Source organism: Dermacentor andersoni, chromosome 1, assembly GCF_023375885.2.
Source record: "Dermacentor andersoni chromosome 1, qqDerAnde1_hic_scaffold, whole genome shotgun sequence".
NCBI classification, from domain to species: domain Eukaryota; kingdom Metazoa; phylum Arthropoda; class Arachnida; order Ixodida; family Ixodidae; genus Dermacentor; species Dermacentor andersoni.
In genome coordinates, this window is record NC_092814.1 from 198,276,629 (window position 1) to 198,337,669 (window position 61,041).

Below are 61,041 nucleotides of genomic sequence, written 5' to 3' on the forward strand. Positions count from 1 at the left end.
TTCACACTTTCGGACACAAATTGTCAATTTTTGCATGTGTGTGCTCACGCGGATGGCTGTTAGGTCAACGTTCTTCCTTTTTTCGCTCCCTGTCTCGGTTGCAAGGCAACATGGGTGGCCGCTGTCATCATAATTTTCTTCTTTAACCTATTCCATATCCACTGCAAGACGAAGGCCTCTTTACCAGCGATATCCGGTTACAGCCGTCTTGCGTCTGCTGACTCCTTCATATGCCTTTAAATTTCCTAGTCCATGCATCAGGCTAATTAATCATCTGCTGTCCTCTGCGGCGTTTCCCTTCCCTTGGGGCCAAATAACAAACCAGCGAACATCAGATAACTGAGCGAGCCGGAGAGAGTGCCAGAACGCCACGGTATTCCGTCTCCACGTGGCCAGCTTCTGCACCATGACGTCACCACACATACACCTCTTATATATCCTGCGAAAACTGACACTGGTTCGTAGAAAAGCTACTATAGTAAACTATTTAGGGCGCTCCGAGGTATGCCAGTATTTTTTATTTAGGGTATTGAGGTCCACGACCTTGATTTAACGTAAAGAAAAAAAAAAGAAGTCGGAAATATGTCAGATAACGCTTTAAGAACATTCTGCTTAGCCTCGTATTGTGAACGAGGGATTTGAACGCGGCCTTGTAATGTGAACGTCATTCGGCTTTGACTGTATGGTAAGTGGCCTGCTTCATTCCTGTAAACTGTTCGCGCTGGCATCACTTCGCTTTGCATCACTCATTATGTGGGGGGACCTTTTGTAATTTTTCCGGAATTTGTAAAAATCGCCTATGGCAGATATCATAGTTATTGTCTTTGAGCTGGATTATTCGAAGAGGCGGACATTACTGGCGCGAGGAATCCAAATACATATTTGAGCGCAGCTCTCAGGCGCCCGTTCCTGCGTCGAGCGTCGGCGTCGGCGTAACCGAGCGAACGAGCACAGCGCAGCGGGGGACGAAAGGCACGAGGAGAAAGCGGAGAGGAGGGTGCAGCGCTACCAGGAGGCGGAGAACGGAGGAGGGTATGGCTAAAAGGGCGAGGAGGAAAGCGGAGTGCCGCACGGCCAGGCATGCGGCCAGCGCGGAAACAAAACGCTGCCATGCCCTGCGCACGCGTTACTTCGCCTGCGGCGCTGCCGCCGCTAGAGAATGCGCTCCGCAAGGCCATGAATTCCCGTGTTCACGCTTTCTTTCTGAACAATGAGCGACGTCATGGAGCGACGCAACTGGTTTACCAGTAGCAACAGCTGCTGCTAAACGAGCTGCCCGAGCAGAGGCTCAGCGCCGCCGCCGAGAGCACCTAGCTTGTCCTTCAGAATGAAATTCTTTTTCATAATATATCGCGAATTCAAAACACCTGAACATCTGCGCTCGAAATTCGCATTAAGAAGTATCGTAATCGGCGGTGAAATTTTCACAGCGAAGCTGTTTATTGCTAGGGTTCCGTGCACTTTTTGTTCGGCGTGTGCAAAAACCGTGGGCCGATCCTGGCGATAGTGCAATACCGGGCCTACCATGGCGGAGGTGAAGCAGACTTCAAACACTCCGCCAACGTGCAAAAATAAGTTCAATAACTTGGGTCCAAATAGAACCCGTATCAGATATTGAGCGGATAACAGATACTACACTTTAGCCCGCGTCAGCCACGCCTACGTTCGCAACGTTCGCTCGTTATCGACGTTCCAAGCACTTGCGTATCTATACTTTCCTTCCGCTCTGCTGTGGTGGCGGTCCCGTCGAAAGTCACACGTGTCTAGTTTCCTCCGGCTCCTCGGGGCGGTGGTCCCGTCGTCCACGCGAATGTATATAAATGTCACGGTAAACGAGTTCGTACCTTTGTTCAAAATTCTGTGTCACCTCTTTGTCGTGTGCTGAACATCTTCGCTGGTCATCCACCTTCACAGCAGAGTGGAATGGCTCATGATTGTTCAACTAATTAACAAAAACCACTTATTAACTTCTTAATTAATTACCTTACGGCATATATTGCTATATATACGGCACCAGTTTCTAGATATTTCCCAAAGTGTGGGACGGAATACATGGGCCTTCCAGTAACTTTTGTGCCTCAATGCATAAAAGAGCGTTTTGTTAAAAAAGCAAGTGGAACAACAGTGCATTTTTACGGCGAATTTGATGGCGCATGGCTCCACAAAAGTGTTTGCCTGAGCTCGTTGGTTGCATATATATATATATATATATATATATATATATATATATATATATATATATATACACACACACACACATAAGTTGGTTTCATGAGTCGTCCTCTTCCTGTCCGAGTCAGAATGTTCTGCTGGAAACCAATTGTGCGCATCTCCAATGTGGCGGCATTCTCAAAATTCATTCAACGTGGATACGCCTTGCAAACTGACCGGCTACGATTCGTTAAAAAAATAAAAAAATGTGTCTAAAGTAATTAATTCAGAAGTTAATTAGTGATTTTCTCAAATTAGTTGAATATGTGTTTCACTTTTTGTGCAATGTCCGCCTCTCTGAATAATCCAGCTCAAGGACTAGAATTACGCTATCTGCAAGAGGCGATATTTAAAAGTTCCGTAAAACTTATTATTATTATTATTGGCACTTATTAAAGCTTATTATTATTGGCATCCCCTCCAAAACGGAGCGGCGATAAAAAGTCACCTAGCCTGCTTGAGCTAATCAGGTTTTACTTCACCTATTGCAATCTATCATTTTGCCTATCCCTGTATCGTATAGTTACACATGCCTGTAACGACCCCCGGCTCCCCCAATCGCTTTATTGCTTTTTTCCCCACCAATACCCGGAGCCTATTTTGCTTAAGTCGTCCACTGACCAGTTAATGCTACAGCATCCATTTTGAACCCTATATTGCGCTTCTAAGGTAGACGTTTGCTGCTGTCCATGCTCGCTGAATATCTTGGCATTCCATTAATGTGCGCCGAGTCGCCTCCGAAGTCGTCTCCAGAGATCGCCGGGCGCTCAGAGCACCGGGTGGACCTGGGACGACGCGGCCGCTGGACGTCGCGTTTCCAGTTGAGGCACACATAAGGTCCCTCGATGGGGACCTCAGGGGCACCGTATACCTCAAGGGGTGCTCGGTGGTGGCCGAGGAGAGCGCGCGCTTATATTTCGAGCCGTGTACACTGTGGAGAACCGGGTCCGCAAGTTCCGGCTATACTTGCGCAACATACCGTGAGTTTTGCTTTTACAGCGAAGCTGTATATGGCTAGCCGATTCGCCCGTCCGTCTGTCGCCTGTACGCCGAAAACTACTCTGGCGCAACCCCGTGCGCATATGCGAAAAAAAAAAGGAGAAAGAAAGGCGTGTGACTGGCTCCACCAGTAGTGACGTTGTTGCTTTCCGTCACAGCCGAGCGTGCGCGCCGTAGTTTCTCTCCGGCTCCGAAACGGGTAGGCCACAAGTCGTACGTGCTCCTGAGGAGCAGGCAGCTTTCTGTCAGCAATGTCGCGAGCAGAACCTGGAACGAGCTCGTCTACGCCGTGCCGATGCTGCAGCCCGGGCACAAGAACAGTTTCGTGTAGCCGAGCGCAAGCAGCAACTGCGTGCTGATGATACGGCAGCCTACCAAGCCGTCGTTTAATGAACCGTCGGGATTAACTCAGTGATAAACAGCGGGGCCGCATGTTTCAGCTTCGCTGGTTAACCATATGTACGGAGCGGTGCTTGGGCGGTGCCTTTTTTAAAGAATAAAGCAACTAAACAATATACCACAAATATGCACGTTATGTTTATTTGTATTTAAGTCTATCTCGTGACCACAGTAACTATAGTTTTATGGTCGCTATGATAGACGGCCATGGGCTCTATGGCGACACTGGAGATGTTCTTAGCGAACGTTAGACCTATTTACACATTCGATGGCGCGTCGTGGAGACATTGGTCCTGGTGTAACATTGAAAGCCGAACCTTTCCAAGAGAAACGCCAAGAACCACTTTCCGTCGGGACGAGACACATCGACGTTAATGTCACCCACAATGACGATGGGATTGGGGTCTACCGGGAGGATCCACCCAAATGTGTCGATCATAAGGTCTTCAAGGTCCCTCTCTGACGTTCCGGAATGAATGTATAAGGTGGCGAGAGCGATTCCGTCCCCAGTCTGTATAGGGCGCACGCGTCGGCACATTCCACGGCAAGGGTCTCGCCCGTTATGGCGCAACGGCCGCGCTGTCGTTGTTTGCGTAGATCCCAACGCATCAAACCATCATCCATCCCCGGTTTTGATACATCCGGCCTCAAACGCAGCTGGGACACATACGCTGATACGATTCTGCCTTATGCTTAAGCTGTTTTAGCTCTAATATCTGAAGTTTAATTAGGAAGCAGTTTCTTCCACTTTCAGCATGCACGTGACTCTCTAACGAACGCCAACGAAAATTGAAAATGTAGAAAGCGAGCCCAAACAAAGCGACCTAAAGGAATCACATTTCACAATATACCTTCCAAATGCGTCTTCGCCTTTCATTCATATTCCTTATAGACAGTGGTAAGCAAAAAAACTTAAGACAACTGTCTCTTGCAGGAAGCCCCCGTAAGTGGTAGTTAAATGAAATGGCGGACTTATTAGCCATAACATTCATTAGTGGGCACGAGATTAATGTTTTGCTTGTCACTGCAGCAAGGCACAGAACATATTTACATAATGATTATATCAAATGATATCTGGCGGGATATACTCAGGTTTTTGACAACTCCGTTATTATTATTATTATTATTATTATTATTATTATTATTATTATTATTATTATTATTATTATTATTATTATTATTATTATTTAACGCGATAGCGTTACGGGCTCCGTGTCGCAAAACACCCTATGTCGGCGTCGGACGTCTCTTGACGAAAAATCATCCAAAACCACAACCACGCAGGCCTCCCGCGTTGCGTAGATGCGTTACTGAACTAATTGAATTCCTGAAAGTAAAATGCGTCAGAAAACTCGTAAAGCACGACCTAAACACAACCTGCAGACATGACAGCGTCGGTGTTTAATTTGAATATGCCACAATAAATACTAACTCTATTACGCGGAAAGTGAAACACAAACCCATTTTCAGAGCGGCGCGGCCCGCTCGGTTCCTTGCAACACCTTCGCGCTCGGCACCGCGCATCCTCAAGAACGCTGCGGTTGCCGGGAAGCGTGACAAGCAGTCAGGGATCTTTGAAATCTATCGCGTTCTACTCTTAAAGGCGAAGCTGAAGCGTCCTCCAAATTTTTTGCCTGGGATATAGACAGCGGAGTCCCATGTGCTGACACCAGGAGTAATGTGACGGGCTTCATATCCTTTGCCGCATTTGATAAGTGGCGCTCCGGCAGAGCAATTGCCGGTAATTTTTGCTAGGCTAATTCCGCTTGCAGCAAGCCACACTCCTCCTCCTTCTCGGCATTTGGAGGTTTCGTTCACCACTTGAAACTCTTGACTGGTTAACATCCCTGCCTTCCTATATTCATCTCTCTCTCTCTCTCTCTCTCTCTCTCGTTCACCATATTCCATTATTGCATCTCTCCCTCAATTTTTTACTGACAGAGGTCTGGTCTGGCGTTGTCCCCTTTCTCTCATACGTGTCATGAAATCGAATCAACGCGGGATCGAATCCCGATGGGGGCGAAATGCGAAAACACCTGTGTGCTTAGATTTAGGTGCACGTTAAAGAGCCCCAGGTGGTCGAAATTTCCAGAGTCCTCCACTACGGCGTGCCTCATAATCAGAAAGTGGTTTTGGCACGTTAAACCCGATATTTTTTTTTATTTTTTTTTTTGAGATCGAATCAATAGACCGTATGTCCTGCTACCGCTTTCGAATCCAGGGAAGAAGGCTTCCCGAAGCTCCGATTCACCTGAATGGACTCGGCCTTACGTTTTGGCCACATGGATGTCTGCTTACAACATTTGATTTTCAACGTGAAACAAAACGGTTACGGTGTTGTTTCTTAGATGTTGTTTCCTTCTCTATAAACACTGATCATACCACATCGATTATTTATACTCTAAAATCTTCAGCGCTTTTACTTCTCTCATTTAATATATCCCGAATGGTATAGAATACGGTTGTCTGATTCATCAACGAGACATTATTCTTGCTTTCTAGCATTATTTTTATGGCTTTTTAATCTCTCTTCTTATAGTACTTGTCGGTCTTGTGCTTCCCGATTTTTGGCCGATTCCATGTAGTGGGTGCGTGCCATTGTGGGAGCCCATCGTTATAATCATCATCAAGGACTCCGGCACGGAGGGTTGAGCAACGTAAAAGTACGCGTAAAAGTACAAGCATCAAAACGGATGTCCATGTTAATTCCTAATCTATTTGCTATCCCCTATATTATCACTCCCACATTCTCTTCAGTCTGAATTGTTCAATGAATCTCCTTTCCGTCCACGTTAAATCCATCCATCTGGTATCAGATGCTTAATTACGCACTATACATTTGTTCTCCAGTTTTGCCTCGTTTTCTACCCCTTCCTTTCACTTCCTGTAGTTGCCTGTGCGTTTGCTACAGCGATCAGATCCTTGGCAACGCGAGCACGTGCCGTGCTTAAGCATCATCATCACCGTCAACAGCGGCGGCTGCCGGCCGAAAGGCTCCCCGGGCGACAGCGGTCCTCGGCGCGCCCTTACCCCCGGCGCGGTGGTGGCGGTCACCGCGGCCCACAGCATCGCAGAGGGCTGGCGCGGTGGTGCCCGGGCACCGCAGCAGCAGCAGCCGCGATGTGGGCGGGGAAGGTGGCCTGTCCGTGGTGCGTGGCGTTCGGCTTGGCCGTCGTCACCATAATGGTGCTCGTCAGGCGAAACCAGACGTTCCGCTACTTCTTCCGCCTGACCATCTACTACGTGCTCATATCGGCGGTGTGCGCGCTCGCATGCGTGCCGTCCATGCTCAGACCCTTCGACCCAGCAAACATGGTGTGAGTGTATAATTGGATGGACATTATGCGCCGGCCCGCGACTTTCTAAGCGCACACCAATGAGCCTCCGAAGAGAGAGGGCAGCTTTCTCCCCGCAGTGAAGAGTGAAAACGAAAGCGCTTGCTCGAGCGCGTGCCACGTCGCGCGTTTAACAGACGACTTAAAGGTCAGCTCTATACACATGAGCGCGAACGCCGCTACGTGGCCCGGTGACTGTTTAAATCAGGCGCTGAAATGGAGTGAAATGGAGACAGACGCGGTACTCTTTTAAAGTGAAACGTTTTTAAAAACTGTCAAAGGGGGTTGCTTGCTCAAACCATTGTAACGAAAACATATAGCATTATCGCTTATATATTGCAACCGTACTATACACGCGCCTTACTTTGATATCGTTGTGTAGAGAACAGAAGCCATTACCCACTGACCACCACTGAAATCAGTGCCATTACCCGACCACGCATATGTCGCGTGCGCAGATGGCGCCGTTGTCGCGCTACGCATGACGCGCAATCGGAGCCTCGCGCGCAGCGTTCAGTGAGGTGTACTTAGCTCGCCAGTACGCTTGCCCATCCGGGTAGGAATGGTCGCGTTTAAGAGAGCTCACTATGCCATAGTAAGTATACTTTACCAAACTGTTGTTCCTCACGAGCTGTAAGGCCTACATATGTTGCGAAAATGTCACGCTTGCTCGTCTCTGTAGGGGGGGGGGGGATAGTTTCTTTACCATAGTGCCCAAACACCTTCTGTGAAACAAGTGGGCTCACTTATTTTTGTATGTGTATTTTTATCAATTATATGGACACTCCAAGCGCATTTCTGCCGTCGGCGTCGATGCCGCCGTGAGGTTTCCTATAAAGTCCAAGGGCGATAAAATCGTCGCCGCGCGCCGTATGCTGTATGTGCGAGTGAAAGCGTGCGAGGGTGAGCCGGTGATCGCGGTTCAATCGCGCACGAAAGGGAGGAAAGCGGGGAGGAAGCGCTCCGTCTTCCGTCGCGCGCAAGGCTCCGGGGGTAGGGTAGAGAGGGGGGGGGCTGATTTCAACTCCGGGCGACCCGGGCGCGAGCCCGCCTGGGCCGCTGTATCTTGAGAGCCATCTGCGACGGGGACACAGTCCGCCTTGTGCTGTGTTTTCGCGCTTTAGTTCGCGTTGGTGCGAGACGAAGCACGAAGGTCAGTCCGCTCGCTGCTGCTGCCGTGCTTCCCGACTCCTGCGTTTTGACAGCGAGTTTCCGCGCTCATCGAGTAAGATTTGTTCATGTTTGCTTGTGCGCGCGTGAGGCCAGGCTTGTTAATTTATTTAGTATGCCTATGTTTACACGTTCATACGGTCAATAAAACTACTGTCTTTGCTTCGTGTAACTGTCCACTAATTTCTACCGCAATCGATGCTTCGCCTTGCGGGCGAAACTGCGACTTTTTATTTTTTAGCTTTGCCCCACAGCTACGCAGTATCTAGGGTATAATGGTTACTAATTAACGAACAGAGCCACAAGTTCACTACTAGCCTCGTACATACCACCTGGCGAAATATATATCTGATCCTACCTGGCATGCAGCCTCATCAGTTACGGTCTCAAGCGTCTCAGGTGGGCCATAGGCGTGGAGGCGGTGCTTCGCCACGCAGAGCGCATACCCAGGGACAGAAGATTCGTATTGGTCGCCAACCACCAGTCCAGCCTGGACGTGTTCGGTGAGAGAGAGAACTTGTCCGAGTCGCTCACTTGTGAGTGCCTGCGTTCGAACAGCAGTTATATACCTACAGTATTTTATGTGTTTCCCAGTAAGCCAGACAAATTCTGGACGGTTTACAATGAAGTAACAAATACCGTTATTAATGCCTCAATTCCAGAAGAAATGACAGTAAGTGGGAGGAGTCCTACTAAATTTGGTCTACATGACTGATTTAATCAGCACTTTTACGTGTGTGAAACACTATATCAACTTAAAACCGTAAAAAGAATCGCTCAAGTTTCATGTACATTCTTTGTGTAAAGAAAAATAAAAGTACTGAACTGAAGTGAAAATTAAAAATTTCAGAATTAAAGAAAAAAAACGCGATCAAGCTGAAGAATATCATATTTTCACTAAACAGTCACAGTGCGAATGGACCCGATAACGTCAAAGGGTGCCTGATTAAGGCCGTCGCATCCCCTATTAGCCCTCCTCCAGTGCACATATGTAACCTCATATTGAGTGAAGGCGCAATTTACGGTTATACAGAAAGTTGGAGGCAAGGAAGACTAAAAAACTACCGGCCAATATTCGTATTGAGCATTCTCACTAAAATATTTGAACGCGTACTGCACAAGAGATTACTCAGTCATTTATTTAAAGCATGAAGTAATTACGCCACACCAGTTTGGTTTGCAACAAGGTAAGACATCTGAGTTAGCCATATTGCAAACAATAGAGATCCAATAATGAAAATATTGAACAAAGGTTGTATACACTAGGAATATTTCTTGATCTAAAAACGCCCTTGATTCAATCAAACATGAATTACCCTTTCAATAAGCGGCCTTCTTACGGAATGAGAGGGTGCGGGCTAAATTTGATTAGACGCTATGCCTGCAAAATTGTAAGCAATATGTTACACTCGGTTGATCATCGTCCAAGCTAATGTCAGTAACTACAGGTGTACCACATCCACACGGCTCTACTTTAGGGCCACTTTTGTTTTTACTTTATATAAATGATATCATTAGCGTCCCACTAACGGAAAAAAATATTTGTTTCCAGGTGCGCAATCATTTAACAAAGAGATAAAAGCAAATAGGTTATTAAGAGTCAAAGTGACTGGATGTGAACGAGCTTCAACTCAATGCCAGTATGACAAAGCACGTAATTTTTAGGTATCGAAGCACACTAGTAAACAATCCTTTTAGCCTTCATTTCTTTAATGATCAAATAGAATGCACATGAGAGTATAAGATTTTTGGGTATCGTTTTTCATGAGAGATCATCTTGGAATGTGCATTTTAACCGTTTATGCCTGAAGCTATCACGCAGAATAGGTGTTTTAGGAACAATAAGACATCAAGCATCAGTTAGGTTCAGACCCAGTCAATATTTTTTTTTTTCATACAATCACCGATAATATATCGTATTCTCATATGAGGCACAACTACAAGTGCTACTATCCAAGGACCCGCCATGTGGTGGCTTAGTGGCTATAGCGTTGCGCTGTTAAGCATGCGGTTGCGGGATCAAATTCCGTCCGCGGCGGCCACATTTCGGTGGGGGCGAAATGCAAAAACGCCTGCGGGTACCGTGCATTGGGTGCACGCTAAAGAACATCAGGTGGTCAAAATTATTCCGGAGTTCCTCACTACGGCATGCCACATAGTCAAATAGTGGTTTCGGCACGCAAAACCCCAGAATTTAATTTTTGTTAACATCCAAAGGCTAGTGACGTTGCAAAAGCAGTCTATAGATCTCTGGCTTTGAAAGTTTAAGGCGCACTTACTCTACTAGGGAGTTGCGTGATCGTTACAAATAACTGTCACCAATATGCAAACTGCACCCATATATATATATATATATATATATATAGTCATATCATAAGAAGCCAACAAACACTGACACCAAGGACAACATAGGGGAAATTACTTGTGTTTTAATAAATGAAATAAGGAAACGATAAATTAATGGAAATTAAAGTGGATGAAAAAAACAGCTTGCCGCAGGTGGGAACCGAACCCACAACCTTCGCATTTCGCGTGCGATGCTCTACCAATTGAGCTACCGCGGCGCTGTTTCCCCATCCACTTTCTTGGGTATTTATGTGTGCTAGTAGAACCCTGGGAGTGTTAGCCAGCGCCATCACTCGCATACCTTGGCGGCGGACGTGGAACGTCCTTCTTGCCGCAGGCGTCACGAGAACGTGATCTTTTTGGGTGAAGGCAACTGGTCAATAAACCCACACATGCTACCTGAAGGCATCAATGTTGCCGGATTCGACACCCTCGTTATGTAATAACGTGGGTTCGGTTCCCACCTGCGGCAAGCTGTTTTTTCATCCACTTTAATTTCCATTAATTTATCGTTTCCTTATTTCATTTATTAAAACACAAGTAATTTCCCCTATGTTGTCCTTGGTGTCAGTGTTTGTTGGCTTCTTATGATATGACTAATAAAAATCGGGACCCTCGGTTAACCTCCTCTCTTCTCGTCTATATATATATATATATATATATATATATATATATATATATATATATATATGTGTGTGTGTTTGTGTGTGTGTGTGTGTGTGTGTGTGTGTGTGTGTGTGTGTGTGTGTGTGTGTGTGTGTGTGTGTGTGTGTGTGTGTGTGTGTGTGTGTGTGTGTGTGTGTGTGTGTGTGTGTGTGTGTGTGTGTGTGTGTGTGTGTGTGTGAAGAGAAGGACACATCACGAGCCAAAAAGTTTTTCTTACCAACGTTTCGGCTGGTGGGTCAACCTTCGTCAGCGTTGGGCTGCTTATGATATGATTAATAAAAATCGGGCCCCTCGCTTAACCCCCTTCTTCTTCTCGTTTATTACATAATGAGGGTCTTGAGTCCGGCAACATTGATGCCTTCAGGTAGCATGTGTGGGTTTATTGACCGGTTGTCTTCACGCAAGAACATCACGTACTCGTCACGCCTGCGGCAGAAAGGATGTTCCACATCCGCCGCCTAGGTTTGTGAGTGGTGACGCTGGCTAACACAGCCAGGGTTAGTTCTTGTAGTAAAAACATAAATACCCAAAAAAGTGGATGGCAAAACGGCGCCGCGGTAGCTCAATTGGTAGAGCATCGCACGCGAAATGCGAAGGTTGTGGGTTCGGTTCCCACCTGCGGCAAGTTCTTTTTTCATCCACTTGCATTTCCATTAATTTATAATTTCTTTCATTTAATTAGTATGTACAAGTAATTTCCCTTGTTGTGCTTGGTGTAATTGTTTGTTGGCTTCTTATGATATATATATATATATATAATGTGTGTGTGTGTGTGTGTGTGTGCAGAGATCAAAAGAGATCCTAAAAATTTGAAAACATTTGCCTCATGGTAAACAGAGGTTTTCAGCTCAGAAAGTTGTGTGATCGATTGCCAAAGCTTAGAACAAATTATGGTAGACAATGCCTAAACTACTTGATCACTGCTTTCTTGAATAATAGCAGAAGTATTGAAACTTAAGATTCACCAAGCAAAGTCTCTGAGACACTTCGGAAAGCTACATTACAGAATTCTGTTAACGGACCAATCGTGCTCCTGTTCCTTTTTTTTCGGGGCTTAGGTAATACAAAACATGACACAGTGCATGCCAAGCTCTACTTTACATATGCATTGAGTTTACGCAATAGATATATGGTTGAAAGGTCTGCTCACAAATTGTTCCCAGTGTGTAACAGCTAACAACTTGAACTCCTCTCATTCTCCAGTTACCTCAGGCGTACCACGGGGCTCCGCAATAGGTCATCTGCTCTTTGTAATTTTCCTTTAATGTCCTTGCTCACAAAGGTAAATTCTTCCATCACTCTTTTCGCCGATGACTGCGCCATTCATAGACAAATTAGCAGTGATTTAGTTACAGAATGTGCAGCAACTAGAATGTGCAGCACCTATAATATCCTGGTCTCCAGTCACTCATAGCTGACTTAGAGGCGCTACAAAACCGTGCACCACGTTTCATTCTTTCCAACTATCATCGCCCCGATGATGTTACAGCTGTGAAGGACACACTTTCCTTACCCAGCCTTTCTCACCGTAGAACAAAATTCCGCATTTGTTTATTTCATAATATTTATCCTGACAATACATTCCTTAAGGATATAAAGGCTACTAACAAAACCATCCTACAGTTCTACATGCATTGCTCACTGTCATAAAGTAGGTATTCCGTTTTCAAACACTACATGTTATCGTGATTCATTTATTCTCAGTACATGTTTGAGTTGAGATCGCGTTCCGCACAATGTTGTCGCCATTGGAGATATTGCTTTTATACTAGTGCTGCTACGAACCTGCTTTGTCAATATTTACCTAACTGTTGCATCATTATTGTTATAGTTGTCGATTGCATTGTATTGTCTGTATTGTTGCTGCTATTGTATTTATTAACAGTGTACCCACTCCCCTCTATAATGCTCTAGAGCCTTGAGGGTAATTGAATATATTGTGGGAATTTACTGTGCACTTTTCATCATCTCTATATTATCATCATGCGTGTGCCCTTCTTCATCGTGCGGGTAGGCGCTCAGTTGAGGCAACAACAGGGGTCACAAAATATTGTGTTTTCTTTGCTAAATTGCTTATACAATGCTGTTTATTTATGCGACGTCTCTTGAACTCCTTTTACCTCTGGGTAAAGGCATTTTCTATTTGTTGTTTCTGTACTTCTTGTCACGATACTTAAGTTGATTTTGCTAGAGTGCGCGAAAATTCATATTCCTTATTCCCCATTCGCGACACGATGATATAATGTTACCGTTGTTTCTTGAGTGTACGAAATATTAAGGACAGAGACCTGGTCAGGCGCAGGCAAGCATCCCGGGCTTTCCTTGGTTTCTTCTTCCTTTATCGCATTGTTGTCTGTGTTCCAAATAAGTGTGAAACGAATACTTGTGACCGAAAAGGAAAGCGAAAAACTGAAATAAACTGAAACGGAAGAAGGGTTTGTTGGCAGTTGGCTCGCTGCACGCTTACTATAGTCATTGCGGCCCCATGGCGGCCATTGGCACCGTGCTGCAAAAAGAAAGGACCGTGCTCGCTAGCTTGCGCTGTCTTGCGGTCTAGAAAACATAAGATAGCGCGCCCGCGGTATATATACTTGACACAGCACCTGACAAATCGGGCTTTCAGTTCCTTTCTTTGTTTCTCTTTCAAATGTTTGCCAATCACTGATGCACTTGACTCATTTAGTCCTTTGAGTGCATGCCGCCAACTCATCTCGCGAGAGTATAACGACTTGTACCGTACTGAACCTCGTTTTCAATAGTACTCGTTGACTGCTGTATACGCATATGCAGTGACGCCCGGGTACTCATGGTGAAACGCGTCATGCCGAAATGCAGGGCTGCTGCACGCTTGGCGTGAATTCCATCCATGCTTGCCTGTCATGAAGCGCGAGCTGCTCTACACGGGCCCGCTGGGGGTGGCGTGCTACCTGGCAGGCTGCGTTTTCATAGACCGTCGCGATTCCCAGCAGAGCCGCCGAGCGCTCAACGAACGCCTTGATGATCTCAAGAACGGCAAGGTGCGCGCATAAATAGATAGGTGGCGCTCAGGGCGTGACGCACCCGTTGGACGGTAAGCGACAACGTGACGTGAAATAAGCGCACTCTTAACGGGGCAAACCTGTGCCCGCTAAACAATTAAAGAGCGCCTGCAGCAGCAACATAGCGACGGCATGGTATGCAGTCATCGAATCGAATCTCGAGTTGTTGGGATTTAATGACGTCATCGTGCCGCGAGAAAGAAATAAGCCCAGATGCCGCAGTGTCAGTCGTTTTGATGCCTCAGGGCGCGGTGCAATTATGATAAAAACAGCAACCGTAACCTAAGAAACGCAGTTTCGCACGGCATTTCGCACGACAGCTGCATAAACTGCTGTAAACATTCGCTTACTAGCTTAATTAAAAAGCGCGTTGTCACGCGCACACAAGGCAAACACGAACGCATCTCACTCGATGACCGCGCAGACTCGCTGTCAGAACGCTGGCGTGACGAAAAACGGCAGCAGCGGTGTGCGAATTCCTCTTCGTGCAGCCTCTCGCTTCAACGTGCACTATAGGCTCACGAGAACACAACGCACACGAGGCCATCAGCTGTAGCCGGCCGGCTAGCCTTCGAATCCAGCGTAGATTGCCTCCTAGATAGCACGCGCACCGTCGCCCTTGCGCGCGTGAGAAGCCAGCGCGCTCCCTCCCTGCTTTCCTCCATTGCGAGCGCGAGAAGACACCGCTGCATCAAGCCATGCATACTTCTCGGCTCACCCTCACAAACTTTCGCGCACACCTATAACATACGACGCACGGCCGCGATGTTGTCGCACTTGGACGTTATACGGAGCATCACAGCGACGCCGACGCCAGTGACGGCAGAAATCCACCTGGAGTGTTCAAATAATTGCTACCGCAATAGTAACATCAACCGTGAGCACCGCGTCATGACATAGCGCTTCAGTGCAGTTAGTTCGTCGCTCCAGTGGTTAGACTTCGTCTGAGCACCTGCGCAGAAACGTTTTTCGCAATGCGAAAAAGCTAGGGTACTCGGCTGCCCATACGTGCTAAGGCCGTGAACTATTGAATGCGGGGCTTACGCAGTGCGCTCCTTGACCCTATAGTCTGCGCAATTAGGCCGCGAAACATGCAAAGCATTGTTTGCATACATTAACAGGCACTTTGTGGTAGGCGTTCCTGTCGCACTTCGTTTGGGGCCGTTTCAATGATATTAAAGCAAAAAATTGTGTCCGATGGTGGCATTCGGATCAGGGTCCTTCACCGTAATATCCAGATGTTCTAACCATGCACGTACCCACGTAACCTGGATTTCTTTACAGAGCGGGGGGGGGGGGGGGGGGGGGGGGGTCCCAACCCAAGGTAACGTTACTATGAAAATGAGGGGGGGGATATACCTTCACTAGTACAAACGTGAATGATGCCTACCGTTTGCCATAAAGACGCGTAAACCGTAAAAAAGAAATGAAATAAGGTGTATCTCACAGGTACGCCTGTGAGATGCACCTCTGCTTTACTTGACAAACAAGGAACCACATCACGAACTCGCGCAGGAAAGAAGCGCAAGAACAACACTTCCAAGAACAACTAAACAAGCGAAAGTCTAATACAAAGATTTCTAGTAGCGTTTTTTGAACTAGGTCTGTAAGAATTTTAGAGAAATATATATTTGCGGTACAATCACAGTTCTTCTGAATCCCTCGTTTACTGCTCTACCAAGTGCCAAAACCGACTCGTATTGTTATTTGGGAAGGTGCGTAGCGATGCGTGGCCGCGGGTCCCGTACAACCACGTAGAGCGCCGGACGCTACGGTTCTAGACGTACTGCGGACACTGCAGGAGGTTAGAAAAAAAAAACACATAAGTACAGCAGAGAAGTGGCTACGTCAAGCGGCTCTACTGATAACTGTAGAAGCGTCATTAAAAACAAACGGAATCATTCTCCACTTCCGGCGGCGTTGTACGTCTTTACTTCCTTTATAAATAAAAAGATGTATATCCATAAATATTTTTACAAACACCGTTTAAATTTCTTAATTTTCACTTTTCCTTCCTGTTTGGCTGTTACCTCGGCTCTCTCCCTTAGTAGATCGCGTAATTTCTGAACTCATTGCCACTCTTGTCTCCAGTTGCTAATTTTGCGCGAAAAGGGCTGTATACAATTAGGGGAAAACCAGACGAGGTAACGGGTGACATTCATATTGCTATTGGGTTTAACGGTTATTGCAGGGTTTGACGACGGACGCTGTTTCGCATGATCTTATTTTCCACCTTTCTAACCCATATCACGGGTATATGGTTCCGAGGATCTGCCAGCGCCGCGGCGAGCCGTCACTCGAAGAAGTAATGAGGCAAAATGAAAAGTTAAACGCAGCTGGCGTTGAACAGACCAGCTTACTACGAACTGAATCCCTTTCCTGGTCCCTGGATCAGTCTAAACAAAGAAGGTTGAACTAACGAAGGAACAGCGATGCGCGTGACCGTTGCAACAGATGGTGAATACTGTATGCATCTTGAGGTAATCGCGCGAGCACCGATCGATGAGAAAACTGCCCTTCGCACCCAAGGAGATGCCGATAACTACCGCCATCCAAAAGAAGTGAAAGAGGCAGCAAAATGTTGACCGCCGAATAGCTGTCAAGCCTCAATATTGATTTGGCGGCGCTTTATGAATGTGTGTGAGAAGTGGTGGCGTGGAGAGGAGGGGGGGGGGGGGGGTTATGCCACTTAATTTCCCTTGGGTACGTGCCTGGTTCTAACCATGTTCAACGAAGTGAGCTACTTGAGCGTTACTTATGCTGCAGGTTGTATATCGAGTACTATATAGCGGAAACAAAAGAGATTTGATATGTATCTGACAATCGTCGCCGGTCGCAGTAGAACGTTTTCATTATATGAGTTCCGGTCAAGCCACGGGTACTGCGGGTCCAAGTTCAGTGGAGCTCCGAGACAATGCAGCCTATATATATACATATATATATATATATATGTAAACGAGAAGAGAGGGGGTTAACCGAGGGTCCCGATTTGTATTAGTCATATCATAAGAAGCCAACAAACACTGACACCAAGGACAACATAGGGGAAATTACTTGTGCTTAATAAATGAAAATAAAGAAACGATAAATTAATGGAAATTAAAGTGAGAAGTGAGAAGTACTGCGTATAAGTAAAAAAATATGGGCTTTTACGTGCTAAAACCACTTTCTGATTATGAGGCACGCCACAGTGGAGGATTCCGGAAACTTTGACTACCTGGGGTTCTTTAACGTGCACCGAAATCTAAGCACACGGGTGTTTTCGCATTTCGCCCCCATCGAAATGCCGCCGCCGTGGCCGGGATACGATCCCGCGTGTGAAGTGTGTGTGTGTGTGTGTGTGTGTGTGGGTGCGCGCGCGCGCGTGCGTGTGTGTGTGTGTGTGTGCGCGCGTGTGTGCGTGCGTGCGTTACCTGCACGATAAATCACAATCTACCAGGTAGACAATTAATGTATTCCCTAGTTAACTTTTAATTATAACTTTAGGACGAACGTTTGCAACTGTAAAGTTGCAGCCGAGCTGCCGACAAGTCAGATCCGCTTAACGGAACTACTATAGTGTACGACTTGCGAGATATCCATCCTTCAAACGCGCAGCAAAATACATCGGCTTTAAGCCCCCCTCCAGCAGTCCGGCACGATCTTAACTGGAGTGCCAATGCATTGCTCGGAAAATTTTGAGGAAGGATATCCCGAAATTATGATGCCATTCATATGGTGATTTCTGCTATGTGGACATGACTTCGCTGCTGCTCGGCCTCAATCTGGCAAACATAATGTTTCCTGAAGTGAATATTAAAAAAAAGTTAATCAATGAATCTTTTTAGCTACCTGGACATTGAGATGTGTCGTGCAAATAATGCCCACCTTTTCCGGATCCACCTGAATAGGCGGAACAGCCCTGTATGTCACAAGCGACGTACCATTTTTTTCTTCGAACTTATGAAAAATGAAAAGGAATATTCATTGCCATTACCACTGGTTTTCATGGCATTTTAAGCTCAAAAGTCTCGAGTTATTTTAAATCATTTTTGCTCGAGTGGCAGCCAGAGGATTTGTTTTGTAACTCTGGCGTTTAAAAACGCTTTAGTTAACCACGCCTATTATAACCCACGTCGTTGAGTATTACGCATTGTGTTACTCTATTGTTGATGTAAGAACGATGCCTAGAAATTATGTAAATAGTGAGTAACTTCGGTTTTCTGCCGATGTTTACATTATGCTTATGGGCAATTATTGTGTAGGTAATCAATGTAGCCTCTGAGCTCTTGATGTAATTTTTAACCTTGAGGGATTACTTCAAATAAATAAATAAATAAATAAAAAAATAAATAAATCAATAAATAAATATTCAGTGGCTTCTCTGGCGCTGAACTCATTTACTGCGACAGCAGCCGGCTCCCACAGCTGGCCACGCGATCTTGTGAAAAACTCATTTGCGATGCACACAACGTCCTCCTCGTCCGCTTTTGCCTGTTATAGCATCCGAAATGCGCGCACAAACGCCGCCAATCTCACAGTCTGCGTGACTACCAAGAGCGAATGTTGCGCAATAAGTTCTTGTTGTCAAGTGTATATACGGATTAGAAAGGGAGAAAACTGCTGCTGTCCGCACTGTAACTGTCTTGTTCGAGGGGTTGACACGTGAACGGCGGCCAGGAGGTGACAGGTTAACTATAGGATTACAGGTCAAGGAGAGAGAATAGCTGAAAGGACAGAGGAGAAAGTAAGCTTTGTATACAAGGTTCTTGGTTATCAGTCACTTCTTTCAAAATAATTCACGTGTTTCGCACAGCATGTATAGTGTTCGTGCCACGGTCCCGTCACTGAAGTTGCCGTTTGTAGAGCAGCCGAGGCGCGAGACCCGACTGTGTATATATATATATATAATGAACTCGCCTCGTGCCCACGGGCGATGCATGTCGGCCCGCAGCGCGTATGAATTAATCCGGTTGAATATCGTGTGCTCTTCTATGTTAGCAGTTCTGTGTGCTTCAGAGGTAATTATATGGGAGGTGACTGCATATATACAGACGTTACTATTTTTTGATTACGTAGAACAGAGGTGTGCTCGCTGGTCTATATACTGTGCGACTGAAAATGTCGTATATATAAGCCCCTTTGCTGGGGCTTGCACTGTCTGCAGCCCCAGCAATACTGTGGCGGTGGTGGGCAAAGTTATCTTTCTCTTCGCCTTTTTGGTGAGGGTGAATAAGATGGGGGGGGGGGGGGGGGGGGGCGGTCCGACGGAGAGGACGGCACACTCAGTGTCGAGCCAATAGCTGCTGTCGCAGTAACGAGTTGCTCGCATCAATATAACTCGCCCAATTATCAATCCAGTATAAGTGACTTGGAGATTCTGTAGAGCTTGCGACCACGCGCTCTGCACACTACGAGGGTTAATTTGCACGTGCACAGGTGAGCTACCTGTTGTTCCCCGAAGGGACTCGGAACGCAGAACCCAAGATGCTGCCATTCAAGAAAGGCGCATTCCACATGGCGGTAAACAGCCAGGTGAGCGCTCAAGTGCCTCGTACGTATAACCTAACGAGTGACCCTATATAAAAAATTAAATTATGGGGATTTACGTGCCAAAACCACTTTCTGATTATGAGGCACGCCGTAGTGGAGGACTCCGGTAATTTCGACCACCTGGGGTTCTTTAACGTGCACTTAAATCTAAGTACACGGGTGTTTTCGCATTTCGCCCCCATCGAAATGCGGCCGCCGTGGCCGGGATTCGATCCCGCGACCTCGTGCTCAGCAGCCTAACACCATAGCCACTGAGCAACCACGGCGGGTAGTGACCCTATATAGGGTTACTGGTTAGGTTATAGCGGCGTACTACTTAGGTGGCGCCACAAAGCAGCGCCGATAAGCGCTGCCAGTGGCAGCTGCGTTCAACACCGGGAAGGTGGCCTCGCACAACTCCGGCGCGCTTCACCATCAAGGGTTACTCCCCCCCCCCCCCCCCCCCCGACATTTCTAGGCTTTAGTTATACCTTTAATAGTTTGGTTTTAAGCAAGCCAGCGCCTAGCACAATTGGGCGAATTTATACAGCGCCCAAGAGGGGTCCTAATTTAATTACGCAATACGGAAACGTAATTTAATCAATGATAATTTCGCGTCTGTCCTGCTAATTGTTTCAACCAGTGCTTCAACTGCGGAAGCGAAAAACAGCTGTCACCGTGATGTTTTCATAGAAATTAAACATGCTAAATACGGATGTACGCTGTTGCGTGATTTCTCAAATTCAAACAGGGTCAGGCGCAAGGTCGCGTGCGCAGTAATTTCGCGCTCGATGTAAGCGCATGTTTTGCGTCCCATGATATATACCTAGTTTGCGTGCCCGAAGCGGTAAGTTTCGATAGCCATACATTAACGTCTGCTGTCGGGCTAGTTGGTATATATGGCTAGAAATGTTTTTAGACTCAAATAAGACACGGGCAAAAAATAGACACGGACAGGCGCACTTTACATAATCATGCATGCTTTCGTTTGCATTTGGTGCGCGTAGCGAGGTGCTGAAAGTATTATTGCGCTCAATATCTCCTTCGCAGAAGTTGATTAAAAGAAAGCGCAAAGTACTGTCAGGAAACGTGCAGCGCTTGACGCTTGGAACGTTTCGTATTTGCGGCGGGCCGACCTGCAACATTGTGGGCATCTGCGCGCTTTCCTTCGTCATAGATGAGTATGCGAATTCTGCCAGAACGATTCACTATACTCTCTTCGCGAAGAAGAAACCTTTCTGGACCAACGCCTACCTCCCAATTAAGCGAAGCGTCCGCGTTTCCTTGCATGAGGCGAACGAGCGCCCACCTTCCCAATGTTTCCGCGCGCTTGCGACAGATGGCGCGCGGGTAGCTGGAAAGCTCTTCTGTTCGGAGCCTTCTGAGCCACAGGTCAGAGTGCGAGTGCCTCATGCGAGTGCCACACGAACCCCATCTCATGTTGTCATTACTTGCGATGGCGGCCCAGCTACTATGGCGTTCTGCTCCTCAGCACCGGTCCGAAACATGGTTTCAACCACAAATGACCAAAATGAATCATGAGCCCTTTACCAGGCCGTCCCTATAGCAGTGAATCGAAGACTATGCCTTTCTTTTTTTGTACATTGGCTGATCGTAGCCCAGGGAGGTGTAATCCTGGGATGTTGAAATCCATCAACCAATCCAAACAATCATACGACCATAGAGGAAGGATTCAACAAGCGCGGACACTCCCATTGAGCCCAGCGATAGGATTGACTGCAGCACACCAAGCCGCCGACATTAATACCTGAACCACACTTTCGGTTTTGGGCGCGCGCGTTTTGAACGCTAGCTGAAACGCGTTACGCCGGCTGCACTGATCGGCGCGGCATTTCTTTTGCTTCTACTGCTCAACCGCGCGCGGTCTTGGTGCGGAATCGTTTTATTATTTAAATGATTGCGAACCATCTTTACAAGCCTCCATCGAATACATGTGTCACGTGCAATTTCATAAAGACGCAAGACGCCTTGTGAAATGAGGAAATGTTTATTTTACTTTATATAAATGCTCGTTCCGGGCTCTTTGTGCATTCATCCAAGGTTGTGGCACCAGCTAAGCAGCAGCAGTTTGCGAACGAAACTCCACGGGACGACGTCAGCTGAAAAAGTAAATTATAAGCATGTGTCCTTTTGATAAAAACACCTTAAGCCCGGTCCACATGGTGCGATTTTACACTGCGTTTTTCGCAGCCACACGATTTCCGCAAATGCTAACTTCGCATTACCGTTTCACATGCATCGAGCGCGGCAGCTGCGATTTTCGCATTTGCGAGCACCTATCCCAGGACTGAATTATGCTTCGCGTCAGTTCGCTTCGGTAAGAACAAAGTATAGCAACTTAAAAATTGTTTTCGTGAAAGTTCTTTGCGTTTGAGTGCGTTACTTACATCATCAAAACAAAAATTAGGCAGGAAGGCCACAATGACGTGCCTACGATCTACGTTGTGACTGGTTGGCAGTCCTTGCCGCATCTGCTAATTTGCAAGTGCGAACACGCAGTCGAATTGACACCATGTGAAACGGGCTTTATAGGAATAATGCATGTTGAGGCGAAAGGGGTGAATAGGTGGCATTACAAATAGGCAATTTGCTTTTACATACATGGGGTAGAAAATGCCCGACTCATCCCAAACAATACCGTACACATCACAAAAACATCCGATTTCAAAGCATTCCTCCATTCCCGGGCCTTATTTCCTGCCCTTTAAGAGCACAAATACACAGGCGACTGCACGTTTCCAAAAGAACTTGGCTTCAACCGACGCGATAGTACGCTACGTGTATACAGAGAGGTGCTCACAACACAGGCTCTCAACCAGACCACGCTATATAGACGCTCGCAGAATTCCTTCTACTCGCACTAAAGACAAATGCTTGGGTGCAAAGCCTGTTTTCAGTGGTTCAGAAAACATAATTTTCGAGTTCATGGTTTTTTAGCTGCTCGACGCGTTATTTTTGCGCGTTCTGCCGGCGCAAGCAACACACTCCCATGTTACCCCTCTTGGCAATCGCTTTTGGCGTTTGCGACAAGCGTGAGCACCGAAAGAAGGTATATGTTGTTGCGGGGCCATAAAAAGCATGACAAACTTCTCCCGATAAGATTCCGTACACGCCAAACTAACTATGTCACTACAGCCGAGCTGTTTTTCGCGAACTGCGTCACAACGCCATGGAAGCGCGGCGAGCGTGCCTCAAAATGATCCAAAAAGTAACTAAAGTAATTACAACCGTGCTAGGGGTCACAGAAAGCGTCATGAACTTGTCCCAGTGAGGTTCTGTACACGCGAAACTAACTGCGTCACAACACCAGGCGCAACGAGCACGCCCAAAAACTACCGAAATTAGTTACAAGAAAGTGGGACTCACAGAAAGCGTTGCAAACATCTCCCAGTATGAGTCATATATATATAACTCAAATTAACTGCGCCAGGACGGCCGAGCTGTTTTTCGCTAACTGTGTCACAAGGATATGTTCCGTGCCGTTAACTAATTGCTTGACATGCGTCGCAGGCTCTCAAAATTTCGCACCTTGCCGTAGTCCAATAGTGCAGTGGTGCCGTGTCGAAGTGCAGAAGGAACGCAAGAATACGCCGGGAGCCCAACAAACCATAGGTAAATACAAAAAATGATAACCATTCCTCTCTGTGAGGATGGAATGGCAGCGAAAGCTGACGACACTCAAAGCTCTCAAACGGAAAGCAAAGTGCTTTCGCTGTCATTCCATCTTCACAGAGTGGAATGGTTGTCATTTTTTGCGTTGCGAGTCTGGTGTCGTCGCTAGGTCGGAGGTGCCCGCGATTGTCGTTTTCGTTCAGCATCGCGGGAACGTTCTTCGTCGGTGGTCGTTTCGCGCCGGCGCCGTTTACATTCTCGTTGCTGTTCCCTCCTGCGCTCCTCGTGCGCATGTTGTTCTTGGGGTGTATGAACTATACGTGTCCGCCCCATCGACAACGCAGCTGTTCTCATACGATACCTCTCCTGCTTATATACTGCGATAACCTTGACGACACGCTGTTGTTCACGGCGAGCGTTCTAATCTGTTCCGCATTTTGACACCTGCGCCGCCGCACTGCACCTGTATGGGCTTGTTAGAAATCGCTAAGTCCGTTTCTGTTGCCGGACGCCGAAAAAACTACGGAAGGTTAGTCATACAGCTTTCGCTGTAAAAAAGAAAAACAGGCAGATGGGTCGCCGAACAGGCCAACGCTCACATGCGCAGCCGGCTTCACTCGCATCGGCGGCATGTCTGACTCATGACGCATGCATCTGGCGCGTCATTGGCCTGTCGCTAGGTTACGCAAGAAAAGTAAGTCACAAATTATAACTTCATTTATACGCAGATACTTTTTTTAGTTTTGCCGGGAAAGAATAAAAAAACACAATATCTGTTAACTTTACTTCACATTCTTTTTTCGATGCTCGCGGCAGCAAACGGTCGACATTAATACTAACGTGAGAATTTCCTGTTGCCAGTTTTCGCCGAGTGTCCCTTCTTGTTGAATCCTTTCTCTATGATACGACTCTTATGAGATTGGTCAAGATATTAACGCAACAGAGTTAAGGGCCCCGTGCTGCAAAAAACCCGATGTCGGACGTCGCTTGACGAAAAATCATACCGAACCACAACCACGCAGGCGCTCCGCGTGGCGCAGATGTGCTACTGAACTAATTGAATTCCTCAAAGAAACATGCGTCAGAAAAATCGTACAGTGCGACCTAAACACAACCGACAGACATGATAGCGTCGGAGTTTAATTTGAATGTACCGGAAAACAGAACTTTGTTACGCGGAAACTCGGACACAAACCCCTTTTCCGAGCGGCGCGGCCCGCTCGGTTCCTTGCAACACCACCATCGCGCTCGGCTCCGCGCATGCGCGAGAAAGCTGCGGTTGCCGAGAAACGTGACAAGCAGTCAGGGATCTTTGAAATCTATCGCGTTCCACTCTTAAAGGCGAAGCTGAAGCGTCCTCCAAATTTTATAGTAGCAAATGTGTTATAGAAAATAAATAAATAAACCAGCAGTTCTTGATTGAGTTAAAGGGACACTAAAGTGTACTATGAAGTTAAGTTAGTGATAAAGCAATGCTATAGAACGTCTAAGGCGTCAATATAATCGCGAACAGAGCTTTAGTAACCGAGAAATTGAGGTAAATGCATGACACGATTTGAGACTCCCCAGCGACATTCCTGTACTAGCCCGATGACGAAGGCACTCCTCATCATAATTTATGTCACTAGTACTCAACTACTCGTATTAAAAAATCATTCCATTAGATTATAAGACGGAAGAAAACGCTACTTGTCTTCTATTCGATTCTAAGAAAAAAAATTTGACGTTACCCTTTAGTAATATGGGTGATCGAAAGGTTTCGTTTTCGCTCGACTTTGCACCGCGCGCGCTTTGGAGTTTCAGTTGTTTCGTCATCGCGTCGTGCTGCGGTGGTCCTGCTGACTCGCGAAACTTGCATTTGAAACAAGCAGCGAGGATGCCACGTCCATGTGATGTCGTGGGATGCGCAAACGGTTAGCGGAACTTGGCCAAGGGCAGTTGCAGCGGTGAATCCAACGTTACTGTGTGGCAACGAGTGAACCTCTCCGTTCTAAGTGGTTAAGTGCCGTACCTATGCCACAGCACGCTGGCAAAGAGCCGAAAAATCACGTAGTGTGCTCGCTGCACTTTCGTGCAGAGGATTACGAGTTCAACGCCGACTTACTGACTGAAGTCGTGTGGAGTGCCTTTCAAAGCAGGCCGCCGTCGTAGTAGTACTCAACGACGCCGGCAGCGCAAGCCCTCAGCAGCAGGTCACGTTCATCAGTGCTTAAATCCCTGAAGTCGAGCCCAGCATGGCGAGCCAATGTGTCGTTGTCAGGGTCGTCCATTGTAACGAGCGTCGAAGTTGGCGTCATAAAATAAAGAACCAGCTCATCGTCACGCGCTTTCTCTTTCGCTAGCCACCATAGTTCCGCTTTCGCGCTGCTGTCGGCTCTGTCTTGGCTCTGTTTCTGGCCGCGCGTTTGCGTTTTGAGCAAAAAAGCCGTAGCGCCGTCTGCGGGCGCCGTTTTCCTCACCGACGGCGCAATGTCACTATGAGACCATGACGTCACCACTCCTCGATCGGAGGGCGGGCTATTTGAACTGCGCTAGAGGTACGCGGACGCTTCATAACGCATTTTCTCTTAAATTAAGTCTCTTCTTCGCACGAAACAAGCGTTTCGAGGTTTCTGGGATGGTATTTAAACAGTCCACGTTGGCTTAATAGTAACCTTTAGTGTTCCTTTAACTGCTGTAGGTATTGCTTAGAATAGCGGAGCTAGATCACCAGACAGGCAACTATGGGCAGCTCGGCAGTTGGCACTGTTACGTTTCGCCTACAACGCGCGGTAATGCCGGCGCGGATGCAACGGACGCCGGGGCTTTGTTCAAAGCGGCGGACATTTTGGCCCGTCCGACGCCGCCGCAACGCCTACCCGCCAAGCGTGTCCAGGCGTGTTTCAGTGCCACGTGTCTTCGTGTGTGTGTGTGTGTGTGTGTGCCCACGCTTGTCAAAGCGCGGCATCAGGGGAGCGGAGCTCCCCAAGTGAAGGTTGGCGATGCGTCACTACACTCGGTTCAGCAGGTCTCTCGGCTCGACAGTTCGCGCCGTCGTGGGGTCATGCTCCGCCGTCCCGTGACCTTCATCCCGTGACCTTCATCCCGTGACCTTCTCTTTTGGACCGCGACGCCGAGGGTATAAGAGCAGCTGCCCCCGGACGCCAGGGGAGAGGCTCCGATTTGTACTGTTGAGTTACGTGCTCTCCCGTCTCTCCACTCCGGTCGACCTGACCGGCCGCTCTTTTGCTATGTTAGAATAAACAAGTTGTTCTGTTACCAGTCTTCTCTTGCTTTGCCGGGACCTTCGGATGCTTCCAGTGCCCCAGGCCGCCAGGCCAACGCTACCCTTGGGGCTTGCGACCCATTGGCAATAACGGGCGTCAGCACCGAGACCCCAACAACTCGTGCCAGCGGTGCGATTCCAACATCTGGTTGCCAGCGGTGAGATCGCGACAACGGAGGCCAGCAGCGAAGAGATGCGGTTGAATGTATGCTGAGCAGCACAACGACCATCCGGGAGCAGCGCAACGAGCCCTGTGTGATGACTGGTTGCCTGCAGCGGAACGACTGCGCTGAAGTCTTGGCTGCGAGGTTTGGTGAGTGCGGGACTTTCTTCTTCTGAGTTTTGCCAGGCTTTTGTTAGTGTTAGAAACAGAGCTGGTAATTGTGGTTGTCGTTGCTGCCGGGTTAGTTTGCGGCAAGACAATAGTAGGCAGTAGAGAAAGCAGCATTCAGAGCAGCCATGGATTTGAAGTCGTTGCGCAAACCGATATTACTGGAGCTTGCAAAAGAGTTGGGTCTGGATGTCTCAGACAAACTCAGAAAACCAGAACTGCTAAGGGCTATTCTTGAGTTAGAAGCTGAAGATGACGAGCTGTCGGATTGCCTTGAGACCATTGAGGAGCGGGCAAAAAGACATGAGCGCGAACTTATAGAGCAGAAAGAAAAAGAAGAGCGTGAACACGCTTTGGAATTGAAGCGTCTCGAGATAGAGATGGAACGCGCTCGTAATGGAAGTCAGGCACACGGTGCAGGAGAACGAGTATTGTTCAAAATGACTGACCTGATGCGGCCGTTTAAGCTTGGAGAGGACATTGGTTTGTTCCTGGTTAACTTTGAGCGAACGTGCGAGAAGCAGGGGTTCTCTCGGGAAACGTGGCCACAGCGCTTGCTCACTTTGCTACCCGGCGAGGCGGCCGACGTAGTCGCTCGCTTGGAGAGAGAGGAGGCAGAGGATTTCGACAAAGTGAAATCGAGTCTGCTAAAAAAGTACCGGCTGTCAGCGGAGGCGTTCCGTCGGAAGTTTCGGGAAAATGAGAAAGGCAAAAGTGAGTCATATACAGAGTTTGCCTACAGGCTTATGTCAAACATGCAGGAGTGGCTCAAAGAAGAGAAAGCGTTTGGTGACCACGAGAAAGTTCTGCAGTGTTTCGGGCTAGAACAGTTTTATAGTCGGTTACCTGAGAACGTGCGGTACTGGGTCTTGGATAGGCCAGACGTTAGTACGGTGGCTAGAGCCGCTGAGTTAGCCGAGGAGTTTGTGACGCGTCGGGCTCGTGGAGCTAAGGACGGTCAAAAGGGTGAATTTGGCTCCAAGTTTGAGAGGCCAAAGTTCACGCCCATGAGAGCAAAGGGGGACACACGTAGTTCGGATGCGAGTGAAAGCAGTCCGACCGAACGTAAGGAGACGGCGGCAACCGAAGCCGAACGCAGAAAGCGGTTCGAGACGAGGCAAGCGCGCGTTTGTTATACATGCCAGAAGCCGGGTCACTTTTCGGCGCAGTGTCCAGAAACAAAAACACAAGTCGTGTTTTTGTCTATATGCAGCACTGACGAGAACATGAAGCTTCTCGAGCCTTACATGCGAGACCTCCTCGTGAACGGGAAAGAGTGCCGAGTGCTTCGCGATTCCGCAGCTACAATGGATGTAGTTCACCCCTCTTACGTAGAACCCGATATGTTCACGGGCGAGTGCGCATGGATCAAGCAAGCAGTGGAAGCTCATAGCGTGTGTCTGCCGGTAGCAAAAGTGCTTATTGAAGGACCTTTCGGAGCACTTGAGACGGAGGCCGCAGTGTCATCTATGCTGCCCCCCCAGTACCCGTACCTATTTTCGAACAGGTCCGATCACCTCCTGCGCGAGAAGGGGCTTTTGTTTGGTGAGGCTAGCGTTCAGGCCTTAACCAGATCGAAGGTTCGGGAGCTCGCTGCAAAGGCGGTAGTTGCGGGGCCGACGTTGTTGAACGATGAGAGAGGGTCAGAGGCGCAGCAAGCTGGTATTCAGAGCACGCCCGAACTGAATAAAATTGAGCCTGTAGCGTTAAAGGCAGCAGATACTGGAGAAGAAATTCCCGACACGGGAAAGTTAGAAGAGCTGTCTCCAGATTTGCTCATCGCGCCTACGTCAGACGGACTTAACAGGTTGCTAAAAGTCAGCCGGTCGGCTTTGATAGCCGAGCAAAAGAAGGATGGCAGCCTAGAAAACATACGCTGCATTGTCAAGGAAGGTATCGCCAAGAAAAATGCTCGCTTTGTGGAAAGAGGTGGGGTCCTGTACCGGAAGTATCTAGACCGCAGGGGAGTGGAGTTCGATCAGCTGATCGTGCCTCAATGCTATCGTCAGGATCTGTTGCGCTTGTCACATGGGGGTTCGTGGTCCGGACACCTAGGAGTTAAGAAAACTAAGGACCGTCTCTTGCAGGAGTACTATTGGCCAGGGTGTTTTCGGGACGCAGACCACTTTGTGAAGACATGCGACACCTGTCAGCGGGTGGGCAAGCCAGGGGACAAATCGAGGGCGCCGTTGAAGTTGGTACCTATCATTACGGAGCCTTTTAGACGGCTCGTTATTGATACAGTGGGACCTCTGCCGGTAACAGCCACGGGGTACCGACACATTTTGACTGTGATCTGCCCAGCGACAAAGTTCCCTGAAGCAGTGCCGCTTAAAGAACTCAGCTCAGTTGAGATAGTCAATGCACTACTGTCCATATTTGCGCGAGTTGGTTTTCCTGCAGAAATCCAGTCCGATCAGGGTACAGTGTTTACTAGCGCTTTGACGACAGCCTTTCTCGAAAGGTGCGGGGTAAGGCTGTTACACAGCTCAGTGCACCACCCCCAGTCGAATTCCGTTGAGAAGCTCCACTCCGTCATGAAGCGCGTGTTGAGAGCATTGTGTTTTGAACATCAAACTGACTGGGAGCTGTGTCTGCCTGGAGTGATGTTTGCTTTAAGAACCGCGCCGCATGCGGCTACGGGGTTCTCGCCAGCTGAGCTGGTGTACGGTCGCTCGCTGCGATCTCCGCTTCGCATGCTTCGAGAATCATGGGAAGGCAGGGGCGACGACCCAGTCGTGGTAGAGTACGTGCTTAAGCTCCTCGAACGCTTAAGAAGGGCACAGGAGTTGTCAGGTGAAGCAATGGCAGAGGCCCAGCAGAGGGCCAAGGTTTATTATGATCGGACAGCCAGGGCCCGTCGTTTTGAGGTGGGCGATGAGGTCATGATATTGCGCACATCGCTAAAGAACAAACTCGACGTGCAGTGGGAGGGCCCAGCACGGATTGTTCAAAAACTGTCGGACGTTAACTACGTGGTGAGTCTGCCAGGAAAGCGGAAAGCACAGCAAGTTTACCACTGTAATCTGCTCAAACCCTATAAGCAACGGGAAGCAGTGGTGTGCATGATGGTAAACGTGCCCGAAGAGCTTCCGGTCGAGCTTCCGGGACTAGGCTCAGTGACAAACAGGAAAGACGCCGATCAAGTCATTAGTGACTTAATAAGTAAAGCATCGCTGTCGCCTGAGCAGAAAACAGAACTACACCAGCTCTTACAAGAGTTTCAAGGTCTGTTCTCTGAGAGGCCTGGTAGGACTTCTGTCCTTGCTCATGACATAGAACTTACCTCCCCAGAGCCAGTACGATCCAAGGCGTACCGGGTGTCACCCCGCCAGAGCGATATTATGGAGGCTGAGGTAAAGAAAATGCTACAGCTCGGTGTTATTGAAGCGGGTGAGAGTGATTATACCTCCCCTTTGATTTTAGTTGAGGTACCGGGCAAGGAACCTCGTCCTTGCGTCGACTACCGCAGGCTTAATTCCATCACTAAGGATCAAATTTATCCGATCCCTAACATCGAGGAGCGCCTTGAGAGAGTGAGTAGCGCTCAGTTTATTTCCACCCTAGATCTTGTCAGGGGTTATTGGCAGGTTCCACTTACAGAAGAGGCTAGTAGGTATGCGGCGTTCATTTCACCAATGGGGACATTCCGTCCTAAAGTTTTGAGTTTTGGTTTGAAGAACGCACCATACTGCTTTTCAAGCCTCATGGATAAAGTGTTGCGGGGACAGCAAGAATTCGCTTTACCGTATCTAGACGACGTAGCGATATTCTCCGCATCCTGGCCTGAGCATATGGCCCACTTGCGGGCAGTGCTAACCCGCCTGCGCGATGCGGGCTTGACAGTCAAGGCTCCCAAGTGCCAGTTAGCACAGGCCGAGGTTGTCTACCTCGGACACGTGATTGGTCGGGGTCGTCGCCGCCCCTCTGAAATAAAGGTGGCCGCTGTGCGAGACTTCCCGCAACCGCGCACGAAGACCGATATTCGGTCGTTCTTAGGTGTCGCCGGCTACTATCAGAGGTACATCCCCAGGTACTCTGATATCGTGGCTCCCTTGACGGATGCTCTAAGAAAGACAGAGCCGCAAACAGTCGTCTGGGATGAGACGAAGGAAAGAGCTTTTAGCGCCCTAAAGAGCGCCCTAACAAGCCAGCCTGTGCTACGATCGCCCGACTACACAAAAGGGTTCGTTGTTCAGTGTGATGCTAGTGAGCGAGGCATGGGCGTTGTACTGTGCCAACGGGAAAATGGAGAAGTAGAACACCCCGTCCTGTATGCTAGTCGTAAGCTGACCAGTCGTGAGCAGGCGTATAGCGCCATCGAGAAAGAGTGTGCGTGTATCGTGTGGGCCGTTCAGAAATTGTCATGTTACCTAGCTGGCTCGAGGTTTATCATTGAGACGGATCACTGCCCTCTCCAATGGCTGCAGACCATCTCTCCCAAAAATGGCCGCCTCCTGCGCTGGAGCCTCGCTTTGCAACAATATTCCTTTGAGGTGCGTTACAAAAAGGGGAGTCTCAACGGTAACGCCGATGGCTTAAGTCGAAGCCCCTAACGTGGGAATCAGCCTCAAAATTGCTTGTTACTGATGTTTTTCTTCCTGAGGCAGGATTTTTTTAACCTATTGCTTTTGTATAGTGTTTCAAAGTGATGATGTGCTTTTTAGTGCAATTTTTCCGATTTGTGGACGCGTTCTGAGTGCTGCTAAACTACTGTAAGGAACTAGGCAGCAGTATAAAAGGGGAAAGAGCCTGGCAGGGCTTAGTGAGGGTTGTGCCGTGCTTGCTGACTGAGCGGTTGACTTTCGGCGTAGTTCTAACGCTTGCCGGAAACGAGAACAAAAATGTCAACTCTCCCGAAGTCACTTTGCAGTGTCCTGTGCACCTGAACGCGAGAACGAGGCCTTCTCTGTGCGCTGCGCTCAAGAAACGCCAAAGGACGCCCGACTTCGGTTATGAGCATCATCGAGCGACATCCCTCCGGACAGCGGATGCAGTCCCCTGACCTTCGGGATCTCCTTCCCCCGGCGGGGCGGTCTGTTACGTTTCGCCTACAACGCGCGGTAATGCCGGCGCGGATGCAACGGACGCCGGGGCTTTGTTCAAAGCGGCGGACATTTTGGCCCGTCCGACGCCGCCGCAACGCCTACCCGCCAAGCGTGTCCAGGCGTGTTTCAGTGCCACGTGTCTTCGTGTGTGTGTGTGTGTGTGTGTGCCCACGCTTGTCAAAGCGCGGCATCAGGGGAGCGGAGCTCCCCAAGTGAAGGTTGGCGATGCGTCACTACACTCGGTTCAGCAGGTCTCTCGGCTCGACAGTTCGCGCCGTCGTGGGGTCATGCTCCGCCGTCCCATGACCTTCATCCCGTGACCTTCATCCCGTGACCTTCTCTTTTGGACCGCGACGCCGAGGGTATAAGAGCAGCTGCCCCCGGACGCCAGGGGAGAGGCTCCGATTTGTACTGTTGAGTTACGTGCTCTCCCGTCTCTCCACTCCGGTCGACCTGACCGGCCGCTCTTTTGCTATGTTAGAATAAACAAGTTGTTCTGTTACCAGTCTTCTCTTGCTTTGCCGGGACCTTCGGATGCTTCCAGTGCCCCAGGCCGCCAGGCCAACGCTACCCTTGGGGCTTGCGACCCATTGGCAATAACGGGCGTCAGCACCGAGACCCCAACAACTCGTGCCAGCGGTGCGATTCCAACAGCACCAGTTCAAGTTGCATGCTTGCCAAGGACATTATTCCACTGTATTTATAAGCTCTAAATAGAGTTGCAGCACCAAAACAATTGGCTGCTATTCGAAGTCCTTCCCAGAAAGTTAAAGAAAAAATAGAAAGTTTGAGCTTGTCAAACTTTCTTGCTTTGGAAGAATGCTTTGCCACTGTACAAGCGATTTAGTGTTGCTCTCAAGTGTCCCTTCAACGCTTTCATGAACTGCTTTCATGCTTTGCCACTGTACAAGCGATTTAGTGTTGCTCTCAAGTGTCCCTTCAACGCTTTCATGAACAGAAGTGCATTTCGAGAGCAAAACTTATAGTGTTGTTGAGGAAATGGTGAACATCTGGTAGGAAAATCATGTTCACACAAGAAAAACATTTTCCCCCTTTGCAGTCAAAGTGAGGTGGCCACTTGAAGTGATCTAAGGGCCTAGTACTAGAGTTTAGCAGTAACTTTATCGGTTTAGCAGTTTAGCAGTTACACTACGCTAGCAAAACCGAGTAAGGACTTATATTTCTTTAAACACACACACACACACACACACACGCGCGCACTTACAAATCAAGTCCAGCGTGTATCGCGCGCCATGGAGGCCATCGCGTTCGAAAAAAAAAAAAAAGTTGCCACACGTGACAACGGATTCGCCGCCGCTTTTGTGTAAAGGAAGCGTACGTAAAAGGGGCTCACGCGCCTCAGGAGCAATAAAGTCCAGAAAAGATAGTCACCTGGGGTGACAAACATGCCAGAAAGTGTTAAAGAACCACAGTCAGGGTTACCTGGTAGCACAGTAAAAATGAATATGAGCGAAATTCACCTTGGAGAAGGAGAAGGAAAATCAACAGTGCTTAATTTCGACAAAATTAAGAAATGTAAGAGAAAATCCGTCTCCTGTTAATCACATTCAGTAATGAGAAAAAAATACATAGGCTTTAATTTCCTTTTTTTTCCTTCTTCGCGGTTCGGATGCCCTTTGTAAGAATACACGGCTCGTGAGAATAAATCAGCTTGCTTTATCATGCGCATATTGCTATCGCATGCTCTGCATAAGATCGCAGCGAAGGAATGCTTTTCAATCTGTTACAGGTCCCCGTACTCCCTTTGGTGCTCAGCAACTACAAATCATTCTTCTGTTCCGAAGAGTGGAAGTTCAATGATGGTGAGTCCTTAGCTCGCTGAGGTTTGATGATCATGTATGTGCTTTAATGAGGCAAGAGCCAGGTCTGGCGAAAGAGCGCCAAGTAGATGATCATGAATTTTCAGTGTAGCAAAGACTTGCGAAGGGTAGGTGTAACATATGGCTGTATAGTGGCCTAGAAACATTCGCAGTAAGGGGCGTAAAATACATATTGACAAGGGAGGTGTGTTGTGAGCATAAAAAGATATGCTTCAAAAGGATGGTATGCAAAAAGATGTCAGTGTCAGTGTAGCAGTACACTGCCTCACCCGAACCCTTGAACGCAAGGGCCTGAAGGCAATTGCTGTACAAAGCAGTACTGGCACAACAGCAACCTCTGGCGAGAGGATGTGCTACGAATCTTGTAGGCTAATAAGTTGCCATGTACTAACATAATGTAAAAAGCACGCTGACGGGTTTTCTATAGAATTGAGCTTGAAATCATTGTAATGCGCAGATTGCCATGAAGAGCATCATTAAAGAGCATCATTATAAGACTATGCGGGATGATAATTCTCAAGTTTTAAGGAATTTTTAGGAATTTCCTGTGGCAGATATAATGCCTGTGGTTGAGCTCGATTATTCGAAGAGGCGGACATTGCTAATACGAGAAATAGAACCACATATTCAACTAATTAACGAAAGTTCACTCATTAGCTTCTTAATTACTTTACGACCCATATTGCAATTTACGAATTGTAGCCGTTGAGCTTGCAGGACGTAGCCACCTGAAATGAATTTCCAGGATGACACCGGCTCTGAGATATTATTTTCCAAAGTGTGGGACGAAATACATAGGCGTTCCAGTTACGTTTATGCTTAATTGTATGGAAGAGCGTTTTGTGAAAAAAAGTAAGTGGAACAACAATGCATTTTTACGGCGAGTTTGATGGCGTATATATCCAAACTGGCGTCATTCTGGAAATTCATTCCAGGAGGATACGCCTTGCAAGCTCATCGGCTACAATTAATAAGTGGCAATATGTGCCGGAACGTAATTAATTCAGAAGTTCATTAGTGAATTTTGTTAATTCGTTTATTAGGTGTTTCCAGTTCTCGTGTAAGTAATGTCCGCCTATCTGAATAACCCAGCACATGGACTAGAATTATGCTATCTGCAACAGGCAATTTTTTTTAATTCCGTAAAACATAAAATTGATCACCCTGTATATGTCCCTGCAAGCTACCGCAAGCGGTCTCCAATTGCCCCTGTCTTGCGTCAGCTGACCCCAACTTATCCCTGCGAATTTCCTAATTTCATCACACCGCACCTACTTCTCTGCCGTCTTCGACTGCGCTTTCCTTCTCGTGGCACCCATTATGTAACTCTAACAGACCACCATCTTCCCTACGCATTACATGGTCTACCAAACTATAGTTTGGTAGACCATGTAATGCGTAGGGAAGATTTACATTTCTTCGGCTTACCCTGTTTGCTCTCTAATCCACACCGCTGTCTTCCTGTACCTTAAGGTTATTTAACACTTCTAGTTTCATCGCTCGTTGTGCGATCCTTAACGTCAGCTCAAGCTGCTTTGTTAACTTTTCGTATGTTAGTATCGGCAGAACTCAATGATTGTCCAGTTATCTTTTCAAGGATAGCGATAAGCTGCCGGTCATGATTTGGTAATGCCTTTGTTTGAACTTCAACCCATTTTTATTCTTCTGTAATTTCTCCTTCCGCCATGTATGATAGGACAGATCATGATCTTAGAGCCACGGGAAAAACACGGGAGAGGGAAGGGTATTGCGAAACTTTTCGCCGACATGGACGAGCGCATTTGCTAGTGACAGCAATGTTTCGTTAACGCGTCCATAAGTTACCTGGTTTCAGACCTGCGTGCGAGCCCTTCTGCCCTCTTATTAAATGGTGATATCCTTGAAAACTCTTGTCTTCACCCGGCCGCAATCCGTACTTGTCCCACGCAACAGTTTCCGCACTCGTCATGGTGTCAACTTCGACTAGAACGTTTACCAGCAGCCTCAACGTTTCAAACGGACCACGGTACTGGGCATAGCAGTGTGCAGCGATGTTCACTAGGGAGGCAAACTTTATTGCAGCGCTTTCTTGCAATACCAACCATGCCCAAACTTATGTTCTTTCCTTAGCGTGCACCCAATGCGAGGTGCAATAGCTTTGTTGCATTCCGCCTCCATCGGAATGCTACCGGCGCGGCTGGTTTAGAACATGCGACCTGGAGCTCAGCAGTGGAATGCTTTAGCCACTGCGCTACCGTGGTGTATAAATCAAAGGCCTGCATTTTTTTACCAATGCTGAACGATCGATGCATAGCTGGTAGACAGCACACTACCCTAATTAACAAAGAACAAAAGCAGCCCTAGAAGGCGCGCATGGGACATGGAGCTTAGGATGCCGGAGTACATCGAGACACTCTAATGAAACAGCGCGACATTGCACTCAGTTTGCGCCCCCCCCCCCTCGAACACGCCTATGGTACTTTGCGTAAAATATCGGCATATCTGCATAAACGAGACGTGAAAGGAGGCGAGGCGCTCGCTGATGAGGCTGATATTGGATAACCCATCTGTGACAGGCGTATAAACGTACATCCGTTGCTGAGGGAGAACGAAGAAAATTCTGTCGAAGGAAATCCATCATGAAGACCTCAACGCTTGAGAAGGATGCACACTTGTTGGAAAATTGCCAGCTTGCGATTGAATGGACTGGCAGGCATCCTTTTACCGCAGTGGTGGCCTGTTGTATAGAGCGTCCGCCTCATATGCGGGAGGTACTGGGATCAAGTCCCGGTGCCACCAGAAACCAACTGGTTTTGCTAATGGGTAGAGATGCCCCCTGGCCTGGTGTTCGGCTATTTGTGGGGATTCTCATCTCGAAAGGGCACTCCATAGATATTTCCAGGACTCTGGCGCCCCTTGTCCGACCACTGACGGCATTCTGGTAGAGCATAATCCGCGGCTATGTATGGGAGGCAGACGAGAGCTATCGCCGAGTACGTGTTGTATATTAAACGTAAAAATGGAAGACATACGAGAACACCGTCCGTATGCCCCAAACGAGCACTTTGACTTGGCACGCCGCCCGGGGAAGCAACTCGGACGGCGTTATCCCAGCAACAGATACGGTGCAACCGAGCATATTGCCGTGTCACATATATAGCTGTGTAACTTAGACTGGAAATAAATCCAGCCAATTATCTGTTCAATTCATGCTTCTAGCTGCAATTAATTCGGTGCACCTGAGTACTTATACTATTAAAATAAGTACAAGCGTGCTCCCAGCCAGGTGCTCTACCAATATTGTATCTCAGCGGTTCAGAGTTGAACACCCACCTGTTGAAAACTGCCGGCGTGGGACCGGCAGACATCCTTTTGTAAGTTCTGTGGGGCTTGGTTTGTTTTCGCTCTTGCACATCAAGCATAACGATCTGCTTGAACCGCAACCCGAACTCGAACGGGACCTCCAGGGGAACCCAAATTCTCATCCCGGCCGTGGCGGCCGCAATTCGATGGGGGCGAAATGCGAAGACACCCGTGTACTTAGATTTAGGAGCGCGTTAAAGAACCCCAGGTGGTCGACATTTCCGGAGTCCTCCACTACGGCGTGCCTCATAATCAGAAAGTGGTTTTGGCACGTTAAACTCCATAATTTAATTTTTTTTTTCAATTCTCATCATTGAAGGCGAGAGCTAGGGCTGCAATCACGGAAGACATCTTAGAATTGGTGGAAGTACAAGAAGAAAAAGAAAGCACAAAATGACAGCAGAGAAGAATAGTGTACTCCGTAGGTGAAGCATGTGCAAGTTCGCTTAACCAATGGATCTGCCCGCCAGCACCTGAATGCCAGAACCATCATCAGCTCTCTCGGGGATTTCGTGAGAGAGAGAAATAGGTTGCATAGAGGAAAGAGTCGCTGTTTCTACTTTATTGCAGGGAGCACGACTCTGCATGTCTACGTATATAAAAAGGAGCAGAAGGAGAAAGCAAGGGAGAGAATAGATGGAATGGCGGTTGGCAGCACAGTTCCGCGGGAATTGGTGGCAAGGCGGGCCCCTAGAGCGAGCACGACAGCCTGATTACCTCCAGGAACTCTGTAGGAGAGCGCTGAAGACCAGGCGGCGGTGATTCGTGGGAAAGAGCAAGTCCGCAGAAGAGGCAGCAGGAAGGTCCAGGCGCCGGAGCGAGCATGTCAACGTCAAGCGCTGTGCCGACTATGCGGGACACGAGCACAGGAGGTGCTCCAGTGTGTCTGATGCGCCGCACGCTGAGCAGGCCGGGGAGCTTGTCCTGTCCTTGCTGAAAATTCTGGTGGATGTCCAGCAGCAATCGGCTCGGAGGCGTAAGAGGAGAGATCGCTCTCTCCTTGGGAGCCATTTCTGAGGGAGCAGACAGGGAAGGTTCCCACTGGCGAGCGATTATAAGGGTCAGGGTGAGATGCGATGAACAGCCGCCGTAGAGTGTGCCTATAGAAGTCAAAAGCCGGGGCTGATGGAAGCCGAGTGGTGAGTCCTTTTAGCCAGAACATCCGCCTTCTGATTCCCCGTAATCGCTACATGGGAAGGGAGCCAGTGAAGACAGAGGTCAACGCCGCTGTCCTGCAGGGCACGCAATTGATCAGGTCAACAGCAGGCCGATAACGCTGCGGCGAGCCTTCTCTGGGTTCTAGAAGGCCTGTAAAGCAGGGCGCGAGTCGCAGAGGACTGATACTGGGAGCAGGGGGGTCCTCTACCAGCAAGTCCTCCGCCAGGAGTAACTCGGCTTTCTCTGCGGCGGCAGAACTGGCCCTTAAAGGGAGTCGACACACAATTGTCCCGTGCAGAGCAGGAAGGCGTCGGACTTTGGCAGTGATACCTTTCCTCGCTTACGCCCGTGCGCCATCCCTTATAATAAGTAGTTAATATAGATTAAAATACATCTATATCACGCGCGCACTCACTCACGCACGCACGCGCACCACACAAACACAATCAAGGGAGAGAGAGACAAACAAAAGGACAGGAGGCAATCTCATGCGGTGCGGATCAGGCCAGACAAGTACTTGTGCGTAGTCATCACTTCTGCGCCCTCGTGTTTTAAGAATTTCCATGGTGCACATACTAACGGCTAAAGAAACATGTCCTGTATTATGTGAAAATTGGTGTGTGGCTTTCGCGCAGCACGTGCACATCGCTTCAACTGGTGTGTGCAGGCATTGTTAAGCTGACCGTGCTGCCCCTAGTCAGCACCGACGGCCTGACCACGGACGACGTGCCGGACCTGACAGAGCGCGTCCGAAGCATGATGCAGGATGAGCTGGACCGGCAGCAAGTCGAACTGGAGGAGCAGCGGCAGCTGGTGCCCTCCTCCGTCGGGGTCGAGAGCGCCATCGTGAGCGAAATGCGCTTTGCCACCTCAGCGACGAGCGATTCGGCGGTCACCAATAAGGAACGACCCAGAAATGCCCGAAGGGCCTGCCGCATCAAACGATCGATATAATTGTGCCCTGCCACCGCGCGTGTCATGGACAACAGATGTTTTGAACGACTGCACGAGCTGGGACATGGTGTGAGAATGTGATCACAGTGAGGGCGCGGGTAAAAAACTCGGGTGATAATGCCAAAATGGTGCATTTTTCTCATCGGCTAACAAAACTCTATCTTTTCAAAAAAATTATGCGTACCGAGGAGCAAAACAACGAAACGAAGCAACATGCCGAAGTCCTCTGCATGTCTACGTGAAGCACTATCTGGTCTGGGATGGTATATTTGAACGATCACTTTGGGGGTACGAGCATTTTTGCGACATTTCGCCTGTCTCGGCACCGGGCGCGTCTGCGGCGGACAGCGTTCCTCGCACCGTGCCAGATGCCACTGCGCGTCGTTCACCTGCTTGCGCGGGCGAGGTAGTGTGCAATGAACGCTGTCGGCCATAGATGCCGATGCGTCCGGTGCCGAGACATCCGAAATCTCACGAAAGTGATCGTACCCCCGAAAACGATCGTTCGAGAATACAGCCTCTGGTTGCAGTCTCACATCGGGGACACGGTTAACACAGTGAATGAACGACGGGCGTTCAAACGCGTGTCTGTAGATTTTGCGATCTTGTTCGTCTCCAGAAAACACGAAACTCCTTGTTTCACAACAGGATGTTCAGAAGTGATCAGCAAACTTGAGCTGTCGATTAACTGGCTTAGTTGTCACTTACTGAAGTACATATACCTGCTGCTAAAAATACACACACATAAAGGGAAAAATAGTGATGACTACACCGGCCACCGCACGAGCACTTCTAGTACGTCGATGCGCTGCTAGTTGTATGTATGTATGTATGTATGTATGTATGTATGTATGTATGTATGTATGTATGTATGTATGTATGTATGTATGTATGTATGTATGTATGTATGTATGTATGTATGTATGTATGTATAAATGGAAGAACAAAAAATCTAAACCGAAAGTTTACCAAGGACATCCTTGCTCATCAGCGGGGAGTCCGCAGAAGATACTCGGCGCCTAACCCACAACTTAGCGGGGAAGAAACCGCCGATTGGCGCAAAATACAAACTGGGGTTTCCCCCATCTAAAATTTCTAAACGCAATGTATCCCACTCGCTATAGGGCGAACTGCCCTTGGTGCGGTGGCATACCCACCCTAATACATGTAACCTGCGAATGCACTAAGCGCCCTCATAGGCCAAACAGCAATGACACAATGGAGCAGTTGGAGGCACAGCTCGCCCGTTCCAACTTGGGAGTACAAAAGTCCTTAATTAGCTAGATCATGCAGGTAGCAGAGGCCAGTGGAGCCCTGGACTGGGGGGCTCCGACCCCCCCCCCCTCCTTAAAATCTCTTGCTGACAAATAAAGTTTATATATTGGCAGACGTGTATGCCCCTAGGTTGCGCAAGGAAGAGCGAATGCAGATAATTTCTTGATGTTCTTTGTTCATTTGATCTGCATCAAATAGTTTGCAAGTCAACACGTGGAAACTCAATTCTAGATCTAGTCCTCACAACCGAACCGGAAAATATGCTTGTTCACGTCCTTGAATGTATTAGCGACCACAACGTAGTACACTTTGAGTATCTTTTACAAAGTAGTAAACCAGAAAAAAGCAACGAAATATATTTACGATTCATCATCATCATCATCATCATCATCAGCCTAGTTACGCCCACTGCAGGGCAAAGGCCTCTCCCATACTTCTCCAACTACCCCGGTCATGTACTAATTGTGGCCATGTTGTCCCTGCAAACGTCTTAATGTCATCCGCCCACCTAACTTTCTGCCGCCCCCTGCTACGCTTCCCTTCCCTTGGAATCCAGTCCGTAACTCTTAGTGACCATCGGTTATCTTCCCTCCTCATTACATGTCCGGCCCATGCCCATTTCTTTTTCTTGATTTCAACTAAGATGTCGTTTACCCGCGTTTGTTGCCTCACCCAATCTGCTCTTTTCTTATCCCTTAACGTTACACCCATCATTCTTCTTTCCATAGCTCGTTGCGTCGTCCTCAATTTCAGCAGAACCCTTTTCGTAAGCCTCCAGGTTTCTGCCCCATATGTGAGTACTGGTAACACACAGCTGTTGTACACTTTCCTTTTGAGGGATAGTGGCAACCTGCTGTTCATGATTTGAGAATGCCTGCCCAACGCACCCCAACCCATTCTTATTCTTCTGGTTATTTCAGTCTCATGATCCGGATCCGTGGTCACTACCTGTCCTAAGTAGATGTATTCCCTTACCACTTCCAGTGCTTCGCTACCTATCGTAAACTGCTGTTCTCTTCCGAAACTGTTAAACAATACTTTAGTTTTCTGCAGATTAATTTTCAGACCCACCCTTCTGCTTTGCCTCTCCAGGTCAGTGAGCATGCATTGCAATTTGTCTCCTGAGTTACTAAGCAAGGCAATATCATCAGCGAATCGCAAGTTGCTAAGGTATTCTCCATCAACTTTTATCCCCAATTCTTCCCACTCCAGGCCTCTGAATACCTCCTGTAAACATGCTGTGAATAGCATTGGAGATATCGTATCTCCCTGTCTGACGCCTTTCTTTATAGGGATTTTGTTGCTTTCTTTGTGGAGGACTACGGTGGCTGTGGAGCCGCTATAGATATCTTCCAGTATTTTTACATATGGCTCATCTACACCCTGATTCCGTAATGCCTCCATGACTGCTGAGGTTTCGACTGAATCAAACGCTTTCTCGTAATCAATGAAAGCTATATATAAGGGTTGGTTATATTCTGCACATTTCTCTATCACTTGATGGATAGTGTGAATATGGTCTATTGTTGAGTAGCCTTTACGGAATCCTGCCTGGTCCTTTGGTTGACAGAAGTCTAAGGTGTTCCTGATTCTATTTGCGATTACCTTAGTAAATACTTTGTAGGCAACGGACAGTAAGCTGATCGGTCTATAATTTTTCAAGTCTTTGGCGTCCCCTTTCTTATGGATTAGGATTATGTTAGCGTTCTTCCAAGATTCCGGTACGCTCGAGGTTATGAGGCATTGCGTATACAGGGTGGCCAGTTTCTCTAGAACAATCTGACCACCATCCTTCAACAAATCTGCTGTTACCTGATCCTCCCCAGCTGCCTTCCCCCTTTGCATAGCTCCTAAGGCTTTCTTTACTTCTTCTGGCGTTACCTGTGGGATTTCGAATTCCTCTAGGCTATTCTCTCTTCCACTATCGTCGTGGGTGCCACTGGTACTGTATAAATCTCTATAGAACTCCTCAGCCACTTGAACTATCTCATCCATATTAGTAACGATATTGCCGGCTTTGTCTCTTAACGCACACATCTGATTCTTGCCTATTCCTAGTTTCTTCTTCACTGTTTTTAGGCTTCCTCCGTTCCTGAGAGCCTGTTCAATTCTATCCATATTACAGTTCCTGATGTCCGCTGTCTTACGCTTGTTGATTAACTTAGAAAGTTCTGCCAGTTCTATTCTAGCTGTAGGATTAGAGGCTTTCATACATTGGCGTTTCTTGATCAGATCTTTCGTCTCCTGCGATAGCTTACTGGTTTCCTGTCTAACGGCGTTACCACCGACTTCTATTGCGCACTCCTTATTGATGCCCATGAGATTGTCGTTCATTGCTTCAACACTAAGGTCCTCTTCCTGAGTTAAAGCCGAATACCTGTTCTGTAGTTTGATCCGGAATTCCGCTAGTTTCCCTCTTACCGCTAACTCATTGATTGGCTTCTTGTGTACCAGTTTCTTTCGTTCCCTCCTCAAGTCTAGGCTAATTCGAGTTCTTACCATCCTGTGGTCACTGCAGCGTACCTTGCCGAGCACGTCTACATCTTGAATGATGCCAGGGTTCGCGCAGAGTATGAAGTCGATTTCATTTCTAGTCTCACCATTCGGGCTCCTCCACGTCCACTTTCGACTAACCCGCTTGCGGAAAAAGGTATTCATTATCCGCATATTATTCTGTTCTGCAAACTCTACTAATAATTCTCTTCTGCTATTCCTAGAGCCTATGCCATATTCCCCCACTGACTTGTCTCCAGCCTGCTTCTTGCCTACCCTGGCATTGAAGTCGCCCATCAGTATGGTGTATTTTGTTTTCACTTTACCCATCGCCGATTCTACGTCTTCATAAAAGCTTTCGACTTCCTGGTCATCATGACTAGATGTAGGAGCGTAGACCTGTACAACCTTCATTTTGTACCTCTAATTAAGTTTCACAACAAGACATGCCACCTTCTCGTTAATGCTATAGAATTCCTGTATGTTACCAGCTATTTCCTTATTAATCAGGAATCCGACTCCTAGTTCTCGTCTCTCCGCTAAGCCCCGGTAACACAGTACATGCCCGCTTTTTAGCACTGTATATGCTTCTTTTGTCCTCCTAACCTCACTGAGCCCTATTATATCCCATTTACTACCCTCTAATTCCTCCAATAACACTGCTAGACTCGCCTCACTAGATAGCGTTCTAACGTTAAACGTTGCCAGGTTCAGATTCCAATGGCGGCCTGTCCGGAGCCAGGTATTCTTAGCACCCTCTGCAGCGTCACAGATCTGACCGCCGCCGTGGTCAGTTGCTTCGCGGCTGCTGGGGACTGAGTGCCGGGGTTCGATTGTTGTATTCATATAGGAGGTTGTGGCCAAGTACTGCACCAGGGTGGCCAATCCTGCTCTGGTGAGAGAGTGCGTTACCAGTTCTGGTCACCGGGATCAGGCCGCACTCCAGGCCTGTTTGTGCAATTTTCTCAACACAAGGTTTTTTTTTGTATTTTCCGGTGGAGAATTGCGCGGCACCGGGATTTGAATCACGGTCCTCTTGCACTGGAGACGGATACTCTACCGTCCCCGTAGGAGTTAAATTAAAAATTAATTTATGGGGTTTTACGTGACAAAACCACTTTCTGATTATGCACGCCGTAGTGGAGGACTCCGAAAATTTCGACCACCTGGGGTTCTTTAACGTGCACCTAATTCTAAGTACACGGGTGTTTTCGCATTTCGCCCCCATCGAAATGCGGCCGCCGTGGTCGGGGTCCGATCCCGCGACCTCGTGCTCAGCAGTCTAACACCATAACCACTGAGCAACCACGGCGGGTCCCGCAGGAGTTGTACGCCTCATTTAACCTACAGTGGTGCCCTATTTGATCAGTCAAGGTGGACCAATCTGAGCTCGGTTATACCGCATGGATGGCACTCGGCTAGAGAACCTGGTATTTATGACCTGCACATGTGAGGCCATACATATTTGAAGATATATATCTTTCTTTTTTTTTTAGGAGGGTTCCCGTACAGTGATAAAATAAAGGAAAAGACATTAAAAGAAAGAAAAAAAAGAAAGAAAAAGGGGCGAAAAAAAAAAAGGGACATAACAGGTGATTTGAACTCGTAACCCTTCGATGTTGCCCGGAAAGATAGCTCAGTCGGTTGGTTCGTCAGGCCCCAGGCTACTTTAAAGCGCCACAGCTCCTGCTCCGAGCCTCACACTTACGTGGAAAGAGACTCATGTTGTCCGCGATAGTCGGACAACATGAGTTGTTGGATAGTTGGAAGGCATACTTTCTAGGAAAAATGGCCGCTCGAGGAGAAGAGCGAACTCGAGCGGCTTTAGAGGCTAGGAAAACTGCCTTAAAATATTTAGACTTGAGGGAAAACTTCGTTAACAAACTATAACACGGCAATCAGCACTCGAATACGACGAGAGAAATTACTGAGACGTTGAAAATTCCCTTGAAAAAAATCTGGTTTGCGAGACAAATGCTTGTATGTATTGAACCTCTTAAAAGATGAGGGGGGAAATATGCGCTCACCGAGAGGGCATCGTCAGCACGAGACCACCACAAGGCACCTTACAGAGATGTGGAGAGCTTCGCGGCCGGAACGAAGCCTCCCCTCTCCGCCGGCCAAGAGGGGAAAACGCGCTTTCCGATCGCTCAAGGTTGCGCGGACAAAGCATAACTCTAGCGTCTAGGAAAAGCTTAACCAGGTGCGATGGCGGCACGCATAGCGTGGGAAGCTAGCCGCCAGAATAACTATACCAAGGACTGCTGCTGACGAGGGCGAAATACCTTCGTGTAATTATAATAGCCCCAATAGGACTACTTTCGAAAGAAAAAAAAAAGGAAACGGCCCAGAGGGCTATACTACGAGAGCTATGACTGATAGTTTTCTATATATATATATATATATATATATATATATATATATATATATATATATATATTCATCTCATCTATGGGATCGCATGCGCGCGCTGTTGCTTTGTCTCTGCGTGTAGTATAGTTAAGAGAGCCAGTTTAAGGGCGGAGAAGAAGAAAGGAAAGAAAAGCAAAAACTGCAGCGCCGTCGTTTTAAAGCGCACCCGTGGTAGAGAAACGGAATGCGATATAAGCGTGCGCAGCCATGATACGCACACGACAAACTGCCTTAAAATATTTAGACTTGAGGGAAAGCTTCGGTAACAAACGATAGCACAGCAATCAGCACTCGAATATAATTATAACCTTAATACTAATTGTAAATATTCATCTCATCTATGGGATCTAATGCGCGCGCTGTTGCTTTGTTCTGTGTGTAGTAGTTAAGAGAGCCAGTTTAAGGGCGGAGAAGAAGGAAGGAAAGGAAAGTCTCTGAAGCAAAATTACAGCGCCTTGCAGCGCCGTGGTTTTAAAGCGCACCCGTGGTAGAGAAACGGAAGGCGATATAAGCGTGCGTGACCATGATACGCACACGACAAACTGCCTTAAAATATTTAGACTTGAGGGAAAGCTTCGTTAGCAAACGATAGCACGGCAATCAGCACTCGAATATAATTATAACCCTAATAATAATTGTAAATATTCATCTCATCTAAGGGATCTAATGCGCGCGCTGTTGCTTTGTCTCTGCGTGTAGTAGTTGAGAGAGCCAGTTTAAGGGCGGAGAAGTGGGAAGGAAAGGAAAGTCTCTGAAGCAAACTTGCAGCGCCGTGGTTTTAAAGCGCAACCGTGGTAGAGAAACGGAAGGCGATATAAGCGTGCGTGGCCATGATACGCACACGATAAACTGCCTTAAAATATTTAGACTTGAGGGAAAGCTTCGTTAACAAACTATAACACGGCAATCAGCACTCGAATACGACGAGAGAAATTACTGAGACGTGGAAAATTCCCTTGAAAAGAATCTGGTTTGCGAGACAAATGCTTGTATGTATTGAACCTCTTAAAAGATGAGGGGGGAAATATGCGCTCACCGAGAGGGCATCGTCAGCACGAGACCACCACAAGGCACCTTACAGAGATATCGACGCGATTCTTGCAGAGCTGTCAACTTTTTCTGTGTGGTTCTTGGAAACCATGGCTTATCGCAATACAAATGATAACTGGCTCGCTATCTGAAGAAAGCTTACTGAACTGAAACAAAAGCACGTTCCCAAAATTGAAATCACCTCATCAACACAGAGCACATGGTTCACGTCCCAAGTGAAGAGAGCAATCAATAAAGAAAGGAACGTCTTTACTCTAAAGCTAAGTGTTCCGACACTGATGGTGATTGGCAGCGCTACGGAGAGCAATCAAATAAATGTAAAGCGGAAATTGAAGCATCTCAAGACAAGTTTTTTAACGGTGACATCGTCAGCATGTTAATTAACAATCCAAAAAAGTTTTGGGAATAATTAACTCTAAATACTCTTCTCAATCCACTATACCAATCGTTAATAACGGCGTGCTACGAAGATGCGACTGCATTAAACTCGTTTTCCAGCTCTGTATTCACAAACGAAAACCCAATACCACCTGATCTTACGTTTCTTTCAATTGACTCATCTATGAATTACCTTATAATTACACCGGAGGGAATAGAATCGGCCATCGATCGACTTTCGGATAACTCAGCGCCAGGTCCAGATGACATCTGCACAAAGATGCTTAAAATAATTAAGCCTATAATATCTCCCCTGTTAGCCGCCCTTTTCCAACAATCAATACCTTGAGCATATCATATGTTCCGCAGTTATGAAATATTTATCTGAACATAACTTTTTTTCTAATAATCAGCATGGACTTCAGCAAGGACGCTCTTGTGAAACACAACTATTTGAACTTATAACTGATCTTCATCAAGCTGTTCACGATTTCATAAAAATCGATGCCATATTTATTGACTTCAACAAAGCATTCGATAAAGTTCCCCATTCTCGCTTAATGATGAAACTTAGGCGGCTTAACGTACATGGTAAAATTGTTAATTGGATCTCAAGTTTTTTAACCAATCGCTACCAATTTGTTTCCGTAAGTGATCAGTTTCCGCTCTAGCACAAGTTAAATCTGGCGTTCATCAGGGCTCCGTACTTGGACCAATCTTATTCTTAATTTACATGAATGACATCAGTAACAACCTGACCTCAACAATTCGGTTCCTTGCAGATGACTGCGTTCTTTGCAGACAAATTATCACCTCTGAAGATACTAATATTTTACAGGCCGACCTAAACAAAATTTCACTTTGGTGCGAGCAATGGCAAATGGAAATAAATGTTTCTAAAACAAAAACAATGACATTTACCAAAGCCAGTAACGTTCACTTAAGTTCATATTTATGAACAACATGTGCATAGAGAATTTGTCTACGTTAAAATATTTGGGCGTCCATTTAACATCAAACCTTACATGGAATGATCACATTCATGAAATAATTTCGAAAGCAAATAAAACACTTGGATTCATTAGGCGAAATTTGTATTTAGCAAATCAGTCAACTAAACTATTAGCTTACCCAGCTCTAGTTCGTTCAAAGATGGAATACGCTCCCATAATATGGAATCCAAATTAGACATACCTAATAAACAAGCTTGAATCTTTACAAAATAAAGCATCACGTTTCATCACTAAAACCTACTCTAAAACATCCAGTATCACGGCTATCAAAGAGTCCCTCCAATTACCCTCTTTAGAAAAACGACGACTGTTAGCGCTACTTTCCCACTTCCACAGATTGTATCATACCCCATCATCCTTTACAGAATCCCATGTCAAACCCCCGCAAAGAAGTTTCCCCCGCCTCGGCCATCCCTTCGAAGTGCGTCCCATGTTTGCGCGTACGAATCTCCTTCGACAATCACCGCTCTTTCTTGCTATCTATCACTGGAACAAGCTGCCAAATGAAATTACTTCTATACATGATCATGACTCGTTTGTAAGTCATTTGAAGCTAAGCTTAAATACGCATGTCGAGTAAAAACAGAATTGTGTGCCTTTGACGCATTGTAAGTGCATTTACATGCTTTGTACCGAGTGTATTTTTTTCCCATCATGTACGCAGTTCTTTCTTTTTATTTATTCTTTTTTATTTTCTTGTTGTATTCGGTGATCTATACTACGGTCTTCTATATTGCCTTCCCACCCAAATTGTGTTTGAAATATCTTGTTGTTACCCCCCCCCCCCCCCTATGTAATACCCGTAAGGGCCTTTAGGGTATCTGAATTATATCATCATCAACCTGGTTACGTCCATTGCAGGGCAAAGGCCTCTCCCATACTTCTGTGGCCACGTCGTCCCTGCAAACTTCTTAATCTCATCCGCCCACCTAACTTTCTGCCGCCCCCTGCTACGCTTCCCTTCCCTTGGAATCCAGTCCGTAACCCTTAATGACCATCGGTTATCCTCCCTCCTCATTACATGTCCTGCCCATGCCCATTTATTTTTCTTGATTTCAACTAAGATGTCATTAACTCGCGTTTGTTCCCTCACCCAATCTGCTCTTTTCTTATCCCTTAACGTTACACCCATCATTCCTCTTTCCATAGCTCGTTGCGTCGTCCTTAATTTAAGTAGAACCCTTTTCGTAAACCTCCAGGTTTCTGCCCCGTAGGTGAGTACTGGTAAGACACAGCTATTATACACTTTTCTCTTGAGGGATAATGGCAACCTGCTGTTCACGATCTGAGAATGCCTGCCAAACGCACCCCAGCCCATTCTTATTCTTACACTTTTCTCTTCAGGGATAATGGCAACCTGCTGTTCATGATCTGATAATGCCTGCCAAACGCACCCCAGCCCATTCTTATTCTTCTGATTATTTCCGTCTCATGATCCGGATCCGCCGTCACTACCTGCCCTAAGTAGATGTATTCCCTTACCACTTCCAGTGCCTCGCTACCTATTGTAAATTGCTGTTCTCTTCCGAGACTGTTAAACATTACTTTAGTTTTCTGCAGATTAATTTTTAGACCCACTCTTCTGCTTTGCCTCTCCAGGTCAGTGAGCATGCATTGCAATTGGTCCCCTGAGTTACTAAGCAAGGCAATATCATCAGCGAATCGCAAGTTACTAAGGTATTCTCCATTAACTTTTACCCCCAATTCTTACCAATCCAGGTCTCTGACTACCTCCTGCAACACGCTGTGAATAGCATTGGAGAGATCGTATCTCCCTGCCTGACGCCTTTCTTTATTGGGATTTTGTTGCTTTCTTTATGGAGGACTACGGTGGCTGTGGAGCCGCTATAGATATCTTTCAGTATTTTTACATACGGCTCGTCTACACCCTGATTCCGTAATGCCTGCATGACTGCTGAGGTTTTGACAGAATCAAACGCTTTCTCATAATCAATGAAAGCTATATATAAGGGTTGGTTAGATTCCGCACATTTCTCTATCACCTGATTGATAGTGTGAATATGGTCTGTTGTTGAGTAGCCTTTACGGAATCCTGCCTGGTCCTTTGCTGGACGGAAGTCTAAGGTGTTCCTGATTCGATTTGCGATTACCTTAGTAAATAGTTTGTACGCAACCGACAGTAATCTGATCGGTCTATAATTTTTCAAGTCCTTGGCGTCCCCTTTCTTATGGATTATGATTATGTTAGCGTTCTTCCAAGATTCCGGTACGCTCGAGGTCATGAGGCATTGCGTATACAGGGTGGCCAGTTTCTCTAGAACAATCTGCGCACCATCCTTCAACAAATCTGCTGTTACCTGATCCTCCCCAGCTGCCTTGCCACTTTGCATAGCTCCCAAGGCTTTCTTTATTTCTTCCGGCGTTACCTGTGGGATTTCGAATTCCTCTAGACTATTCTCTCTTCCATTATCGTCGTGGGTGCCACTGGTACTGTACAAATCTCTATAGAACTCCTCAGCCACTTGAACTATCTCATCCATATCAGTAATGATAGTGCCGGCTTTGTCTCTTAACGCATACATCTGATTCTTGCCAATTCCTAGTTTCTTCTTCACTGCTTTTAGGCTTCCTCCGTTCCTGAGAGCATGTTCAATTCTATCCGTATTATACTTCCTTATGTCAGCTGTCTTACGCTTGTTGATTAACTTCGAAAGTTCTGCCAGTTCTATTCTAGCTGTAGGGTTAGAGGCTTTCATACATTGGCGTTTCTTGATCAGATCTTTCGTCTCCTGCGATAGCTTACTGGTTTCCTGTCTGACGGAGTTACCACCGACTTCTATTGCACACTCCTTAATGATGCCCACAAGGTTGTCGTTCATTGCTTCAACACTAAGGTCCTCTTCCTGATTTAAAGCCGAATACCTGTTCTGTAGCTTGATCTGGAATTCCTCTATTTTACCTCTTACCGCTAACTTATTGATCGGCTTCTTATGTACCAGTTTCTTCCGTTCCCTCCTCATGTCTTGGCTAATTCGAGCTCTTACCATCCTATGGTCACTGCAGCGCACCTTGCAGAGCACGTCCGCATCTTGTATGATGCCAGGGTTAGCGCAAAGTATGAAATCTATTTCATCTATAGTCTCGCCGTTCGGGCTCCACGTCCGCTTTCGCCTATCCCGCTTGCGGAAGAAGGTATTCATTATCCGCATATTATTCTGTTCCGCAAACTCTGCTAACTATCCCCTGCTATTCCTAGTGCCTATGCCATAATCCCCCTCTGCCTTGTCTCCAGCCTGCTTCTTGCCTACCTTGGCATTGTATATATATATATATATTGTGGGGTTCTCCTCCCGTGCTCTTGGGACAAAGGAACAACAACACAGTAGTGCAAACAATCACAAGGGCATTTATTACACCTTTCATAGATCAATGCCAGCTAGGCAATATATATATATATATATATTGTGGGGTTCTCCTCCCGTGCTCTTGGGACAAAGGAACAACAACACAGTAGTGCAAACAATCACAAGGGCATTTATTGCACCTTTCATAGATCAATGCCAGCTAGCCGAGTTGCTATCCACATAACATGCCGATGGGCGCGCGACAAATCTAGAAGTCCGACTCACCGCGATCGGATAGCGAGCGAATATGTTCGCCCCATGCTGGATCCCAACGCCCCGTCGTTCGCGTGTACGGTCACGTGAACGGTGGCGCGTTCCAAGGCGGCCACGCGAGGCGGTCTCGCAGAAGCATGGGTCGCCGCGCACGCGGGACGTCCACGCTGTTCGCCGACCCGCCGGGAAAGAGGCAGCCTGTTCTCCCCTGCGCCCCCAAGTAACCCTGCCGTGAGGCGGCGTTAGCAGCGCAACACTCGCGCCATCTCTCGCACTGCGACTCAACCACTCCGACCGCCGCGGGCGCCAGGCCACGCGGCGAAGCCGGATTACAGGAGACGCGCTATGCGGGAAAAACATATCAGGGGACGCGCGAGAGTCGCGCATCCCCACAATATATATATATATATATATATAAAGGTAAAGGAGGCAAAGTTGGCCGTTCATAGATAGGGAAATGAACACATGTGCATATGTGTTCATATATTAGCCAACTACCCCGTTATTAATCGGGCCATCGTTCTGCGCATATGTGTTCATTTCCCTATCTATAAACGGCCAACTTTGCAAACGCCTTTGCACTTACGTGACTGGCTGCCGCGACGAGGCGTGCGATCGAGAGGGAGCGTGCTGCGTTGAACCCTGGGATGGACCGGGCAGATTCTTCCACGGTTGCTGGCGGAGAGGCGGCTGCCAAACCGCCACCAGCTGCCTGTACCCTGCCGTGTTGTGTCATTAGTCTGTCCAGCTCATCCAGAATAAGGAAATTTAGATTTTGCGTACGCAAACTGGTTTGGCTACAGATAGGGACTTTTGCGTACCCAAAACGGCACGCCCGCTTTGCGTTCTTTTGTACTGCTTTGGAGTTCTTTTGTATACTTTCTCGCGTTCCTTTGTAAGCCCGGCGGATTGCGTCCCCTAACTTTGCGCCCGCAAAACCTAAACCTCCGTAATGTATCCTCCTCCTGCAACCTCGAAAGTGATCTCCAGAAGGTCACCGCGCATCGTGAGAAACTCTTCGCGGAGTGTGATCGTCTCAACGTCCGCTGTCAGCACAGGTGCCTCTACGGCTTCATCGCCTACTGGCAAGTCCGCGGTCAACTCCTCGGGAGCTGCACTTGGGGATGAGACACCTGCCAATGTCATCCTGCACGTCAGCCGTCAAGGTCACACGCTTCTGAAGCTTGGCTGGGGGCAAGTCAGCATAATGAGCATTGGGCTGTCTTCTTCTGGTTTGCATTCGTAGACAATCTTCTGCTTCAGACAAGGGTGGCTTTCTTGTGGTAGAGAATACCCAGAACACCATGATGAGTCGGTACAATAGTCGCAGGGAGCAGCGCAGTGACCTCCGACCAGAGATCCCGTGGGTCAGCTCGTGAAGAAGCTCGTCACTCAGCTGGCCAAAGAACGTTTAGGAGCTTCATGTGGCGGACAAACATTGGCGAGGTCGCAGCCATTCGAACAGCCCAAACTATCACTTGCAACTACAGAGAACTTGGTGTACGTTTGCATCATGGCATCTGTACCTTACATGTGCCGAGAAACGACAGGACTAACCAATCGTCAACGTGTGCTGCTGCAGCAGATGCGAGACCGTTGCGGACCTTGCCAGAGAGTCAAGGCCACACGCACAAATACCTGCATATAAAACGCACTGCCTGCTACGTCACCGATTATGGCTAGTGACCTCAATAAATTGCCCCATGCAAAACGCGCAATATTTAATGGGAGGCGACCGTTCGTAAAGAGTCGGCACGCCTCCTGCGAATCGGAGATGATGGTGATGTCCGCATTCCCGACTTGTCGCTCTCGATCTTTAATTGCCAAGGCGATGGTGAAACATGTACTCGGCTTTGGCGATCGAGCACGTGTACAGGAAGCCGCTTGATACCGCGCTACTCCTGTCGCTACTGATTACTATAACTACTGAACGCTTCCAATTATATCTGGAAGCAACTACGTATAGTACGTTCTCATTGCCTCTGACTACTTTTCGTAGCCATTTTATTCGTTCCTCTCTCCTTTTTATGTCTGTCTTTGCTCATATTCTTCGGGATCGGGGCGACCGAGTTGTTGCGGCGAACGGGTTCTCATATGTCCACCAGCACCTCGTCCAAGTTTTGGGGGTGCGGTGAAATGGCCGCCGTTACAGGATTTCCCTTCCCGACATTGTCTTGCTGATACGGTTCCTCTAAGAGATTAATGTAGCTGCCTTGAGCTCGGCGTACGTGTTATGCACGCCGATCTTGAGGAGCTTGTCTGTCGGAGGGCCTACCGGTAAACCTAATGCCGCCTTGTAGGCCCCTCTGAGTCTACTTGCCCTTCCTCGCGTTTGTCGAGCTTGTGGAAGGGCAAACTGTATGTCAACTTACTTATTACGAGCGCCTGCACTAAACGTAGGGTGCCGCTTTCCTTCGTCCCCTTTTTTGTGGAAGGTGATCCTCTGAATCATCCTGGCCACCTGTTTGGTTGCCGATTTTAGGAGACCAATAGTGAAATCTGCACTACCATTGCTCTGAACCCAGAAGCCCGGTATCCGAGCAACGGTGACCACTTTAAATTTCTGATTTTCGATTTGGATTTCTATTTTGCAGTTACATTTGCAATGTTTTCCATGTATGTGGATCACCTCCGATTTTCAGGGGCGCAACTGTGACCGCTGGCTCCGGCAAAGTTTTCTACGGCCAGTGAAACTGGCACGACACGATAATATCGAAGTTCTAGTGCAAAGCTTCGTTCGATCCTTTACTTTTAAGTCTGGAAGAATATAGCATGCCCCCAACGCCGAAAGCGCGATTGAGTGATAGGCGACTTGCAAAATAGCGCCCGCCCTCTAATGTACGTAGCCGTGGCTGTACCACTCACCAGAAGGTCTGGCTGGAAAACAACGGTCATCCCCACTGTTACTTGGGTTGCAACAAGTCTGGCTAGCAAACAAGAAGACACACGATAGTGCGCTGTCTTGTTTTTGTTTCGCCCCGACTTTAGCGCTGTTTGTTTTTCCAAGCCATGTACCAGCTAAGCCATCGACATACATTATAGAAATGCATCAATTCGTAAACGAAATTCTTGTTTTTTCTTAATATTTTCAATATAGCATAAGGATAATAGCACAATCATAATTTGGTGCGAAGTCTCTGCGTGCCTTAGCAATGAAAAGCTTTTGTCGAAGTTAAGCCAAGTATTGTTTCGGCAACGCAAAAACGTGCATCGTTGTTGTTAAAGCATTTTAGAGAGATAGGGAGGGAGGGGGAGTGGTGGTAGGTGGTTGGCGGAACCCCCCTCCACCCCCCAGAAATAAATTTCTGGCTACGTCACTGCCGTCATGTTTTAAAGGGCCCCTCATCAGGCCCCATTGCAAATTTTGGTTATACGCTGCAAGTTGTTACGTGTTCTCGAGGGAGCGTTCTGCCGCAAAAATTTTTCAAATCGGCTCATTAATAGCCGAGATAGAAATATTTCAGTGCCGCGAACCCATGATTTCAGCAGGCGGGCTCCTCTGCCAAGCAAGACGCTCTCTCCACTCGCCCCGTCTAGCCTTCGCAAGCGAAATTCCTTCCCTGCGTTCTCCCATACCAGACCTCGAGGATCGCGTGACACGTACGTCACAGGCGCCGTCTTCATTTCTTTTTTTCTCCTGGCTTTTTTATTCGGCGTATGCACTTCCACTGACGGCGCCGCGCGCGAGCTGTTGTCTCGTTCGCACAGCACACGATTTTGCGCGCGCTGTGCACAAGGAAGCATGACTAGCGGTGTAATTCAGTGCTACACGAATACTGAGGCAGAACAAGTGGATCTCAGAGCATGATCACGGGCGCTGGAGCACGGTAGAAGATGGCATAGTTTCGGTACCTATGCACGACCGCACGACCGTGGGAACCAGCAGACGAAGTGAAAGTACATCTCTCTTGCTTCGGTGCGAAGTAAAACAAAAAACCCGCAGACATTCCGTTTGTGCGTTTTGTTATTTCTCTAAACTTCAATTCAAGCAACAGATCGCAGAGATAACAGATGTTGTCTTGAATAATTCTCCAAGACACGTGTCACCACGAGCGACGTCGCACTGCGGACTCGAGTACGTAGGCGCAGGGACGCGAGTACGTCATCCTCCAGCTTGGAGCGCGGCGGCCGCTAGGAGAAGGAAAAACAGCGTTCTGTTTGAAATTTCAGACCTTTCCGCGGCGCGTAGCGATGTAATACTTTGCAGACACAATCGTTATCGCTCAATGTATGCTCTGCGCATGTCAGCTTAAAATGGCCAGACCTGGCGAGGGGCCCTTTAAAGGGAAGCTGAAAGGTTCTCCAGAAAAAATGAGTGAAGAGCAGTACGCCGTGGTTTTCAACCCTCTGAATTCGAATATCGCATCGAAATTGAGTGAAAGAAAGCGCAAACATATTTTATTTCGACGAAAAGTGCAGCAGCAGACACGCCCAGCTCGCGCGCCTCGTTTCCGCCTGTGATTGGTCGGGCGCCTCGTGACGTCAACAATGGTGTTCGTCCGGACCGACTGCTGCCGCTACACACGAAGCACGGTGCAAAGTAGTTTGGTGGTGTTTTGCTGAGACGGTCATGGAAATTTTCGAGAGCTTGCGTTTCCCTGAGGAGTTCGGCGTTAAGTCCAAACTCTACGAGAGCGATTTTGCGCGCGACGGTGACGGGCGACGGCTTCGAGCGACAAAACGGGCCGTCGCTTGAACAAATCGCTCGGTGTTGTCGCTCGATCGCTCGTTTCTAGAAATCTAGAACTCGTCGCTCGTCTCCCGGAAATGCTATGAGCGACTAGCCAATTGTGCGAAGCCGAAACTGGATGTACATAACTCAAATACTGCTGTTTGTCGCACGGAACGAGCAAACTATAGAATTTTACACGTGCAAGAATAAGAACCTAGTGCAAGACCTTCAGAAATATTTTATGCTCCTTCTTCAGTAAAATACATCAACTTAAATTGATAAAGCATGCGTCACGCTAGTTTCGGCGCGTATATTGCTGCCCTCATTCCGGGAAGTCGTCGCTCAAAGCCGTCGCTCGCGTGGAGTTCGGCTTGCAGACGACGAGTGAACGCGACAGCCATCGCCTCGCTTGTAGCGCTGTCGCTGTCGCGTGCAAGATCACTTGTAAGGGGTTTATACTTGTGCATACTACACGTACGTACATACTTGTACATACTACATGTACGAGCCGATTGCGAAGAGCCGGCCTCTCCAAGAAGCAAAAAATGCTGGTGCAAGCACTGCTTTCCACGCGAACGACGGCGAAGTGTTAGCATCTCCTTGTGTTGGAAATGTTCTTTGGCGAGTATGTTTTTTGCTAAGCTGCATTCAGCGTTCCAGTGAGTACGTTTCCGAGCAAACAACTGTAGTGTTATGTTCCTGCATGCCTCCTCGTAGAACGTAAGCGGTGATGCGATCTTCAGCATTTGTGCGCTGCCCCAAAGCTGTCGGCAATCTACACAAATGGTTTAAACGCGGGAAAAGTTTACCGGCTGTTGTAGCACGTGTAGTATAGAACCTTCATCAGCGCGCCATCCGCACGCTACTCGTAACCGGCGAATTCCGTCGGCTACGTGAGATGGTCGGTTTCTTATGTGTGCGAGAGAAGGGGGAGTGCAGCGTCTTTGCGTGAGCAGGCTTTCCAACACATGCAAACTTTACGCTTGCACTGCGTTATGGTAGCTGCATGCAGGCTGTTTCACAACACACGTGCGAATAGAAAATTCGCGGCGCTTGGCGATGAAACCTGCGTCAAGGGTGGGCGATAAACATGCACCTTCCGTTCAGCGTGCCAACTATTTTTTTTAGGAGAGCCCAAAGCACGCATTATTGATAAACTCCGGTAGTAATCGTCACGGAAGTGGTTAGAGCACAACACTTGTTCTTGAGCGCTTGAAGTTGTTTCGCTTCACAGCAGCCTCCCACTTAGCTGAAAGCTTCTTGTCTTGCAGGAACTAATGGAACATCGGAACATCGTCGCGGCCGCTGGTGTTCGTGCAAGCGTAGGCTGCACAGAACGCCGGCATGATCGGCCTACAAGTTCAATTGATGCTGCGCACGTCAACTACCACTCCTATATACACACAAATAAAGGAATGTAGGGTCGAGCGAAGCAGATTAGGACGGCACGCACGCAGAAATAAGCCCGGTCAGGCACGGTCGCGGAGGCTGCGAAGGAGCGGAACACCAGTGTTGACGTCACTACGCCGCCGTTTCCGGTCTCCGCTCGCATCGTCAGCGTCAGCAGCAGCGCGCGGCGCTCGACGGGGGGCGGAGCTACAGCGCAATTTTAACCGACGATTGCGTCGCTCCTAAGTGAAAAATCCCCCCAAAATTTTACCTTCATGGTTTATAAAGTTCCCGCATCCGTATATGAGCGTCTTATTGAATTCGACAGACTCTTCAGCTTCCCTTTAAGTCCTGCAAGTGTCTTGCAAGAATGGGTGCCTGAACATCAACAGTGTCGCTCATCGTAGACATGCCAATGCCATTTGCACTAAGTTCATAAACAAATAGATCGCACAAAGCAAACGATCATGCGCACGAAGACGCGCCCAGCAAACACTCGTCGCAAGCCAAGCCAACGAAAAAAAGAATGCTACCGCGCACGTGACATGTGACGTCGCTGACGGTGGCGGCGCAGAAGCCCTGCCCTAAACGGGAAAACAACCTATCCCGCTCTTCCCACTCAACCGGCTCGCCATGCATTTAGGAGGTCATACGCAGGCTAGCTTCGCGGTGCTAGCTGGCGCCGAGTGTTCAGGGAAGCGCGAAAAAGGAGACCGGCTGCAGTACACACCTCATACTGTCAATATATGAATTCAATGCCGACGCATTAAGCAAGAGACAAATGGTGCGATTTTGCGTGCAATCCGTCGTACGACCATTCGCATCGGCAGCCGCACTCAATGTTCTGCCGCACGCGGCGTCGAATCGCACGCCGTGCATGCGACCAACTTGCTGGATGTAGCGATGTAGTCGCAAGCCCACCGCATCGATCGGATGGCCGCAGTAGCGTGGCTCGATGCCAGCGCCGCTGGGCATCGAGGCACCCAAGGCCGCAGCCGATGACAGCGCCGGTAGCGTGTACACCCCACCGGGCCACGTGGTAGACCCGGTAAGGAGGGGCCGGCGTGCAAGCGCCTCGCCGCTCCGATCGTCCCGGTGTTTTTGGTTCCTGCCTGATCGAGACGCTGGCCTTTCGCCCTGACCGCGGCGCAGAGTCATCGTGAGACGGGTTCTGTCGAATGTTTGTGTTTTTAGTGCGAGAGCATTACCTGGCTCATTGTGCGACACCGCCGTCATCAAAAAGTCGCGGCAGAAAAACGGTACACAAATTACGTCATCTTCATCAAATAAAAAAGTCGCAGTTTCGCCTGATAGGCAAAGCATCGATTGTAATAACAAATTAGTAGACAGCTATACGAAGTAATGATAGTGGTTGTATCGGCCGTATAAACTTGTAAACATTGGCTAACTAACTAAATTAACAAGCATGGTGTCACGCGCGCACAAGCAAACATGAACACACCTTACTGAATGACCGCGGAATTGACCTTCGTGCTGCCTCTCGCTTCAACGCGAACTAAGCGGCGAAAACACAGCGCACACGAAGCTATCAGCATTCAGCGCACTGACCCAATCGCAGATTGCTTTCAACATAGCAACCCGCAGTAGAACGCCTCCCCCCTCCCCGTCAGTGCAATGCGCGCGACGGAAGACGACACGCTTCCCCCCGCTTTCCTCCCTTGCGCGCGTGAGATTGAGCGGATTGAGCCGCCATCGTCGGCTCACCCTCGCGCGCTTTCACTCCCATGCAGCATACGGCGCACGGCGACGATGTTATCGCCCTTGGGCTTTATACGGAATATCACGGCGACGACGATGCAGAAAACGTGCGCCTGGAGTGTCCATATAATTACTATCGGAATAAAATGTGGCCACGGTGAGGACTGTGTTCTCTGTTCCACTGACACTGCTACCACTCCGTAGCCGAGCGCGCAAACCACTGCGCCACCGTTGCTTTTTTTTTTCTTTCTAGATTGTACAGTACAATCACAGAAAACGTTACATTCGATGGAACAGTCTCAAGGAACTGGCTTTGCGTGATCCCATTAGTATTCGCGCATCTTTAACAATGCTTCAACTCTTGGGAGACATTCAGGCTCTGGGGTTTGAAACTGGTACACCGCTATAATTCGACTGATGCTTTCCTTGAAATATTGCCTTTTTGGCTTCGCGTCTATGTCAGCGTTCCGAACTGCCATCCTAGATCGACAAATGCTGTGGAGGTCCAAGAGCATAATGAGGTCAAATGGAATACAATCCGCATTTTCAAATGGCAAAAGTATTATGCCGAAAGCGTCCACAGGTGTAGGTCTTTCTTGAGAGTACGTTGCAAGATGTCCCAGAAGAAAAATGATTCACAACAATCTAGAAATACATGCTCGGTCGTTTCTGGTTTTTGACAAATGAAACAGTGAGTCCCCCAAGGTACAAAAAATCCTTTTTCTTCTAGATACGTATTTGTATGCAAATTGAAGAAAAATGTTTTAACCCCTCCTGGTACATTCATGATTTTAACTCGTTTAAGAACATTTGCTCATGGTCCGGCACAATAGTCCGATCTATACAAAGGAACTGGTAAGACAATATCACATAGATCTTTATATAGTTTTCTCCCGCGACACAGTCCAAAGGTAGTCCAATGAAAGACGAGTCTGTAGGAAAATACACGACAGGTAGACCTCTATTAGGTACCCACCGAGGCCTCCTGGATACTTTCCGACGCGACTACTAAATTTGGCAATGCTCTTCTCAGTCTAACTTGACAAACAGCCCGCAGAAACGGGTCTGATGCATCACGAAAAAACATGAATCTGTTAACTAGCTGTCTTATGTAAAGGTGCGACAAATTCAATCCTCCTTAGCGCACTCGACGAAATAGGTTGGTTCGCCGTGTGCGCTCCCACGTATATCCCCAAATGAAAACGGCGAGAACTGTATGCAACTTTTGTACATTCACACGTGAACAATGAATTACTTGCATTATATACCATAGTTTGCCTATTAAAAACAAATTACACATTGTTGCTCTCGCAAAAATTGACTAGTGAAAGCACTTTAAGTTGTCAGCCTTTTCGAGCACTTGACAACTTTCCGCCGCCACACAGGCTCACTATCTTTTTAATTTGCAAAAGGCACTCTCAAATAGGATGCTGGAGTCTTGTCCCGCCTGATATTGCAGAAAATGCTTGTGGTCGTTGGCTAGTATGGATGGATGGATGGATGCAAAACTTTAATAAAGGTCCTGAGGTACGCGACTCAGCGCGCTTCGGGCCGCTCCCACGTTGGGACAGTCAGGCCATGCCCGACCGCCGCATCGTGGGCCCTCTGGACAGCCCATAGCTGCGCCCCGGCATCGGGGCTCTTGATAGCGGAGAGTCACTTGTCTTCATTGATCTGTTCTGTGCCTCGTAACGAGGCTATATCCCTTTGGTTCGGGATATCAACGGGCAATCCCGATCGGGCCATAAAATAAATTGGAAAAGAAAAAGGAAAATATAAAATCTTTTATTGCGCCTCTGCAGGCACATCTGCTGT

At 47.8% G+C, this 61,041-nt stretch overlaps 1 protein-coding gene and 1 pseudogene across 2 annotated transcripts; one reads left to right on the top strand and one right to left on the bottom strand.

Moving 5' to 3' along the window:
• Positions 1–1,481: 1,481 nt before the first annotated feature.
• LOC126547473 (U2 spliceosomal RNA) lies at positions 1,482–1,657 on the bottom strand (annotated as a pseudogene).
• Positions 1,658–6,589: 4,932 nt separating this feature from the next.
• LOC126546908 (1-acyl-sn-glycerol-3-phosphate acyltransferase alpha-like) lies at positions 6,590–39,630 on the top strand. 2 transcript variants are annotated; one of them, XM_050194626.3, is made up of 6 exons: positions 6,590–6,926; positions 8,484–8,617; positions 13,962–14,143; positions 19,583–19,678; positions 33,703–33,775; positions 38,961–39,630. In XM_050194626.3, the coding sequence occupies exons 1-6, from the start codon at positions 6,730–6,732 to the stop codon at positions 39,245–39,247; spliced, it is 969 nt and encodes a 322-aa protein (XP_050050583.2). In that variant the 5' UTR covers positions 6,590–6,729; the 3' UTR covers positions 39,248–39,630. The 2 variants fall into 2 exon arrangements, with proteins under 2 accessions (XP_050050583.2, XP_054918597.2); XM_055062622.2 differs by lacking the exon at positions 19,583–19,678.
• The last annotated feature ends 21,411 nt before the right edge of the window (positions 39,631–61,041 follow it).

Excerpts from the sequence above, each read along its gene's own strand:
- LOC126546908 (XM_050194626.3), top strand. The coding sequence starts at position 6,730 with ATGTGGGCGGGGAAGGTGGCCTGTCCGTGGTGCGTGGCGTTCGGCTTG. Across the intron at positions 6,927-8,483 it reads TTCGACCCAGCAAACATGGT|CCTCATCAGTTACGGTCTCA; the intron begins GTGAGTGTATAA and ends CCTGGCATGCAG. Across the intron at positions 8,618-13,961 it reads GTCCAGCCTGGACGTGTTCG|GGCTGCTGCACGCTTGGCGT; the intron begins GTGAGAGAGAGA and ends GCCGAAATGCAG.